The 58,375-nt window shown below is 63.9% G+C and overlaps 3 protein-coding genes across 3 annotated transcripts; 1 reads left to right on the top strand and 2 right to left on the bottom strand.

The window, feature by feature from the left end:
* Positions 1–14,466: 14,466 nt before the first annotated feature.
* Positions 14,467–26,975, top strand: ALAS1 (5'-aminolevulinate synthase 1). The gene is made up of 11 exons (XM_045857019.1): positions 14,467–14,584; positions 15,395–15,613; positions 18,616–18,843; positions 19,585–19,734; positions 20,102–20,324; positions 21,178–21,362; positions 22,606–22,785; positions 23,115–23,279; positions 24,748–25,016; positions 25,452–25,614; positions 26,669–26,975. The coding sequence occupies exons 2-11, from the start codon at positions 15,415–15,417 to the stop codon at positions 26,827–26,829; spliced, it is 1,923 nt and encodes a 640-aa protein (XP_045712975.1). The 5' UTR covers positions 14,467–14,584; positions 15,395–15,414; the 3' UTR covers positions 26,830–26,975.
* Positions 26,976–32,339: 5,364 nt separating this feature from the next.
* TLR9 (toll like receptor 9) lies at positions 32,340–36,488 on the bottom strand. The gene is made up of 3 exons (XM_045857259.1): positions 36,422–36,488; positions 34,353–35,644; positions 32,340–34,307 (listed from the first exon to the last, which is right to left on the bottom strand). The coding sequence occupies exons 1-3, from the start codon at positions 36,422–36,424 to the stop codon at positions 32,492–32,494; spliced, it is 3,111 nt and encodes a 1,036-aa protein (XP_045713215.1). The 5' UTR covers positions 36,425–36,488; the 3' UTR covers positions 32,340–32,491.
* A 2,760-nt stretch (positions 36,489–39,248) lies between these two features.
* On the bottom strand, positions 39,249–47,587 carry TWF2 (twinfilin actin binding protein 2). The gene is made up of 9 exons (XM_045857258.1): positions 47,430–47,587; positions 44,006–44,083; positions 41,956–42,134; positions 41,518–41,613; positions 41,293–41,397; positions 41,044–41,169; positions 40,358–40,508; positions 40,133–40,254; positions 39,249–39,770 (listed from the first exon to the last, which is right to left on the bottom strand). Exons 1-9 carry the CDS (start codon positions 47,452–47,454, stop codon positions 39,603–39,605), a joined length of 1,050 nt encoding a protein of 349 aa, XP_045713214.1. The 5' UTR covers positions 47,455–47,587; the 3' UTR covers positions 39,249–39,602.
* Between the last annotated feature and the right edge of the window lie 10,788 nt (positions 47,588–58,375).

Genomic DNA, 58,375 nt, shown 5'->3' with positions numbered 1-58,375 from the left:
GACATGCCTGACAGCAAAATCTGATGGGATTGAGAAAATGCTCGGAGAATGGCAGTATTTGGCTCATTTTATCCACTAGAATCAACAAAGGAGTAAGGAGGGCTACGTGAAACCCACAGGTGGTAGGTTGAAGAAGCAGGAGAAAGCAAAGTGGGGAAGTCTCTAGGACTGGATACAAAGCAAGACAGAGAAACACTTCTTTCACACTGGTGGGGGCAGGATGGTTACATTAACTGTCACAGTAAGCAGAGATGGCCTGCAGGCAACCAGATGACAGTGAGGGTGGTCCTGTGCTCTGGGACCTGCACGTGTGCCTCCCAGAGGTCTAGAAAAGAAAAGTACTTGACATTTCCAAGGGATGCTGCCCTGGATGCGTCAGAACGATAAACAGGCTCCCCAAGGTCAAGCTCTGCCCCGCTCAGGAAGCTGCAGGCCTGGGACGTGACGACCTGCCACGGCCTGCCCATTTGGGAATTCATGATCAGACCAGCCTGTGTGGTTACTTTTAGTCACTGAACTTGTCGGGGACTTCCAGGGGCCCCCCTGGATAGCTTGTTGGGTTTATGACACAGCCCTTTCGTTATTTACTCCTCCATCATCCCCCCTGGGCAGGCTGGCTTGGCCCCACCCGGACACTGGTTACAGTCTAGCCAGGCCCTGAGGTTTCTAACTACATCTGAGACCTAAGATGTAACGGGGGGGGGTGCCTGCAAACCGGAGCCTGATTCGAGAAGCTCAGAAACGCTCGCTCCCGGAGCTGGAACGTGGTGGGGAAGAGGTCTCTCTTTCGGACCTCGAAGGTCTAGGGCCGGACGCAGGATGCAGAGCTACCCCTTGTCCAGTCTTGTCCACTGTGATCTGGCATACAGTTGGTTCCTTCATGTGAGAAACGGTCAGGCTCATTTAACGTAGGTACTGGGAAATGCTCCTTAGAACAAGTGTAGTGTCACACCCTGAAGTTGCTCCGCCCTGTTGATGTTCAAGCCAGGCAACACCGGTGGTCCGCAGGAGCTTGTCACTTAGAGAAACCCTTCCGTCAGAGGATCCCCCAGCGTCAGGCGTGCTCGCGGTGAGGGGCGCTGGAAGATCGCGCTCATCCTCCCCACGCTTCCCAGGTCCCACTCTCTCCCAGCCTTACTCATCAGGGAGGAAGAGCAGGGCTGCCTCGCCCTCTCTTGCTCATTCATTCTCCGAAGGAGTGCGATGGGCTGACGCCGCCCCATCACCCCGACAACCCAGGGTCCTCGGGCACAGCCTGCCCAAGCCAAGCTCGGCGCCTCCATGTTCAGACACAGCTGCCGCCACCCCACGTTCCCCCGTCAGCACGTACTCCATTTCTGACTAGGGCCTCCATACTGAGGGGGCTTAATGTGGGAGATGCCTCAATGGTGGGGGGACCTCCACGTTGAGGGGGTGGGGCTGGAAGACAGCTTCTTTTTCAAGCCCCTTTGTGGCAGGGATGTCTTTGTCCTGGGCCACAGTCCACAGGCAGGACCTGCTATGACAGCCCCCTCCCTGCCGCCACTCCCAGACCCCCCACCCACCCAAGGACCAACAGGGTGGGGCAGAGAGGGAAGGAAGAAAGGCAGGGGTTACGGCACCCGCATAGCCCAGCCCAACCTGTGCCTGGGAAACCGCATCAGCACTGTCGGTCTGCACTGCACCTGCCCGTGGCCAGGCGGCTCAGGCTGGCCCTGGGGGACCAGGCAGGTCCGCAGGGGGGTCCAGACCCTGGCCCCTCTGGGCTGGGCGACCAGGCAGGAGTCAGGCCACTTCTACAAGCCTCCGCGTCCTCAGTTGTAAGGCGGTCATCATGATCCTGCCCCAGCGGGGGAGGGAGGATTTCATGAGCTGTGACTTCATGTCAGGGCCTGAGACCCAGCTGCCACTTAACCCGCGTGGCTCCTTACTCGCCCTCAGTCACCTCACGCACCTCCTGGGCTCTGAGGCCCGGCCCCCACCTCTCTGCCTCTGCCCCCACCCCTCCCCCACCCCCGTCCACCCCGGCTCTCCCTGCTGCGGCCACGTTGGCCTTCCCACTGCTCTTCGAGCAAGAACGTGCCAGACACGCATCTCGGGATGTCATCTCAGGACTCCTGCACCGACTGTTGTCCCAGTGTCCTCTCAGCTCCACCCATTACGACCACCATCGGGACTTGGTTCGGACACCGGCCTCTCAGCACAGCCCACCCTGACCACCCTACCGGAAATGCCACCCTCCGTCCCCTTCCTGCTTTCTGGTCTTTTTTTTTTAACGGTGTATTCCATTTGTTTTAAAGACTTTATTTCTTGCCCTGGCTGGTGTGGCTCAATGGACTGAGTGCCGGCCTGTGAACTGAAAGGTCACCGGTTCGATTCCCAGTCAGGGCACGTGACTGGGTTTCAAGCCAGGTCCCCAGTAGGGGGCGCTCGAGAGGCAACCAATGGAAGTCTATCTCGCGGGTCAATGTTTCTCTCCCTCCTTTTTTCCCTCCCTTCCCCTCTCTCTAAAATAAACAAACATTGATGTGAGAGAGAAACATCAATCACTGCCTCTCAAACGTGCCCCGAACGGGGCCCAAACCCACACCCCAGGCACGTGCCCTGACCAGGAAAGAACTGGTGACCTTTCAGTTTGCAGGACCATGCCCTACCGCTGAGCCACACCAGCCAGGGCTCCCTGCTTTATTTTCCGCTGGCGACGTATCACCCTCTGACACCTTGGGCCTGCTGGTTCATTGTGTTCTCCCCTGAGAACGTCAGCTCTGGGGAGCAGATGCGACCACGCCGTGACACCCAGGACAGGGCCGGGACAGAGGGGGGCACAACACATATCTGCCGTATACACAAGTGACCCGTGACGGATTGCTCACAGGCTGTGGCAGAGCGTGTGATGGGCAGGACCGGCCCTCCGCGGGAGAGAAGGGGAAGGGATTAACCAGGAACAGCTTCTCCGTGGGAGCAGAGCGACCTGAACTCGGGAACACAATCAGGGTGTAAGCTGATCGGAGAGAAGGGGAAGGGCCGTTCCAGTGCAGGGAGCGGAGGGAGGTGAGGCTAGACCTTGGGGAAGAGTCTTGAGGAACTTGCGTGGCCACCCTTCAAGGCCAGGCAGGTCCAGGGTATTTGTGCAGACGGAAAAATATTCACAGAGCCGTGGGGATGTCCGGCGTGCCTTTATCCACGGGTGGGCGAGCCACGCACGCTGCGAGCTGCGTGTCTGTCTGCTTGCCTCGTGTCGTGGCCCCTGCTCCCCAGTGTGACACCCATCGTGACCCCTGTCCCCTTGCGTGTCTCTCGTCACCATCGCCCCCAGCAGGGAGTCCCTACCTGTTTAAATACTAGAGGGGAACAAAGCTGGAAAACCGCCAAAACATTACACAACATAATTCCGCGCCTGCGAACCTGCTTCATGTTATGGGAACAGTTTATCGGACCCAGCCTCAAGGCTGTGAGAACACTGGTTATCAGGCCCCTCCAGGGCTACGGGAACGCTGCTCCCCTTAGTCATGCAGACACCTGGGTGAGGAAGCCAGGCTGCCTCCACTTACCCTGCGGAGCTAAAGACTGGTGGACCCCCAGCAGGGAGGGAGGGGGTGGGGTCTCCCGTTCGGCTGTGTGTGTATGTGGGGGAGTGCTGGGGGTCCCACGGGGTGGAGCCGAGGAAGCAGGTGACAGATTGAGGGGGTCTGCTGGGGAGGGGGTGGGCTTGTGCACACCTGGGTTCTAATCGCAGGTGCAACACCAACTTGCTGCGTAACTGGGGGCGAGGGCTCACCCCACGGAGCCTCACTTCCTCGTGTAAAACGGAGATCCTGTGGGGGCCGCGACAGAAGCGAGGTGTATCAGCTTCCCGGGGCTGCCGTGCCAAAGCACCACAAACGGGCGGCTTCAATTTGTGCACGGCAGACGTTTCTTCACTCGCAGGGCTGGAGGCCAAAAGTCAGAGGTCAAGGTGTTGCTGGGGTCATTCCCCTTCCCTGGCAGCCCCTGAGTTCCGTGGCTTGTGGCTGCATCGCTCCGGCCCCTGCTTGCTCCGCACGGGACCTCATTTTAACTGGACTGCGTCTGCAAAGACCCTCCTTCCGAATGAGGTCGCATTCTCGGGCACCTAGGGTTAGGGCCTCAAGCTCTCCTTTCGGGGAAGGGAGGCCGCCCTGGAGCACAGGGTTGCCATAAGGGTTAAACCACAGGCCTGGTGTGTGGTAAGCTCTCAACGAACTGTAGCTTTAAGAAAAAGGGCAGGACCCTGGCCAGGTGGTTCAGTTGGTTGGAGCACTGGTCCCCCACACCAGACTGTTGCGGGTTCAATTCCCAAACAGGACATGTACCTGGGTTGTGAGTTTGATCCCCTGTCGGGCCGCGTACCGGTCTATGCTTGTCTCTCACATTGGTGTTTTTCTCTCTCTCTCTCTCTCTCAAAATTAGTAAACATGTCCTCAGGTGAGGATTTTAAAAAAACGAAGGGCAGGAGGGAGCAGGTGGAGGAGCGCGGTCTGGTGGACCCTTCCCACAGGCACCCACAGACATGCTCACGTGTGTTGATGCAGGTGCACAGGAAGCCAAACCCCACTCAGTGGGTTGTACCCAGGAGCGCCTGACGGGAGCCCGGGGGGGGGGCCTCAGCCTGCAGCCCGCCTGCGCCTGTGGGGCACAGCCATCCAGAGCAAGACTCAGGGCCTCCTGCCAGCCCCCGGCACAGCAGGGCCCCAGTCACAGCCTCGCTCGTCAGAGAATTCCTTGGGAGTCCTGAGCAAGGTCGCCGCTGACATCAAGTGCACATTCACAGACAGTCCCCACCCCCAGGGCTGCCCAACCCACAGCCTTGTCTTGATGGGGGGGGGGGAGGAACACAGCCAGCACAGCCGCTGTGGGGGGAGGCAGGACACAGAACCGGGCTCCGGTGTCCCCAGCAGAGGCTCTGCACAGCCATCCCCCTCTGCACAGAGAGGGAGGCCAGAGGGGCCTGCCCCTCTCCCCCGCCCCGTAACTCCTCTGCCCCGGGCAGTCAGACGGGCAGGCCTGGGCTGACCCTCCTTCCACCGGCTGCCCAGGGAGGTCACCCCGAGGCCGGGCCCTGCCACGGGACACCCTGTGAGTTCACCGGAGTCACTGTGGGCAGCTGGCTCAGCTGAGTTCATCCGCACTGCCATGACCCCTGGGCCTTGCGTCAGGGACATGGAACGTTCCAGGACAGGATTCGGGTCGGCGCTGATAAGATCGGTGGAAGCAGCGCCACAGCCGGGCAGCTCACGGGGCCGTGCCCCCGCCCCAGCCTGGGCGGCTCTCCCCTCCTCCCCAGCCCTCCCAGGGCACCAGACCTGGCATAGGGTCAGAGAGCCCCATTCTGGGCCCCTGTGTGCGGCCCCCAGTGGCTCAGGCCTGGCTGGCTGCGGGGGGGGGGGGGCCCAGGCTTCAGCCCTGCTGGGGGCCCCCGAGCTGTCCCAGACTCCGCTCATTTCAAAGGGTTGCCCAACCTTTTGGCATCTCTGGGCCACACTGGAAGGAGAAGAGTTGTCTTGGGCCACACATTTAATACACAAACACTAGCCCAGGCTCATGAGGCTCAGGGGATTGAGCGCCGGCCTGTGACCCAAAAGGCTGCCGGTTTGATTCCCAGTCAGGGCACATGCCTGGGTTGTGGGCCGGGTCCCCAGATGGGGGCGGGCGAGAGGCAGCCAATCAATATATCTCTTTCTCCCTCCCTCCCTTTCTCTCTAAAAATAAATAAACAAAATCTAAAAAAAAAAGAAAAGTTTAAAGTAAATTTGCAATTTTGTGTTGGGCCACATTCATGGCCACCCTGAGCCACAGACAGCCTGCAGGCTGTGCGTTGGAAACCCCTTATCAAGGGCACCCCTAAACTCCCTCCCCCACCTTCACCAAGCACCGGGAGCAGAGCTGTGAGCAAGGTGGCCTGGCCCCGGCCTCCGCTCGGACACGCAGGGCTGGGTCCCGGAGGGCCCCCGGGAAGACCAGGGCTAGCGGGATGGGGTGGAGGGGGATGGAGGGGCAGGGGGGCGGGCTTGCCCATGAGATCTGGGCCACGGACGTCACAGGGCAGTGGGGGCAACAACAGCAAAGGCCGAGACAGGTGTGTCTAAGGGACAGAAAAAGCCAGTGTGTGTGTGGGGGGGGGGTGTCGCCTAGGAGGGTGGCCCGGGCCAGGGTGGGGAGCAGAGGAGGCACTCCCGGCAGGCTGCGCTTCAGACGGTCCCTGCCGGCAACTGGAGATAAGAGGAGCAGTTGGCCAAGCGTGGTCCTGGCAGCAGCCCCGAGAACACGGAGAAATGAAGGTTCTTGTGTGCCCTGCAGAGTCCGGAGCCCTGGGGTGGGGTGCAGAGCCCTCAGGGACCTCTCAGCCACTCCCACCCCCAGGGGCTCGGGGCTGGGGGTGTGGGAAAGGAGACTCCCGCTATTGGTCCTCCGGCAGCAGGCGGCCCGGGGGAGGCTCCGCCAGGAACGGGACACCGGCTCACCTTTGCTCAGCCCGGCCGAGTTACATAACAGGCTTTCCTCACTCAACCCCGGAACATTTTTCCCCCAGAGAACACCTGCCAAACACCCTGAGCACCAACAAACACTACTTCAGTTGCACTTTGGCGGCTTCCTTTCACCCCGGCCCCCGCCCCTCCCCCACCAAACTACGCCTGGCATGAAGTGACCCATGAACTGCCCTTTGATAAGCGCACGAATCTCCAAGTGCACAGAATGGTGTCCCTGACTGGACTGGGGGGGGGGATCTGCAAACCCACCGACCTTACCTTTCCTGGGGTGTGTGGGGGGATAGCCTCACGCCTGGGCTGCCCTGGGACACCCCCCACCCCCAGGGGTCTGCGAGGATCAGGAACAGGAAGGGGAGGCAGGGCTGACTTTTTTCTTTCTGAAATTTCGACCATCTCCGGTGCTGAGCGCCCACCGTGCCTGAGCCTGGGGCAGAGTCACGGGCAGCTTCTCCAGAAGGTTCTTTTTGTTTGGAGGTTTGGGTGGGTCCCTGGCGGTCAGTCCTGCTGACCCTGCATCCGAGCCGGGCAGCCCCTCCTCTGGCCCTGCAGCAGACAGACAGCCGTGCACCAGACCTGGCTCAGGGGCCCCGTGGAGGCCTCGGGCACAGCTGAGCTGTCCTTCCGTCCAAGGAAACTTTGCTGGGGGCCTGTTCATTTGCAAGAGGCACGCAGCCATGAGGTGGAACAGGGACTCGGGGCCAGCGGCCTGGCTCCAAGGAGTTCCGGGAACCAGGAAGTGCCAGACAGGCCGCAGGATTAGAGCTGTCCCCGAGATGAGTGCCAGCAGAGACCTGGAGCCACCAGATCCATTTCCTCCCCGCCCCCTCATGGAACAGGTGGCAAAGCTGAGGACCTGAAGAAAGGGAGGGTGACAGGCACCCGCTGGGGGCTCCCTGGGTCCCCGCTGGTCCGTGGGTAGTTTTCCCGAGGAATGCAGGGCCAGCTGTGAGCAGCACGGCCACCGAGTGGCCGCCTGAGGCGGGGCAGTCGGGGCGCAGGCCAGTCCCGACCTCATCAGGGGTGCAGGCGCGGGGAGGCACAGTGAGGCCCACCGAGGGAAAGTAGTGAGCCTTTTTCGGGGTGGGGGAGGAGTGGCAGTAAGGGTGAGGGGTGATCCAGAGTACCCCAATCCGGGGACCCTGCACTGCTCGATACATGTGGATGTGACACCGTGTGTGACGCCACCACAGCCATGGTGCACGCGGCTGTCCTTGTGGGTCTGCCTGTGGCGATGTGACTTGGCAGCTACGTGTGGCTGTTAGTGTGTGTGGCTGTCCCCCTGATGACAGTGGCTGGGCACGAGGGGGTGGCAGTGACTCCGGCACCGATGGGCCTGGGACCGCATGCCGAGGTATGTCCGGTGCCCGCACCTAGGAAGGAGGTCAGCGGGCTGGTCTGGCAGAAGCCAGGCCCTGAGAAGCCGTAACTGTCACGGCAGAGTCGCCAGCAGCTTTGTGCCCGAAAGGCACGGGCAGGGTTTGGGAAAATTATTTTCTAAGAGCGGTCACCCGGATCCAGCGTGGGGGCTGCCTGCTGCACAGCCACGGTCTCTTCCCACGTGCTGGCCATGGGTGGGGCAGCAGGAGGGCCAGGTGAGGGGCGGGCAAGACTGGCCCCGCCCTGTGTGTGGCCTTTCCGCAGCCCCCGCCCCAGCTCAGCCCCATGGGCCTCGATGGGATCCTGGCTGCACGCACAGTCAGTCCACAGGCCGGGCCCGGGATGGGAGACGGCAGCCCCAGGGCGGGCATGGACAGAGGCATGGAGGAGGGTGTGGAGGTCCCTGGGAGAGCCCGTGGGGGCCTGAATGTGGAGGAGGGGAGGGGCCCAGGCAGGGCTCTGGGGATGGGGGCACCCACAGATCTCCCTAGGGCGGGCTCCCACAGGGGCCCAGGCCACCAGGTGCCCAGCAAGCGACCTCGCTTGGTCTCGCTGCCCAGCTCCGGACTGTGTGTGCCAACTGCTTCCCTCTTTCCACACTTGCCCCTTCGCTGACACAACCGGCCCACAATAGGCCTCATGGCTCGGCCTGATAACCCTGGGCATGCACGAGTTTGCGGTGCCCGGAGCACCTGCGTGCACCCACCTACCGGATGCACGCACTCGTTCATGCACGCTCGTACCTGCTGACCCGTTCCTTCATCCCTTCCTTCCACGAACGCTACACTCGCTGAGCGCCTCTGGCGAGCTGCCAGCCCTGCTGACCCCCGGCCCCCCAGGTCAGAGCAAAGAGGGCAAGGTCCCAACGGACCTCGCTGTGGGTGCCTCAGAAAAGAGGAACCCAGCGGCTGGGTGGGCTGGTGGCCGTTAGCGGGAGGGAAGCTCTGGTCTGCTGTCACAACCAGCCCGCCGCACAGAGCCAGATGGGCTCGGGAGGTTAGGTGAATGTCATAGCTGCCCCCCACCCCCCCGCCGGGGTCTGGCACAGTTCCCCCGCCTGAACCCCAGGGTCAGCCTCAGCGGGGGCTGAGCCCCAAGGCTTTGAAGCTGTCCCCCAATCCCAAACCCGCACGGCATGGTCCCTTTCGGCTGGCTCTCAGGGTCCCTCAGCTCCGCCCAGACCGCCATGCTGCCCTTCACGCCCCTTCCCACCGGCAACACCAGCCTCTGTGACCTTGGAGAGGGCTTGGGGGGCTTCCGGCTGCTCCCCACTCCCTTCCTCAGGGTCCTTGAAGGCCTGGAGAGCCCAGAGCCCGTCTTCTGTGTACTGTCCCCTCCCTCCACCTTGTCACCCACCAGGCCACCTTGCTCATGTTTTAGCAGTATGATGGACACATCCAAGACCTCCTTGGTGCTGGGCGTGATGTTTTGGAGTTAAGTACAAAGATTGAGGAGCAAATAAGGGGGGTATGTTTTCTGGGAGTGGCGCTGGACGCATGGTGGGGGTCCTCAGAGGTGCCAGGTGAGCGGGCGGGCTCGAACCGTCCAGGCCGAGGCTGGGGCTTGGGACCTGCTCTGCATGTCCCGTGAGACATGCTACTCACCCTCTTACTGTGGACAGACAGGTGTTATCTATTCAAACCAATGTTTTTCTTACTTAAAAAAAAAAAACAGTGAGAATTCAAAGTGCTCACACAAAAACCCTGATGGGAGGCTTTTCTTGCAGCACGGGAAGAAGGCCTGGCCACACGGGCCTGTGTTGCCGGGGGCGACAATGACCGGAGCTGAGACGTGGCTGCCCCTCAGCCCAGGGGCCCCAGGGCACCCACCGCCCTTCACCTTCCGGCCTCCAAGGGCCTCTGGGCTGCAGGGACCAGCCTGCTAGGTGTGCAGCGTGGGGAGTGGGGCAGAGGAAGCCTCCCTGGGCGGGGGGTGGCGGGCAGTGGCTGTGTACCCAGCTCCTGGCTGACGGCACCAGTGAAGACTCTGGAGCCCCCCCAAGACCCTGGCAGCTCTAGGGCCCCAGAACGTGGCGGTGTCACAAGCCTGCTAGTGTTGCACAAGCACCTGTCAACTCAGTCCCGGCGGGGCCCCAGCAGCGCTTCTGGCCTCACCTCCCCCACCCCCACCCCCGCTGCGGCTTAAGGGCCTTAGACCCAAAGGGGTCGCCTGGAGAGGGGAGCCACCATGGCCCCCTGGGTACCCAGACCCGAGGGTCTTGGCAAGGAGGCGGGTGACAGGGCGAGGACCAGTGAGAGGGGAGGGACGGCAGACCCGCTCGGACCCTGACCCAGCTCGGAATCCTGGGACAAGTCCCTGGCAAGCCTTCGTCCCCGCACCCGCAGCCCCGCGCTGTGTGACTGCCCCAGGCACAGGGACAGTGTCTCAGTGTGTCCCCACGTCAGCCTCCTGAGTGCAGAGTGACCGGTCAGCGTTCTGCTGGGAAACAGAACCCGCCTTTCAGCATTACTGCGGGAACCGGCTCGTGTGGTTGTGGAGGCGGTTAACTGAGGCCTGGAGGCCGGGACCTCGGTCAGAACTCGGGCTCAGCGGCTGGGGAAGTCCCTCTGAGGAAACCGTCTTCGCCCTGAGGGCCTCCAGCCAGCTGGCAGCACGGGGCTGCCCACGTTGCCCAGGACAAGCTCCTTCGCCGACTGTGGACCGTGCACGTTAATTACGTACTAAATTCCTGCACAGCAACCGCCGGCGTCTGACCCAGCAGGGGACGAGCCCCGTCCATCCCTCTGTGACCTTGCCAGGTTGACACGCAGCAGGAAGTGTAACCATCGCAGAGAGTGTTGCTACTTTTTTTGCACGAGAGGGAGGTGGAGCCCAGAGAGGCCGTGCCTGCTGCTCAAGCTGAGCGTGAACATGAGGCGGAGAGCCACTTCGAGGCGCCGGGGGAGATCAACGAGAGAGCACCCCCGTGTCTGGCCCCCGCCTGGGGCTGTAGCCACGGAGCCACCCCCAACGCTGGGGAAGGCAGACAGTGGGGCTGCCGGTGCTGGAGGAGCAGGCGGAGCAGGCCTGCTCCCCACCCGGGGTGCAGGGCAGAAACCCACAGTGCCCAGGGCCCCCTCTCTTCCTGCCAGGGCCTCCCTGGAGGAGGACGGAAAGAGAAGGGTAGAGGGAGGCCTCCGCCAGCCCAGGTGCCGGGGAGAGAGAGGAGCAGTGTCCACCAGTGTGTCAGGGGGGTCAGAAAGACCCCCCTGAGGCCGTGGCTGGCTGCCCAGGGGTTCCTGAAAGTGGGTGACTTCCACTAAGGTGGGCTGGCTGGCTCCCTGGAAGTGGAGGACGGCTTCCACTGCGACCTAAAACCCTCGACGCAGCCCCAACCTCCCTTCCGCCAGCGGCCTCCTCGCCGTTGGAGGCGCACTGGACTGGAAGGCCACATGTTCCTGTTGCTGGCGGTGCGGCCTTGGGCGAGTTACTTAATCGTTCTGAACCTCTGTCCCACGCAGGGGCTGGTCATCACGCTGGCCTGCCGCTCTGAGCGCCAAGGTTACATATACAACACAGCGCCATGCCAAACATCTGGACCGAGTGGGCATTGCTGCCGCACAGCTCGTGGTACGCCCTCCCTGGCGGCCTCCTCCTTGCCCCGTCCACCCGGCCCCGCATCCCGGAGCCTCGCTCCCTCTCTCCCCCCACCTCCCCTTTGCTCCGGCTCCCCCTCTGGGCAGAAGGGGTGGCCGGCAGGCCTTTGAACGTGCCTCTGGGACCAGGGAGAAGTGACGGCCCTCGGCTCTGGTTGAGAGTCACATCGTGGGTAGCAGCTGGGACTCGGCTAGCCCGAGCCCAAAGCCACGTGGAGCATCAGCAGCACACCCTGGAGGTTCTGTCCATCTTCAAAACGGTCCCATGTTCCCTCAGGCTCCCTGAGGGGTCGGTGGCAGGACTTCCTGCCGGGCTGACAGAGGCGGAAACTGAGGCCTGGGGGACAGCCGGGAGCTCGCTCACAGTCCCCCAGCTACCTGACCTGCAGAGAGGGGCACTGCTCAACGTAACCCCTGCGTCCCGGGGTGGGAGAGGGTGGCACTCTGGGGCCGGGGTTGACATTATTTTCCTCCTGCCTTGACCGCTGGGCTGATGCTGCGTGCAGGAGGAGCTCCTGACGGGGTGCATGACGCAGACTTCAGGCGGGGGCGGGGAGCAGTGGGCGGTGGAGGGGAGGGAGGAGGTCAGGCCAGTGTCTGTCAGATGGGGGCCTGGCCGTGTGCCTGACCTCAGCAGCTCGGCCTTCGCCCTTCGTGGCCCAGGGCCAGACTGATAAGATGGGTGTGTACTGCAGCTCCCAGGGAGTGCGGAGGAGAAAAGGGAGGGAGGGCTGGAGGGAAGGAAGGAAAAGCAAGGCAGGGGAGCGGAGAAGGCAGCCCGAAGAGTAAAGCCAGCGGATAATCACAACTCCGCTGGGACGGGCCACCTGGACGAAACAAGGCAGAGGCGAAAACGGAGGCTCAGGGCACGGGGCAATGCGCCCGGGTCGGAGAGGTGCGGAGCCAGGGTTACGACTCGCCTCGTGGCTTTAGTCCTCGCCCCTCGAGGTCTCCCAGTGGAAACCACTTTCTCAAAGTGTAACCCCAGGATACTCCACCCAAGTCACCAGGAGAGCGGCCTGGTTAAAACGCAAGCTCCTGGGTCGGCCTCTGGGGGTGTGGCCCGGTCCCTGAGTATGCGCTTGGACCCGTGCCCCAGCGGTGGTCTTGAGCCCTGACCCTGGGGAGCTCTGGGGCTCTTCTGCGGCCTTTCCAGCTGACCTCCTGGCCACCAGTCCCCGCTGCAGCCCAGCCGTTGGGGCTGACTCATAACACCCACTGCCCGAGGGACAGGCCGGGGGCTTTCCCACTGCGGTCCTCGGCAGCCCGTTCCCGCTGCTCCTCCCCTCTGAAGCCTTCCTGGCAGTTGCAACCCCCCTCCTTCAGCGTCTGTTGGAGTAATAGCCTCCTCCTCAACCTGGAATTATTTACCACATCCGATTTCGTCGGCCCTCCCTGTGAGTCTGCTTTGTTTCCCAACCTTTCCCTCTATTAAACAGGAAACTCCCAGAGGGCTGGAGACTTGTCGGTTTCAACAATGAGCCTCTGAGATCCATGACTTCACTGATCCCCCTGCCGACCTCAAGTGCCGGGCTGGGAGAGCCTGATGGCGGGGAACCCAGCCTCCGAGGGCTGGGGCCTGGCGGAGGCCAAGCCAGAGTCAGGGCTGGGCTGGGACCTCGTCACGTCCAGCTCCACTGGCCAGTTTGGTGCTGCTTTGCCTCGGATGCTGCCACCAGCCCCGTGAGGCAGGCAGGACGGGGGTCTGATCCCATTGCTCAGATAAGCAAGGTGAGGCCCAGAGATGGGCAAAGCATTCGAAGCCATCTTTACCCTCTTTCCACTTCTACACGTACTTGGGTCTGAGTTCAAGCGCAGACCTTTTCTCTGGACTCCCTCCAGCTGATGGGCACTGCCCAGGGCCACTCAGCAGGAAGGGGCAGAGCTGGGCCTTGGACTCCCAGGCCAAAGCCTTCATCGGGGCCCGTGGACTGGCCCCAGATGCATTCTCTGAAAGAATCACTGTTGGCTGGACGCTCGGAGAAGGGACTGGGAAACGTGCCTGGACACAACCTGGTTGCTGTCGCCCTGGACCCTGCCCCTCTTATTAATGCCCAGCTGAGGAAGGGGCAACTGGATAGCCCTTTCTCTGAGAGTGGAGGAGGGCAGCCCCGAGCCTGGCAGCCTGGCACAGGCCCAGACAGAGCCTCAGTTCAGCTGGGAAGGGGGCGCAGCAGGGCGGCACTCCTGAGAGGGATTTGCCAAGCTCTGCCTTGCAGGTGAGGTCTCAGGGACGCTCGACTTTGGAATGGGGTCTGAGCCACCCAGCCGGTGCCCAGGGCGGCCCTCAAGGGACTCTGGACAGCCCACAATGACAAATAAAAATAGCTAATCTGTGTCAAACCCTAACAGTGTCAGGCCCTGTGCTCCCCCGGCCCCCGGCGCCCCCTGAGCCCAGGTGCTCAGAGCCGTGGGCTGTGCACGTTCTGTCCAGCCCTGCTCCTTCTCTGCAGCAGGTTAAGCCCCTTCATCTCGGGCCAGGAAGTGCCACCGCTGGGTCTCCTTTCGCTTCTGCGCCTCCTCCTTCTCCCCCTCACTGCGAGGTCCCCCCTCCAGCGCCCTGCACGGCACCCGGGACCACTCCACCCTCGGGCAAGCCAGCCGGCAGTGAAAGCAAGCTGGGGGGGGCAGACTCCGGTGCCGACGCCCGTGTGGCCTCGCCCTCCTGAGTCCCAGCCCCCGGCTTCACAGCCCTCTAACGCCCCCCGCCCCGCCCTCCGCAAGCCCTCCGACTCTGCCCTTTTGTGGCCGGCGGTGGGGGCAGGGCTCTGAAGCCTGGAGCAGTCGCCGAGAAAGCCTCGAGAGCGTGCGGGAGGAAGTCGTCCGCCCCCCACCCTGCCCCCCCTTCCTTCCGGCCCACGACCCGGGGGACCTGGGGACCCGCGGCCAGCCTGACCCACGGGGGGCCACCTCGGCGGTCGGCTCCCCGGCCGCCGCGCGGCGCGCCTGCGCGAGAGCAGCCGGCGCCCATGGCGCATGCGCAGCTGGCCCTTCCTGCTGTATATTAGTCCGACAGCGTCCGCGGCCGGACGGGTCTTGTGGACAAGGACAACGGTCTGCTACGAATCGTCGGCTTGGACGCTCGCCGCCACCGCCGCCACCGCTTCCTCAGAGTGACCGGCGCAGGTGAGAGCCCGCGCTCTGGGGCGCCCGTGCCCTGCCAGCCCGCGCTGACCCCGCTCCCGGGGTCCCGGGGGCCCCATCCCCCACCGCCCCGGTCACCTGCCGCCCTGGGTTCAGTGTTCTTTCCCCAGACCTTCGGCCTCTGCGGCCGTGTCCCGACCTTCCCCGGTAACTGACAGCTTCTGGATTCCCTTCTCATACCCCCCGCCTGGTTATTCCCGAGCCCTCCACCCCGGGTAACCTCCGACCTCCCCCTGCCCCGGACCACCGCCTCGCGCCAGGTCCCCGAGCGCGCGCCCCCGCTCCCCTCGCCTTTTCTCAGCGGTGCCCCGCGCCTGGGGAAGGCCTGCCTCGGGGACCCAGGGCCGCCTGGGTGCCGCCCGGGGTCTGGGGAAGTGGGGAGTCCCGAAGAGCCCTCCCAGCCTGCGTGGTCTTCCCTAGCTTCCCCGCATCACTTGGGTGTGGCCTGAGGTGTCCTATCTGCTCCGGCGTCTTCCCGGAGGAGCCTCTCACCTCCCAAACCTGTTCCCGACCCGTCCCTCACCGTCCCACCCCTTGCGTGTTAAGCAGTGTCTGCTCCATTGGGTAGAGTTGCTCTGCAGGTGCTTTGATAGAGTGGGGCCCCAGGCAGAGTGTGGCTACCGCCCCTTAGCTGCGTTCCCTGTCCGCGCTGCGCATTGACATCTGTGAGTGAGGCTGACTGGTGCCCCAGAGGACCCTGGCTGTGAACTTCGATGATGCCTGAACCCAGTGACCTTGCGGTAATGTTGGTGTGATTATTAACAAGCGCTGACACCGCTCCTCTTTCTCCAGGATCAGTGCACCTCCCGGACATGGAGACTGTTGTTCGCCGCTGCCCGTTCCTGTCCCGAGTGCCTCAGGCCTTTCTGCAGAAGGCGGGCAAATCGCTGCTGATCTACGCGCAGAACTGCCCCAAGATGATGGGAGTCGGGGCCGCCCCAGCCCCCCGGGCGCTGTCCACCTCCGCCGTGCGCTGCCAGCAGGTCCGGGAAACCCCTCCGGCCAGTGAGAGTGAGTGTCCTTAGCAAGAAGGCAGGGTTCGAGTTCGTTCCTAGACTGGAAGCAGCCCCGGTCCACAGTGGTGATGGGGGGCCTGCCAATCAGGGGGCGACGGTGCCGGGCTCAGTTCTCGGTATGGATGATCTCACGTAATTGTCGCCCGAACCTCACAAGGTTGGCTCTTGAGGTTTCCCACCTGTAGAGGTTGGAACAGTGGCCGGTGTTGCGGGCGACGGGGCTGTGGAGTGCTGGTCAGCGTCCTGCTCCTGGGGGTGTGCAGTGGGCGTCTTCGGTCCCAGCCTGCCCTTCCTGGAGGGTTGGCTCTCTGTTTTGCTTTTGTTTGTTTGTTTTTTAATAGACTATTTAGAGTTGCTTGAGGTTCATAGCAAAATTGAGGGGAGGCTTTTGGGTTTTGCAGTTGCAATACTTTTCTTATGTTTTGTCTCTTAAAATTGTTTTTTAAAAGACTTTATTTACTTTTAGAGAGAGGAGAAGGGAGGGAGAAATAGAGGGAGAGAAACATCGATGTGTTAGAAATCCATCTAGAGATACGTGTATCGGTTGCTTCCCCCCTGCCCCCAACTGGGGACCAGCCCGCCACCCAGGCATGTGCCCTAAATGGGAATCGAACCAGCAATTTCTTGATTTGCAGGCTGGCACTCAATCCACTGAAGCCACACCAGCCAGGGCTAAAAAAATTTTTTTTTATTGTGGTAAAACGTATGTAACAAAACCTACCATCTCAATAATTTTTTTAAGTTCTTTTTTTAATATTTTTAGTTTTTAAAAAAATTCTGTTGTCAGTTATTTTTAAGTGCGCAGCTCAGGGGCAGTAAGTAATTTACATTGTGGCCCAACCGCCCACGCCCCACCTCCAGAGCCGTTTCCTCTTGCAAAGCTGGGACCAACGAAGACTCTGTCCCCATTAATCGTGAGCTCCCCGGCCCCTCCCCCGGCCCCAGCAGGCTCCGTGCTACTCTCCGTCTCTGTGGACTCAACTATTCTAGAGCCTCGTGGGGGTGGCATCACACAGAATTTGTTAGACTAGGATTGTCTGACACGTGTCTTTTTATTTCATACGCAATTTTTTTACATCTTGTTTGTAATGAAGAGATCAGAGGTGGATTCCGGCTCTGCCCGGCGAGGGTGCGGCTTTCCAGACCTCACTTAATCCCAGAGGACGCGCTGCTCGCGGGCGGGCGGGCAGGCTAGGTGTGCGCCCTGGGCGTGGGTGTGTGAGGAGGAAGTGTCTTTTTCTTCACAAAGGATTTCGTCCTTTGTAGGATTTATTTAATCTTGGTATTTGTTCCGGAGTCATTTCTCACTGAACAACCAAAACCCTCCCGTACCTGCGTGCCCCTCGCCCTGGAGGAGGAGCTGCGCCGCAGGGGCTTGTCCCCGGAACAGGCTGCGTCCGTCCAGGACGGCGCTCCCGGACGGCGCTCCCAGACTCCACCGGCTTCGGCGGGTGTTGACGGTGAAAGCAAGCCTCTGCTGAATGAGAACAGTGCTTTTTAAACGCGTACGCAGGGAAGAAAGATAACGTACTCACATGTTGTGCAGTCGTTACGTTTTTCTAAATTGATTTTAGAGAGGGAGAGGGAGGGGAAGAGAGAGAGAGAAACATCATTCCACTTATTCAGGCACTCACTGGTGGATTCTTGCATGTGCCCTGACCTGGCACGGAACCCACAACCGTGGCGTATTGGGACGACGCCCTAAGCAAATGGGCTGCCGGGCCAGGGCTTGACGTGGTTCTATTTTGAATGATTCAACTGTTTCTTTTTGTAGACTTCCTACGTTGAGTGTTACGTATAATGAGTGAAGTGAAGGTGAAAGCAATGTTTTCACTTTTCTTTATTGAGTTTTTTGAACCCTCACCCGAGGGTATGTTTTAATGACATGAGAGAGAAAGGGAAACATCGATTTGTTTTTGCACTGGCTTGTGCGTTCGTGGGTTGCCTGCCGTGTGCGCCCGGTCGGGGACCAAACGCACAGCCTTTCGATACATGGGAAGACAGTCCAGCCAGCTGAGTCACCCCGCCGGGACAGAGGAGTTTAGGTGGATTGCGACACGTTACCCAGGTTGTAGGAGAGGCTGGCCTGTGACTCACAGGACCGCTCCAGAACGAGAAGGACTTTTCTAGAAGGAAGGAGTGAATTTGCTCACAGGGAGAGCGAGGCAGTGTCACAAGAAGCCCACGGCGTGCGTCAGTGGGCTTGGGTGCACTGACTTGAGGAAGTACCGGCAGGCGAGGTGTGCGTCCGTGACGTACTCACAATGTGGACTCTCTCAGACGACAATCCAGCGACTTTACCCTTGGCCTGATTTCTTTTGTTAAGAAGAAAACCAACAGTGCATGTGTTAAGAAACCGCAAGCTTCTTTGCCAAGAATCTGTTCAGAGCCCTGACCGGTGTGGCTCAGTTGGCTAGGCGTTGTGGGTTCGATTCCCGGTCCCGGCACGTGCCTGGGTTGCAGGTTCAGTCCCCAGTTGGGGTGCACACGAGAGGCAACAGTGGGTGTCTCTCTCCTTCCCTTCCCCTCTCTCTAAAAATAAACTAAAATCTTAAAAACACACACACACAAACCAAAAAAGAATCTGCTTAGACACGCTTAGCAGAGGAGAAATTGCAGGAACAGTTCCAGCGACCCCCAGGGGTGTGTTCTCGAGAGACGTGCCGAGTGTCCTCCGGGGAGGTCGGTGGAAGTACCCTGGCTCAGGAGCCCCGGGGCTGTCTGCCGCGAGAAAAGGACCCCCCCCGCCCCCCCGTGTGTGCAGGTGAGAAATACCAGGCGCGGAGGAGGCAGCTGGACTGTGCCAGTTGCTCCTCGAGGTGGGGAGCAAACGGCTCCGCTAGGAGAACCCGATGAAAGTAACCGTGAATACATTTGTGCCTGGATGGTGGGGTGGCGTAAGGATCAACTCTGGGGCCTTCGGAGAGACAGAAACAGGTGGTTTCCTGGGCCGTGTGCCGCCAGGTCTGGTGCTTCAGTTTTCCCTTCACCCCGCAGAGGACAAGACGGTGAACGCCGAGGCTCAGCCCGCCCCGGGTGGGCCCCAGCAGGCTCCGGACGGCGCGCCGCGTCCCGCCGGACACCCGCCCGCGGCCACGGGCCAGGGCGCCGCCAGCAAGTGCCCTTTCCTGGCGGCCCAGATGAGCCAGCGGGGCAGCAGCGTGGTCCGCGAGGCCAGCCCCGCGCTGCAGGAAGACGTGCAGGAGATGCACGCCGTGAGGGCAGGTGAGGCGGCCGGGCCCCGGGGGGGGGGGGGCGGGGGGCTTCCTCTGGGCGCTGGTGGGCCCCGCACGCATCCACGGGCTGCTGTTAGGGCAGCGTTTGGGTCAGCGCCTCCCTCTTGTGGAGCCAAGGAGGCAGGTCATCAGACATCTGGAGGACCGCGTTGCACAATGGGGACTTTCTCTCCACTCTGAGTGTGGGAGGTAGCCGGCCTTTCCAGTAACTGCCTGGTTTCTGTAAACACCCTTCGGGCACAAGCCGGCCCCAGGCCCTGCCGGCCAGCGCAGCTCCCCTCTGCGTCCTTCCTGTCACCGGGTGGGGCAGAAGGGAAGAGGTGGTGCCCTGCGCGCAGTGGCGGCCCTGGGACCCCCTAGCCGCGTGCCTCGCTGACGGTTGCGGAGTGGCAACCTTAACCCAGTGCGGCTGTGCCCTTGACACCCAGGGTCCCTGAGGAACACCGCTAGCAGAAATGATGCGTTTGGCTGGAAGTGTTTTCTGGGATGAACACTGAGACTAGGACTGGGAGCGGGGTGGGCTGGGCTGGGAAGGGCTTGCCAACCGGCTGGGGGCCCTGGCTCCGGCCACCCAGTCACTGAGAGGGCGGGAGAGAAGCTTCCTGCACTCAGGGACAGCCAACCGAGGTCCCGGTGGGCGTTGCTGGCGTTTGTGACGGCGACCCCGGAAGGCACCGCGAACTCAGAGGAGAACGTGGGTCCCCTTTGTTCCATGTGACTTGTGCTGCAGAGGCGGCCCAGACCTCCGTGAGCCCCAGTGTGATCAGCGTGAAGACCGACGCGGGGGAGCCGGGCGGTTTGCTGAAGAACTTCCAGGTCATCATGCGGAGGCACAGGCCGGAAGGGGTGTCCCACCTGCTTCAGGATAACTTGCCCAAGTGTGAGTCCCACTGCCCCTCGCCCGGGGAGAAGAGAGTGCGGAGCTTGAACGTGCATCAGGTTGAGCTTCAGGCTGCCTGAGGGGTGGGGGTTAAAGGCACGCCCCGTGCTCAGTGCTAGCAGGTGTCTGGGCAGACTGAACCCAAGCCCTGCAGGTCCCCGCCTGCTCTCCCAAACGCCTGCCACTGGTGCTGGGCACCGCAGTGACCTCCGGATGTCCCCAGTCTCGGGACGAGGACACGCAGTGACTCTGCCCGGAATCTCCCTGTCGCTGAGCGGCTGAGCTGGGGTGGGGACCCGGGCCTTTCGCCGAAGCCCAGACGTGCCTCTTAACCATCCAGCTGTGCTGTGTTCTGTTTCGTTTTCAGCTGTCTCCACCTTCCAGTACGACTGTTTCTTTGAGAAGAAGATCGACGAGAAAAAAAACGACCATACCTACCGGGTGTTCAAGACCGTGAACCGCAGGGCGCACCTGTTCCCCATGGCGGACGACTACTCGGACTCCCTCATCAGCAAGAAGCAGGTGTCGGTCTGGTGCAGCAACGACTACCTGGGCATGAGCCGCCACCCGCGCGTGTGTGGGGCAGTCATGTAAGCGGCCCCCAGCTTTCAGGCTCCGCTGGCGGTTTTCGGCGGGACGTGGGGGACGGGCGGGGCCTGGATCTGTGGGCGGGGGGAGGGGGTTCCGCAGCCAGAGCAAAGTACTGTCCGTAACCCGGAAAGATGGCTGCAGGTGACTTTTAAAGAAACCTAACGTGCGAGCAGTCAGTGCGGCCCAAGGTTCGAGGTTTCGGGTGCATGGCGTGCCTGTGTGTCCGCTTCCCACCACTAGGGGGCGAGCGAGCGGGCCTTTAACGCCAGGCAGCCTCCACCGAGGCTGCAGGTGGAGGAACGCAAGCCCCGCAGCTCGGGGGCGGGGCGGGGGGAGGCTGCTTCGGACCGACCCCGCGGAAAGCGGGAGATCGCCCCCTTGGTGCCCCTCGGGGGAGGGTTGCTCGCCGAACTCTCCAAGGAGGCGGGAAGAGGAGATCCCCGTCTGGGGTGTAGTGGTGTGTCTGCCCTGACGCCGCGTGGCTGGCTGGCAGAGGCTTCGGGTGGCCGCCACCCAGGACGTCCCTCCGGGGACAGGTGTCCTGTCAGAGGAGGGGACATTTGCCAGCGGAAGGAAACCTGAGCACGTTAGCTCAGCAAGTGCCGAGTACCCGAGTCACTGCCGAGGGAGCGCTGGGCGGCCCCTGGCGGTGAGACCGTCGGTGTCGAGACCCGCTCCCTTCTCTGAAGAGGAAGGTGGTTGAACGTCCCGGCCACAGACGGCACAGTGTGTGCGAGCCCTGGAGCCACCGAAGTCTCGCTCTCCCGGATCCCCGGGGGGCAGGGGGGGGCTCTCGCACGGCGCTCACCCCGTGCGTGCAGGAGGCTCACCTCCCCTCCGCCTCCCCCTCAGGGACACGCTGAAGCAGCACGGCGCTGGAGCCGGCGGCACCAGGAACATCTCCGGGACCAGCAAGTTCCACGTGGACCTGGAGCGGGAGCTGGCCGACCTGCACGGGAAGGACGCGGCCCTCCTGTTCTCCTCCTGCTTCGTGGCCAACGACTCCACCCTCTTCACTCTGGCCCGGATGCTGCCAGGTAGGTAGGGCCTGTGCCGGGGGCTGGGGGCCGGGGGCCGGGGCGTAGCCCCCAGTTGCTCTCACCCGCGGTCAGCCGCGGTCCGGGAGCGTCGCTCGGGAAACGCCAGAAAGAAACGACGCGCACTCTGGATTGCGCGCTGTTCTGAGTCATGGGATGTGGTCTCGCAGGTCCCGCTCTGTCTCCCACGGGACGTGACTCACCCGGTGTCCCCCCACCCCCGTGGTCCCGCCAGTCACTCGGTCGCTGTCTCGGTCCCCGGATCGCCTGTGGAGACCCCGCAGTGCCTGTGCTTGAGGTGCCCTTACTGACGCCGGCCCCTGCGCCGGGCCAAAGGGAAGCAGTAGGCTCTTCCTTTGAGTGGAAAAGTGCAAGTTCTTAAGAAAAACAGTCATGTGCTGAGCCGGCGGAGACCGAGGGAAGAAAGGATCTTCCGTCTGTGGGGCGGCGTGACTCATAGATCAGCCTTCCCCGCGGGGAGGAACGTGCAGGGCAAACACTGCAGGGTCGGCGCTGTCCGCGGCGCTGTCGGGCGTCTCCTGGGGTCTCGGGCTGGGCCCTCTGCGGAGAACGGGGGTGCCGTGAGAGGAGCCGTGGCGACGAGGAAGGCTCCCCAGAAGTGCTCCGCGAGCGGAGAGGCGTGTCCAGGAGCAGGCGTCCTTGCACTGCGCACGCTGCCTGCACGCCCCCGGTCCCAGCGGGACCTGACGCCGGGGAAGAGTCACGTCGGAAGTGTTAACCCAGTGGCTTTCGATGTGCTCTGTGGACTCCCTACGAGAGTCCCGTGGAGAGTTCCCCTCGTCGCTTGTGGTTACCTCTTGGCTGAGTTGGAGTGAGGCGGCCAGATTTGAGAGCAGATGGGGCCCTGGCTGGTGTGGCTCAGCAGATTGAGGGCCAGCCTGCGAACCAAAGGGTCGCTGGTTCGATTCCCAGTCAGGGCACATGCCTGGGCTGTGGGCCAGGTCCCCAGTAGGGGGCGTGCAAGAGGCAACAACCCACTGATGTTTTTCTCCCTCCCTTTCTCCCTGCCTTCCCCTCTCTCTGAAAATAAATAAGTAAAATCGTTAAAAAGAGAGCGAGCAGGTGGAGGGCCCGCTCGCCGGTCCCCTGGCCGGCAGGGAACTGGAGCGCGGTGGCTTTCCCGACGGGGCAAAGGAGGCAGCGACGGCCGTGGTCCCCAACTGTCTGGGAAGCGGTTCGTCTTCGGTGCCAAGGGCAGCAAACGCCCCCGTTGTCGTTCCAGGCTGCGAGATCTACTCCGACTCCGGGAACCACGCCTCCATGATCCAGGGCATCCGCAACAGCCGCGTGCCGAAGTACGTCTTCCGCCACAACGACGTCGGCCACCTCAGGGAGCTGCTGCAGCGGTCCGACCCCGGCGTCCCCAAGATCGTGGCGTTCGAGACCGTCCACTCGATGGATGGTGAGTCCCGAGGGAGGCCGGCTGGCTGGGAGCGGGGGATGGAACCCTGGGCCTGATCTCTTTGCAGATGTGTTTTTGTGGTTTCTTTTAATGCTCTGCTAGGATTTTGTAGTTGGTGGGCATGGGCAGATGTGGGTGAACGTAGGTTTTCTACCCTGGCTTCTGCTCGGCCCTGAGCCTCCAAGACCACCTAGGAAGGGGGGGAGTTCGTGTTTCCCTCCAGTGTGGAAAGGGAGACTTGGAGGGTCGGTCCCTTTGTTTGTTCCGCTTTCCCTGAGGCGGAAACCGGCGAGGCCCCCGCCCTCCAGAGCCGCCCCGTCTCTCCGCAGGGGCGGTGTGCCCGCTGGAGGAGCTGTGCGACGTGGCCCACGAGTTCGGCGCCATCACCTTCGTGGACGAGGTCCACGCCGTGGGGCTGTACGGGGCCCGGGGCGGCGGGATCGGTGACCGGGACGGAGTCATGCCGAAGATGGACATCATTTCTGGAACGCTCGGTGTGTGCCCCTGTGCGGTGCGCACGCCACGCTCGCCGCGTTGCCTCCCACGAGGCTACGGACGCGCGGGTCCCGTGGGGGCCGGGTGAGGACGCGGCGAGCCTGGGTTCGTGTCCTCAGAGGGGGCGGCTCAGCCCAGCAGAACCCTCGCGGCCCGGAGGCGTGGCTCCCAGCACCAGAGCGGGTCCCACGGGCTCCACCACAGCCGTGCCACCTGTGGCCCTCGGGGCCCGTCCCTGACGGTGCCGCGCGGGAACCGGACTCTTCCCCCGGGCACTCGGTGTCTCCGTGGCTCCTTGTCCCTGAGAGGCAGGGTCTCCTGGGGCCGGGCTTGGAGCCACGCTGCCTTTGGGATGTGAGCGCTCACTCCCCGGTGACCCCGGGCTGGCCGCTCCCCGGTCCGCGCCGCAGGCTCCTCGTCCGTCCGGGCAGCAGCGGTGACGGTAGCACCGCCCTCTGCTTCTGTGGAGGAAGTGGAGGGACCACGTGGAGACAGCTCCTGCCCACATTCTCCTGACTTGCGGGACCCGAAGGAGAGGACAGTGTAGACAGTGCAGACTGGGGGTGTCAAGCCAGCCAGGCCGTCGGAGACCCGGGTGGCAGCGGCCGCAGGAGGGGCCGCTGGGAAAGCATGCCCTTCAGCACTGGCCCCGGAGGGCCGGCGCTGCAGGGCCCGGGGCCCCCGCCGGGAGGAAGCCCTCGCCCCTGGGTCCTGGCCCCAGCGGCTGTCTTCTTTCAACGAGCTCTCGTGACGTGGGCCCTCGTGACATCTTAACGGCCATCAGGGACGGAGGAGGCTGGAGAGGCATTTCCCGCCCAGCCCTGCACACGGGGTCCGGCAAGGTCAATGTCAGAGCACAGTGCTGAGGTCTCAGAGGCTCTGGGGTCACTGGCCCTGACACCTGAGACAGATCACGTGAAGGGACTTGGCGGGGGACTGAAAAACGAGGCTGGCCCCGAACCCCCCTGAACAGGTTCTGAGGCTTTGCGCCGGTCTGGCTAATGCTAATTGCCGGAATTCTGTGCTTGCTTAAGCAGGAGACAACAGGGGCCCCGCCAAACAGTTAAGTGGCTCCCTTGGGTGACAGTTCAGGCTCCAGGGTGACGCTCACCGCGAGAGGTGGTCCCAGGAGCGAGCTCAGGGCCAGGCTGGTGGGGTTGTGGGGCGGGGCTGCGGGCTGAGTGGGCGGGGCCTCCGCCACTGCTGGGCGGAGGGCCCTGGGGCCAGTCGCCAGCTTGCCTGTCCGGTTCGTGGACTCCGGGCAAGACCCTTTCACACGCTTCCTCAGTTCCTCCCTTGCCGAGGGGTGGGGTGGGGTGGGGTGGGGTGGGGGTGGGGCGGGGACACGTCCCTCACCTTCCGGCTTAGGGCAGATGGAGGAGGCAGAGCAAAGGACGCGCCCTGAAGCCCCTGCGGCACCGCTGGGCTGAGTGGCCACTGCGTCCTGAGCCTCTGCTCTGCTCGCAGGCAAAGCCTTCGGCTGTGTGGGCGGCTACATCGCCAGCACCAGCGCGCTGGTCGACACCGTGCGCTCCTACGCGGCCGGCTTCATCTTCACCACCTCCCTGCCGCCCATGCTGCTGGCCGGGGCCCTGGAGTCTGTGCGGACCCTCAAGAGTGAGGAGGGGCGGGCGCTGCGCCGCCAGCACCAGCGCAACGTCAAGCTCCTGAGGCAGATGCTCATGGACGCCGGCCTCCCCGTGGTCCACTGCCCCAGTCACATCATCCCCATCCGGGTGAGAGCCGCCGGCCGGGGCCCAGGGGGCGGGGCCGGGCCAAGGGGCGGGGCTGGGGCCGGGCCCTCGTGCGGGAAACACAGGCCGGAGTGGCCGCCCTCCAGAGCTCGTGCCTGGAGAGCTAAGGAAGCCCGCGCGTGGCTGCTTCGAGTGTGGCTCCCTACTCGGGCGTCCTGAAGTGGCCTTGCTGGTGTGGCTGCCGAGCGAGAGCGGCCACACGGCGCCTTCGTGCCCGCAGCCCCAGGCCGGCTGGCGCCAGCTGCGGTCCCTGTGCCGCCGCGGTGCCCACCCGCGCCTGGAGCCTGGGCGGCAGGCTCCGGAAATGCGCTTCTCTTGTGGCGCGGGCTCCCCGTCTGCTCCGCTCCGGCAGCGCCTCCTCCCCCTCCCCCAGGCCTGTGCTGCTCTGGCCTGACCTCCTGTCGTCTCCAAACCCAGGTGGCAGATGCTGCTAAGAACACAGAAGTCTGCGACGAGCTCATGAGAAGACACAACATCTACGTGCAAGCCATCAACTACCCCACGGTGCCCCGGGGGGAGGAGCTGCTGCGGATCGCCCCCACCCCGCACCACACCCCCCAGATGATGGACTACTTCCTCGGTGAGTGCGGCAGCCCCCGCGGAGCTGTCCCCGCACCGTCACCCCCGCACCGTCACCCCCGCACCGTCACCGGGAGTGCTCTGGGGCTGCGGGACTCAACACCACTTCCGTGACGGCTTCTCTGTGGGAGGCTGCAGGGTCGCTGTGGGGGCCTGCCGTGCCACCCAGTGTGCCGGGGCCCTTGTCCGTGGCTCAGGACGCACGGGGACGGCCGCTCCGGGGAGCAGAGGGCGGCCTCGGAGCGCAGCCTCGCTCTCCTCTCTTCCCTGCCCCCCGCCTGGCCCCTTCTGCCAGGGGTGGGGGTCTCAGCACGTAGCTCGGGGCTGTGTGGTTTGGGACCTGGGAGTCCTTCGTTTCCGGAGTTCTCCATTTAATACTTTCGGGCCACAGCCGACCGCAGGTGATGAACTGCGGGTGGGGGCTCCTGTCTGCCAGACATACGCCATCTCCACTGTCTGACCCACCGTCTGACTGCAGACACCCCATCAGCCCAGGGAGAAACCCCACAGCCATCGGCGGCCACTCCCCAGTCTCCCCCCAGCGCCAGCAGCCCCACCCCCAAACTGTCTGCACTGGCTGTGCGGAGCAGGGAACCCGAGGCGTGTGGTCCGTGCCTGGCTGCACCCTCCGGGCCCCCCCAAGGCTGCCCGGGCTGCAGTGGGACCCACGCTTCCTCCCCTCTAAGTGCCAAACAGTCTTCCTCGGCTCCGACACTCACCAGCGGGTGGACGATGGGGTTCCCACATTTTTTTTCTTTAAGATTTTATTTACTTTTAGAGATGGGGAAGGGGAGGAAAAAAAGAGGGAGACGAACATCAGTGTGTGAGATACATCGATCGGTTGCCTCTCGCACCCCCCTAACTGGGGACCTGGGCCACAGCCCAGGCATGTGCCCTGACTGGGAATCGAACCAGCAACCTTTCAGTTCGCAGGCCACTGAGGACACGCCCTTTCTGACTGTTAGGGACACAACGGTCAGGGTCTGGGGTGGTAGACGCCTTCATCCCTCCTGGGCGTACGCCCCCTCTGACCCTCTGCCGCTCGGCCCTCACAGAGCGCCTGCTGGCCACGTGGAAGCTAGTGGGGCTGGAGCTGAAGCCGCACCCCTCGGCCGAGTGCAACTTCTGCCGGCGGCCGCTGCACTTCGACGCCATGAGCGAGAGGGAGCGGGCCTTCTTCTCCGGCCTGAGCAAGCTGGTCTCCGCTCGGGCCTGAGCGCCTGTGGCCTCGGCCACCCACCCACCCCCGCCCCGTCGTGTCCACAGAGCCTCCGGGAGCGTCTCTGTGGGTTAAGTTATATTAAATTTTAACCTATGGCGAAAGCGCAGTCCTGCAGAAGCACGCCTGTTTACGGGGCGGGCCCTCCTGTGTTGCGCCGCCGAACCAGAAAGTCCTTTCCTTCGTCCCTTCACGTTCGGTCTGTGTCGCCGAGACGGAGAAAGGGTACGACGACGCACTGGCCCTCGGGTGACGGCTCCAAACCCTGCGGGGCGGCGGGCCTCCCGCTCTGCCCGGACGCCGCCGGCTGCGCCCGGGGGCTCGCAGCCACCAGAGCCCCACGGGCCCTGGCAGGAGTCCCCCCGGCAGTGGTGGCGGGTTCACTTTCCATTCTCGCCTGCAGTCCCCGCCGTGCCCGTGACGCCCCCGGTGCCGCGCCACCCGCTTCCCCTTCCTTCCCAGCTGCTGCCCCAGCCCCGCGCTTCCTGGAAAGAGTCGGGCCGCCAGCCACCTGCGCCCGCCCCGCCACGGCCACCGCGTCCTCACAGGACAGCGGGGCAGCGGGGGGGCCGCGTGTGCTCCTCAGCTGACTCCTTCCCCCCAGTCCCGGCCCGTCGCCGCTTGCACACTCCTGCCGCCTGCCCTTTCTCCGTCACGGGTGCCTCCGCGTCCTGCTCGGCCTCGCCGGCCTGCAGCAGGACCCCTGGTGTCCCTCGGCGCGTGAGTGGGTGGGGAAGGGGCACGTGTGTGCAGTGGAGTGTTCCTCGGCCACGGAAGAGGACAGGCGGCCGCTTGCGACAAGGTGGATCTTGAGAGCACCGGCGTCGGTGAGGGCAGAGAAGCGGACTGTGTGACCTCGCTCACGCGCGGGGCGAAGTGACAGAAACCGGACGGCAGTGTGGTTACCGGAGGGCAGTGGGGAGGGGCGGATGAAGAGGGTGCAGGCGAGGGGTCAAACACGGGGTGACAGGAGGGGCCCAGACCTCAGGTGCCGAGCACAACATGGGGCGTGTTACACAGTTTTAGGTACACCAGACATTTATACAACGTTACCACTGTTCACACCAATACCTCTAGAAAGAAGAGCTCTCCCTCAGTCCCCTCCCAGCTGCCGCTCTGCCCCCCTCCGCTGGTCCCCGGCCCCCGTGGAAACTCGGACGCACTGCCTGCGGCCAGTGCTGCCGGCCGCCCGCCCCCATCCTCTGCAGGCGCTCCCTGCTGCCTCGGAAGGACCCTTCCCCCGCTCCCCCGTCCCGCCCAGCCCGGCCTGCAGTCTAGCTGCACACGCTGTCGGCCAACACCTCCCGGGCCACGCAGGTGCAGCGGGCCCGCCCCTGTCTTACCACCACCCGCCCGTCGCTCGGGCCTCTCGATGGGGGCCAGCTGCCGGCCCTCACGCAGGCCTGCCGGCCGTCCGGAAAGTTCCACCCGGAGGACACGGAGGAGCCAGGCCCCTTCCCGTCTCCTGCACGGCGACCATCCATCCGCTCATCCCGCCTTCGTGCCAGCAGCTGCCCCGGCCTCAGCCCTGCATGGCACCTGGGAGCTTTTTTCTTTTCTTTTTTCTTTTCTTTTTTTTCAAAGATTTTATTTATTTCTAGAGGGGAAGGAAGGGAGAGAAACATCGATGTGTGGCTGCCTCTTGCACGCCCCCTAGTGGGCACCTGGCCCGCAACCCAGGCGTGTGCCCTGACTGGGGATGGAACGGGCCACCCTTGGGTTCACAGGCCGGCGCTCAGTCCCCTGAGCCTCACCAGCCAGGGCCGGGAGCTTTTAAAAACATGAGTCACGGCACCTCCTCCCCTGCAGGCACCGGTCCTGGGTTCTCCCGTCGCGCTCAGGTTCAATGCCAGATCCCTCCCACAGCTGACGGCGTTCGCCGGGCTTGCCACCCCACCTTCATTCCTCTCTCCACTTCCTGTGCTGGTGCGCACCCCCAAACCTCGAAGACCCCAGGAGGGTCCTGGCCCCCAGGCCTCGGAGGTGGCCGCTGTCCCTCTGCCTGGCTTTCCCACCCTGGGCCGCCGCCCCTGGTCCAGGACGAGAGGCCCTGCGGAGACCGTGCCCGAGACCCCGGGCCGGGGCAGCCCCCCTGGGCTCTCACCAGCATCCGCCCCCCCACACTGTCCACGGCGCCCTCCCTGCAAAGCCCGGTCACCGCCACGGTGACTTTTCCCTGCCGGCCGCCTGCCCCTTCCTCCTCGCTTCTCCAGCCCCGGCGGCCGGCACGGACCCCAGAGACCCCACGACGGACACCCACTGCTCACAGTTCTGCAGGCTGGGGGCCCTGGGGCCCTGGGGCCCGCCAGCAGGACGCCCAGCGAGGGCCCTTCCTGGCCCACGGGCCGCAGAGTGAATTCACGTGGCCTTTCCTCCAACCTCGGTCTTCCTCTTCTCGTGAGGCTGCCAGTTAAAGCCCCGCCCCCCGGCCTGATCCAAATCTACTGTGCGTTCCTAAGGTCCCCACACCGTCACGTCGGGGGCAGAGCTCCAACAGACGCACCCGGGGGCGCACAGCCCGGGACGGACCGGTGGCGGCGGCGTGGCCTCCCTCGCCAGAAGGAGCAGGCGAGCTGGAGAGAAACCCAGCCGCCGGCGGACAGAGAGAGAGCCCTCGGCTGCCGCCCACGCTCGGCTCCAGAAAGGGCCGCTGTGCCGTGCCCCTGCCCGAGTCCGCCCTGCCCCGGACAGAGCTCGGTGGGCACCTGCTCCCATCACAACAAGCCACAGGTCCACGCAGGCCACGCGGGATGAGAGCCACCCACGCTTCTTTCTGCTCCGGAAACCAGCCTCAGGCCGCTCCCCCCCGCTGCTTCCTCCCGGAGGGCGATCTGGGGGTGCTTCCCCACGGCCCTGGGCCTGCGGCCCCTCGGCGGCTCTTCCCCTTCCCGCTGGCTTCGTCCTCTGGCCCGGACGCTTCTCCGGGGCTCAGCGAGACCCAGCTCCCGTCCCCCAAGAGTCCGAGCCAGCGGGGGCCCAGGGTTAGCAGCAGGACATTTCTCCCCACTGCCCCTGCGGGTTCCAGAGCAGGAGGGAGGGCCTGTAGGAAGTGGTGGCATTTGTGAACGGCTCAGCTGCTAAAAAGAACTCCTGTCCTGGCCGGGGTGGCTCAGTGGATTGAGCGCCAGCCTGCGAGCCAAAGGGTTGCTGGTTCGATTCCCAGTCGGGGCACAGGCCCGGGTTGCGGGCCAGGTTCCCAGGTGGGGGCGCGTGAGAGGCAACCACACGTTGATGTTTCTCTCCCTCTCTCCCTTTCTTTCTTTCTTTCTAAGAATAAATAAAATCTTTTTAAAAATAAAGTAAAACAATAACAAGAACTCCTGCGTGACAAGGTGTGATGCTGCGGAAGTTTTCCAAGCACGTTCAGAAGCGGAGCGCGTCACACGAGGTGTCCTGAGGGGGACGTGTGTCACCTCCAGTCCTCGCGTCTCCTCTCAGGGTTCCCTGGGCCTCGCACCCACACCCCGGGGTGTCGAGTGCTTGCTGCTCCCCAGTACCAAAAACTCCGAGGCGACACCAGCGTCCGCGGGTGCCTGGCGCTCTTCCCTCTTTATGCGCCTTGGGGCGCCACACCCTTCTTTGGCCCCAGTCCCGGTGCTCTGGGCGGGGCGCCTGGCCCGGGAGGGAGGAACGCTAGGGAAGCCGCACCAGCTGGCCGGCCTCGGCGCAAGCCCCTTACCTAACAAGTGACAGCCACGGAGCACCTGCTGCACTCGTCAGACTTTCACATGCGTCACCCTGGGGGCCCTCTAACAGCAGCGGCCAGCCCCGCGTCCAGAGGAGCAAACCAAGTCCCCAAGGGGGGCTTCGCCTGCCCCAGCGAAGCCAAGTGGCAGAGCTGGTAATTAGCGGGGGTCGTCTGAGTCCCGTCTCTTTCCGTCCTGCAATGGTCATGGCTGAGCGTGTCCGGCAGCGTAGGGGAGAGGGCCCGGGGCCCACTGTGGGCACCCTTCCTGCTCCGGTACCTCCAGCCCCCAGCCCAGCCCCCTGCCCCACCCCCACCCAGGCCCCCGCCTCCTGTAGGACCGGGGGAGGGGAGCTCTGACCCTTCTTAAGCAGCAGACAAGAGCCCGCAGTCCTCCTGCCACGGCCCCATCTTTATCTCCAAAATGAATCCCCCGCCGCCGCCCCCCCCCCAGAGAGCCAGGCCTGTGCTCGTGAGCAGGGGTGGGGCATGGGAGGGCAGCCTCAGCTGTGCTGGGGCGCAGGCAAATGGTGTGTCCCACGACGCAGGGCCCTGCTTCCCCCTCCGGATCCTGGACGTCCTGAAACTCCCAGACGCTCGGCGGGGGGGCCTCCCCCAGACTGCGGCCTGGAGGGCAGTTCCGGCCACACCAAGCCTTCTGTCTGCTCCTCCAGGCGCCGGCTGGGCCCTGTCGGGACAGGGCAGGGCCCACGTGGGGCTTCGGGCCGGTGGGCCAGAGACCCTCCTTCTGCCTTCCTTCAGGCGAGCAGATAACCAGGGACGCCAGCCCACCGCAGGAGCCCCTGTGCCAAGTCAGAAAGAGGAAGGTGGCCGCGCTCCTCTCCCAGCTGTGAGGGCAGAGCGCACCCCGCCCCCCACAGGGCTGCCCACAGTCAGGCTGCAAAATTAGCAAGTCTGCAGCACCCCCCCCCCACCCCGTGGCCCTGACCAGCCCAGGCTGGGGCGCAGTGTCTCTGCCCCTCACCGGGCAGCTTTAGCTGCGGGGGTGGTGGCGTGGCTGGCCCAAGTCGGACCCGCCCATGGCTTCCCAGACTTGTGGAGTGCAGACCTGGACAGGCTGTTGTCAGACTCGAGTCATCGGGGCTCCCACTGGTGTCCCCAAATCTAGCACACACATAGTCCCCCGATCCCGTGGGGCTGGGTCTCCTGAGAGCAGTCAGTGGTGAGAGGCAGGGGCAGGGGAGGGGTGCCCCAGCTTTGCCACCCGTGGAGGATCACCTGGGTGTCCCTTTGATGTCAGAGCAGAGACCCCGCAGGTACTCTAGGTGAAGCAGAAAGGGGCGGATTTTGAGCTCATGCTGGAACGTTCCGGGGCTCCCTGGTCCCTGCTGCGGGGGTATCCTGGCCAGTCTTCCTCTCCCGGGCCCCAGGGTTGCCCATGCACACCGCACAGGTGTGGCCACCAGAGGGCGCAGTCACCCCACTGAACCTGCTGCAAAGCCTCCCCACCCACTGGGGCCGGGGCTTCACTGGGGCCCACGAAGGAAGCAGACACACAGGCCCTCAACCTTGAAGGCACTGTCACCCTAGCAGGAGGAGGAGGAGGAAGAGCCTGAGACCAGCATGCAACAGCGGGCAGCCTGGCACGGTTGGGGACACAGGGCCGGGTGTGCGGGGTGGGGGCAGGCTCAGAGACCTTCCGCAGCCGCCCCCCTGGACGCAGCTGCCCTGGGCGGCTTCCCTCCCCTGCAGACCCCACATGGCCTCTAGTCCCGCCTCATGTAGGAAACCTGGAGAATTCTCCCTTCTTTCCTCCCACACGCGCCTCCTGAGCCCAGGAGTAGCCGTGGGGCCTGCCAGTAGCATTTATTGAGTGCCTGCTGTATGCCGGGGGTGGGGGTGAGGGCCCCCCCCAGCAGCCCCTCTGCAGAGCAAGGCAGGCTGGGGTATCCCAGGCAGAGGGCACGGTGGGCGGGGCTGGGGTGTGCTGGCTTCCCCCCTGCCCCCATGGCACTAGGCCGTCGTGGGTCCCCGGCAGAAGTTCCGGTTGTAGAAGTGGTGGTTGTCCCTGGTCAGGGCCGTGCCCAGCTGGGCCCAGAACATGCCCTGGCCGCTGGGCTGGTGGGGCCAGAGGAGGACGCTCTGGCGGCAGAGGCGCTGGCGGAGCCGCACGTAGCGGGAGCTGCGGGCGTTGGGGTTCAGGATGACCAGCACCACCACGTCCTTCTGGTCCTCCAGCAGGCGCTGCTGGGCCAGCAGGAAGCTGGCGCGCAGGAGGCCGCTGACCCGGTCCGTGCGGTCCAGCACGAACAGCGTCTTGCGGCTGCTGTAGACCGAGGCCCACAGGTTCTCGAAGAGCGTCTTGCCCGGGAGCCAGTCCCGCTCCTCCAGACACAGGTGCAGCGCCTGGCGCCCGCGGCGCTCCTCCAGCTGCACCCGCAGCTCGTTGTACACCCAGTCGGCCACGGCGCCGTCCGCCTTGTTGAAGACCACGAAGGCGTCGTAGTCCAGGGCGGCCGCGCCCGGCCGGCGCCCCCACCGGGGCAGCCAGGCCAGGCCCAGGTAGAAGCAGTACCAGAGGTCCCAGCCGCACAGGTGCTTCAGCAGGGCCAGGGCCAGCACCAGGAGCACGAGCAGCAGGGTGGCGCTGAAGCAGACCCAGGACAGAGCCTCGTCCAGACACAGGCGCAGGTCCTGCTCGAAGATGCTGCGGCCCCGCAGCTGCGTGGGGCTGCCGCAGGCGACCTGGTTGGACAGCCCGGGCACAGCCGCCTGCACCTGCAGCAGGAAGTCCACGAAGGTCGCCCCGCAGGCGCAGTGCAGGGGGTTGCTCCGCACGTCCAGCACCCTCAGGGTGGCCGCGCGGGCGCCGAACCAGGTGGGCTCCACGGTCTTGAGGGCGTTGGCGCTCAGGTTGAGCACCTGCAGCCTTGTGGCGGGGGCGAAGAAGCCGAGGTCCACGAAGTTGATCTTGTTGCGGCTGACGTCCAGCTTCCGGAGCTCGGTGCCGGCAGGGAGGCTGCCGTTGGTCAGGCCCTTCAGCTGGTTCCCCGCCAGGTCCAGCACTTCCAGGTTGGGCAGCAGGGTCAGGCTGCTCCAGTTGAAGTAGGCCAGGTAGTTGTCGCGGAGACGCAGCAGCTGCAGGCTCTTGGGGAGGCTGCCCACGGTGTGCGGCAGGAAGGCGTGCAGGTGGTTCTGGGACAGGTCCAGGCGCAGCAGCCCTCTCAGCTCCCGGAAGAAGTGGAGGTAGAGGTCTCCCTCCTTCCACATGAGGTTCAGGGAGTTGCCGCTGAAGTCCAGGGCCACCAGCGAGGCGCTGCTCAGCTGCGGGGACACGCGGCTGCAGATGGCGTTCTGCGCCAGGCTCAGGTAGCGCAGGTTGGGCAGCCGGGCCACGAAGCTGAGGTTGTGGCCCACGCCCTGCATGCGGAAGGACTCGCTGTTGTCGCTGAGGTCCAGGGCCTCCAGCTGGGGCAGCTCCGTGAACGAGTTCCCGTGGTAGAGGTCCAGGTTGTTGTGGGACAGGTCCAGCACCCGCAGGCTGGTCAGCGGCGCGAACTGGGAGCCGTTGACCGCCTGTGAGATGCTGTTGCGACTCAGGCGCAGGCACTGCAGGTGCGACAGCCCGGCAAACATCTCAGAGCGCACGGTCACCAGGTTGTTCCGGGACAGATCCAAGGTGAAGTTGAAGGTCTTGCAGCTGGGCATGAAGTCCTCAGAGCCGCGGGAGTCCTGGGGGCCTGGAGAGAGGTTCCTGGGCAACGGCCAGACTTCCTCCTCGGCACGGGCCCTCGCCGCGGAGGCCACGGACCCCGTGGACCCCGCCCACCTCACGGACCCCCCCCACCTCGCGGACCCCGCCCACCCCGCAGACCCAGCCGACCCCGTCATCCCGCTGATGCGGTTGTCGGACAGGTCCACCTGGCGTAGGTGTGGGAACTCCTGGAAGAGGCTGAGGTTGGCCTTGTTGATGAAATTCATCTGCAAATTCAGGTTCTGTAGTGCGGGCAGGCGGGTCAGCGGCCAGAGCGTGCCATTGTCGAGCGAGCGGAAGAAGATGCCGGTCATGTCCAGCTGCTGCAAGGCGGTCAGGCTGCGGAAGGATTCCGCCAGCCACAGGTGGGCGTAGGATATCCCCTTACGGTAATTGAAGGCCAGGTTGAGTTTGCGCAGCGTCGTCAGGTTCCGGAAGACCGTGGTTTTGGAGATGCAATTGTACAGGAAGTTCTCACTCAGGTCCAGCACGGAGAGGTTCTTCAGGCGGCTGAACCACCTGGCGTCCAGGGTGTAGAGAGAACTGTCACTCAGCACCAGGCCCTGCAGGTGTCTCAGGTGGCTGAACGTGTTGGGGTGCAGCTTGAGGGACCTGTAGGGGCACTCCACGCAGGGGTTGGGGGCGTGGTCGCACCGGCGGCAGTTTCCGCCCACGTCCAGCACGCGCAGCGCGGTGAGGTTGGCCAGGTCCTTGGGCGCCAGGGAGGTGATGCGGTTGTAGGAGAGCAGCAGGGTGTGCAGGCTGGGGGGCAGGCGGTGGGGCACCGCCGTGAGGTTGTTGTACTTGAGCGACAGGTGGACGAGGTTGCGCAGGCCCAGGAGGGCGCCCGGGGCCAGCTGCACGGCCTGGCCGCAGGGGTTCTTGTAGTAGCAGTTGCCGTCCATGTACAGGTGTCTCAGGGCGTGCAGGCGCCCGAAGCTGGAGGGGTCGATCGCCAGGATGTTGGTGTGGCTCAGGGACAGGTTCCTGAGGGAGCGGGGCAGGGCGGGCACGGCCGTGATGTTGTTGTAGCTCAGGTTCAGGTCCTCCAGGGTGGGCACGGACAGGAAGGTGTGGGGCTCGATGGTCATGTGGCAGGCCCAGTGCATGGTGCTGAGGCTGCTGGGCGGGCAGTTCCACTTGAGGTCCAGCCGCTTCAGGCCGGACAGGGAGGCGAAGTCCCGGTTGTGGAGGTGGCGGATGCGGTTGCAGCGCAAGGAGAGGTCGGTCACGTTGCCTTGGGGGTCGGTCGCCGAGAAGCGGGGCACAGCCGTCAGGAACAGCCACGCGCAGTTGACCTTGTGGGGGGCCTCCAGCTCACAGGGCAGGAAGGCGGGCAGGGAGCCCGGAGCCAGTGCAGCCGTGGCCTGGCCCAGGAGGAGCAGGAGGAGCAGGGCGCCGGGACAGGGGCCCTGCGGGGAGGGGGCGTGAGTGGCAGCCCCGGCTCCACCCCCTAGCTCCTCCCCCACCCTCCCTCGGTGGGGTGGACGGGGGGTGTGTTCCTGTCTCTGCCCAGCCCTCGCCCCACCTCCCCGCCGTGGGAACCTGGGCGTGGGTCTCAGACCCAGCCTTCGACTGCAACTGCTTTGGAGACCTGGGAGCCGGACTCGCGATCCAGAGCTTTCTCCCTCAGAGCCGAGCCCCAGCCGGACCAGAGAGCTGGGCAGGGGGCCCGTGGTTCCCTGGGCTCCCCTCTACGTCCCCCTTCCCCTCCTTGGCCATCCCTCACCACCCACCACTCCCCAGTGCCTCCCCCTCCCTCTGGCCAAGACCCAGGCAGGAGCGAGGGTCTCCCGCTGGGGTCCAGGCGGGGGCCACCCAGGGCGCCGGTCAGGGCAGGTGCTGCCCAGGAGCGCTGGACCTGCTGTGAGTCCCAACGGGCCGGAGGGTGGGATGGGCAGCAGAGGGACAGACTGAACCCAGGCTTGGGAGCCCGGCCTCGCCTTGGCCCTGGGCCACCCACCTAGAGGAGCCCGGGCCTCAGCCTCCTCATCCGTGCAATGGGTTGGGCCTCCCGCCCGGAGAAGGGCTTCTGCCTGATGTCTTCAGGGTTTGGGGGGGTGTTGTGTCCCCAGAGCCACGTGGGTGACCGCCCTTTCCACTATTGTCTGCGGCCACCAAGCCTGCCTTTTTCCCCAACGCCCCCTGGGCTGTCCCCTCCCCCGGGGGGCTGAGGGCGGCTGTCCTACCATGATAAGAGGTGGGGGCTCCTCCAGAGGGTCCTGCTTGTGCCTGCGAGGTCCCTTCCCGCGGTGAGGGCTCACAGAACAGAGGAAGTGAGAATTTCACAACCCAGTAGCCCCCTCCCTGCCAGGGCTGGGGGAGGGGCTTCGCGATGAGTCAGAGGTCATTTGCATAGTCAGATGGCAGACGGAGGGCCCCTGGCCCCTTCCTGTTTCACTACCCCTCTGCCTCCCACCCCCGGCCCAGCTGTCCCGGGGCCTGTCCCAGTCGGGCCACACGTCCCTGCTGGGCCTCGCACCTGCCCCCCAGGAATTCGAAGACACAGAGGCCCAGAGCCCAGTGTGAGCTCACGAGACATCGGGGTCAGGGACCCTGCCGGGCCTTGGCGGGGCTGCCCGCACCTGCGCCAGGGCCCTTCCTTCCACTCTAGCTCCCGGGGTCCTCGGCTCCTGCCCCACGGGCAGGGCACTCCGGCCAGCAGCCCCGTCCGGCACCTGCTCTTTCCTGGCCTGGCAGCCACCCCCAGAGCTCTCTGAGGCCTGCGCGGCCAGGGACAGGTAGCACTGGTCAACTCCAGCGGCACCTGCCTCCGCCACAGCCTGCCACTCCCCACGCCACTCCCCACGGGGCAGGGCCTCCCCTCTGCGTCTCCAACGACCTGGTGTGGCTGGAGTGCAGACCCTGGGCCGGGCCGGGCTGGCCGGGGTGTCCCGGCTCATCCCCACCCCGGGCTCTTCCCTGCTCCTCAGGCTCCAACCCTGGGGGGCGGGGGGCGGGCCGGGGCCAAGCTCCTCAGCGAGTCCCGTTGGCTCCACGTCCAGACCTGCCCGGCGGCTGCCCGTCGCCCTCCGTCCGTCCTCACGTCCAGCAGCCTGGCGGGCTGAGCCCCCTTGTCCCTGGCCCAGACCAATGCCGTTGCCACGGCCTCGAGGCTGGCCTGCGTCTGTGCTCTCGCCCATGGCCCGCTCCCATGTGGCCCCTCAGTCACATGAGGCCCCTCCTCTGCGCAGACCCCTCCGTGGCCCTCTCTGGACTCTAAGCCACAGGGCCCCCTAGGACGTGTCCTCCAATGCCGGCCTCAGCAGTCTGCAGCCACGCTGGCCTCCTGGCACAGCGCCTGCACAGCTGCCCCTCCTGCCCTGGGGCCTTTGCACGTCCATTTGGAGCTCTTCTCTCACTCCTTGACGTCTCTGCTCACACGGCGCCCTCGCCACGTGGGCTTCCCTGACCCGTGCACAACCCGCCCTCCTTGCACTCCCCTGAGGCCCTCTTCCGGCTGCTTCTCTGTGCGACTGACGGTTTTCGCCTACTGACACGCCGCATCCTTGCATTTCCCTGGTCTGTCATGGACTGTCTCCGTGTCCTGCCGGAGAGCCGGCCTCCTGAGGGCCAGATCTTTCCTGCCTGTACCCCAGCGCCCAGCACAGCGCCCAGCACCCTGGTGGCGCTCAGCACGGGTCGAACCCGAGGCTCTGCGGCACTCAGCTCCTGGCGGGGGGGGCGCGTCCCTGAGCAGTGATGAGTGAACGAACAGAGAGAGCTTCGGGGGGGGTGGGGGCTGGGCGACTGGGCGGGCGTCACCGCTCCAAGCTGCCGGGAGTGCAGCAGGCTCCCGGGCCCGGGGGGTCGAATGGCGAGGCAGCATGGCAGGGTGGCAGGGTCCTCTGCCTACCTGGGGACCAGTGTTGGGGGCCCCCTTCTCTGGGTCTGGCTCTCCGCCCTACGCCTCCAGGGTCTTCGGCAGGGCCTGAGAAAGGCCCCCGGGCTGGAACGGGGACCTGAGCCCCAGCCCAGGACGTGCTTGCAGGAGAAAGGATAGTGCCCGGTCAGCAGCCGAACCCCAGGCATCGACCTGGCACACCCTCTCCCAGGCACACCCCCTGCCGAGTCCCAAGCCCCAAGGAGACTCTCCCAGAGCCCCTGGGACCAAAGCCCCAGGCCCTCTGCCCCTCCCCCGCCCCCAGCAGCCACCCTGTCTGCCTCGGGGCGAGAACGCAGGGTCCCGAGAAGGATGTCGGCACACACACACAGACTGGACACCCAGTCCAGGTGTCCACACACACCCACGGCGCCTCAGCCTCACGGAGGCTGAGAAGCCTGGCGCGCAGGGCCACCGCAGGGTGGCAGGCCCAAGAGGCCCCCAGGGGGACCCCGTCCCCCCGCCAGAGCTGTGCACACAACAGGAGGGACTGTGCCGGTGGGTACAGGGTTTGAGAGGGAAGAGCCTCCTGCTTTGCAGACGGGGGGGGGCGGGGGGTTTGCTGCTGGAAAAGGGAAGGAAATGGATTCTCCCGAGGCCAGCAGAAAAAACCAGCTTCACCAATGCCGAGGTTCTAGCTCTGGGAAGCTCGTTCCAGACTTATCAGAAAAGACGTTGAGAAAAGACGTTGTTGTTGTGTGTGTGTTTTTAAGTGACAGGAAGGGAGGGAGAAAGAGAAGGGAAAAGCCATCAGTGTGTTTGTTGCCTCTTGTGCGCCCCCTACTGGGGACCTGGTCTGAAACCCAGGCACGTGCCCCAACTGGGAATCGAACCTGCAAGCTTTTGCTTCGCATTCTGGTGCTCAATCCACTGAGCCATACCAACCGGGGTTGTTGGTGTTGGTTAAAGTCAGTAAGTTTGGGGAACCTAGAGCCACCATGGGAAACTAACACGCCCAGGTCCCCAGGCCACAGCGGAGGCGGGCTGCCCCCCCAAGCCACAAGGGGACCTGACTGAGGCTCTGCCCTCTAGACACCTTCTTAGAAGGGGAGGGACAAGGCCTCCCAGTGCCCAAGCTGGAGGTGGTCCCTCAGAGCCAGACTCAGGTGTTGATTTAAAAATATTTTATTCTTTAAAAAATACAGCATTCAACCATCTCATCCTGCAGTGATCCCCGCCCCGCCCAGACTGACCCCGCCCCTGTGGCCAAAGGCTTCCGGGTTGTGCTGGGACCCTGGGCTCAGTTCCCTGGGGGCCGGTTCATGCCAGGCCCTTGAGACAGCCCAGCAGGGTCCCCAGACGCCCTGGGCTCACAGAGAGGCGGCAGGCAGGGCCACAGGGAGCGTCCCCAATGCCGGCGCAGTGGCCCCCGGAAGCCACACGAGTGATCAGCCACCAGCCCTCCTGCCCCGGCGCCCCAGCCGGGAAGGAGGGGGGTGACGGGGCGGCCCCACAGTCCCACACCAGCGTGGCTCAGGCCCCGCCTCCTAGCTGTCGTCCCCGTTCTCGCCAGGGCCCCGGATGAGGCGCTTGTGGCCCCGCTTGCCCCCCGGGCCCTTGGGCTTGGCGAAGGCCTGCTTGAAAGCGTGCTGCTTGGGGTGCACCTCCTCGTACAGGAAGTCGGCCGTCAGCTCCGCCCCGTCCCCGATCTCAATCTGTGCGGGGGGGGGGGGCAGGGTCACATGCGGCCTCGGTGACCCCCATACCCGGGACACCCTCCCGTGACCTCGCACACCCCAGCCCGGCGAGCCCCACCCGGAAGGCCACTTCCAGGCCCTGGGCGCCTTGGTCACCTCTGCCCCCTGGACCCGGGGACAGGAGACGTGGTGCCAGGGCCGGAGCTCGTCTGGGCCAGCAGGCAGCGGGGCGGCCTCGGACAACGCGCACGCCAGCCCTGGGGACTCCGTCTCCCCACCCACCCAACAGGCAGCAGTGACCCCGCTCTGCCCGTCCCGGGACCCCCACCCCCCACGCCCAGGGCAGGTGACAGGGCCCGCGGAGGGGGAGAGGCGCCCACCTTCTTGGCGATCTCCAGCTGGAAGTCCTGCTCCACGGAGTCCAGGAGGCGGCTCTTGCAGCTGGAGTAGAGCATGCGCTCGCGGATGCTGCACTTGTACCCCGGCATCGAGTAGATGAACACTGGGGGCGGGGCGCGGAGGTGAGCAGGGCGGCCCCCTCCACCGGCCCCGCCCACCGGGCCCAGCCGCGGCCACGCCCACCGGGCGCTGCCGCAGCCACTCACCCACAGACTCGAGCAGGTCGCCCTCATGGGTGTGCTTGTAGAGGAAGAAGTGGTAGCGGGCGGCCTCTCGGGGCACCCGGGAGGGCAGCTGGGCCATGTCCGTGGGCTCGGTGTGCACCAGCTCGATCGTCTCCCGCTCCAGGTCCAGCTTCTGCCGTGGACGGGGGCAGGTCAGGGTGCCGGACCAGGGAGGGGCTGGCCCCAGAGCTCTGCGGGAGGGGCCCCACTGAGGGCTGTGGGTGGGACGGCGGCGGGAGGGCCTCGGCTTCAGGGCGGCACCGCCCCCGGGCCAGCCCGCCCGCGGATGCGAGGCACCGTTGTGGGGGGATGTGTGTTAGAAAGGGGGAGACGTTCTGCTCCAGAGTGAGCAGCGTGGGCGCTGGGGCAGAGGGCCCTGTGGGGACAGGGGGTCAGTAGATCCCACGGGTGAGCGCGTATACACAGTGTGGAAGGCAGAACGGGGGACAGTGGGCCACAGGCACCCCTGCACGTGAGCAGGGACGGGGCAGGGGAACCCGGCACATCCATGACACGGGGCAGCTGCACCCCGAATGGGAACCGGCAGAGACGGGGGTGGGGCGGACAGGTGCTCCCACCAGTACCCAGGGGAGCTGCAGCGGACAGGCCGGGGGCGTGTGTGCGCCTCTGCTCACGCGTGTGGGCAGGCGGGGCGGGGGCACACCCACCAGCTGGATGTAGTTGATGGTCTTCTGCTTGAGCTGCTGCAGCGCCCGCTGGGCCGCTGGCTGCAGCGGGAAGGCGAGGCCCTGCAAGGTCTGGTGCTTGCTCTCCACGCTGATCTCGGTCTTCACCTGGGGGCAGAGCAGCCCTGAGTGAGGCCCTCACCTGCCCGCCGCCGCCGCCTTCCCTTCGGCCCACCCGGGGAGCACAGGCCTGGCACCCCCGGAGGGCCCCGGGCTGGGACTGGCGCCCACCTCGTTGATACGGATCTGCTGAAGCTCTCTCTCGGCCGAGGTCAGCGGGGCGGGCGCCGCGCAGGACGACAGGTGCTTCTGGTAGCCAGCAAAGGAGAGGTCGTCCTGGCCGGTGGGTGCAGAGGCGTCAGCGGGCGCCTGGGGATGGGCTGCAGCCCTGGGCCGCCCCCCCCACTCACTCACCCGTGACCCCTAACCCCAGGCTGTGCTCCGTGGGCCCGTTACCTTCACGGTCCCGAAGAGCTCATCTTTCACGTGGCCGCCCCCAAACTCCTTCTTCACCGTGGCCCGGGTGGCCGCGTACAGCATCTTCAGCCGCACCTGGTGAGTGGGGGCCGAGTTGTGAGACCCTTCCAAGCAGGGCCGTCTCTCCCCCAGGCAGGAACCTCTGGGTGAGGTCCGGCCCCCTCACTGTGCCTGTGCACCCCCAGAGGGCGCCGTACAGAGGCCAGGAGGCAGTGGGGCGCTTTGGACAGCAGGGGGAGCCCTCGCCCAGCCCAACCTTCGCCTCCCAAAGCCTGGCCGGCCAGCCAGGCGCCCTGCAGGCCACCCCCCAGGACCTTGCCCCTCAGATGCCCTGCAGCGGGACCAGTCGTCTGGCTCAGACCAGCTGCCCTCTCCCCAGATCTTGGGACCGGACGGGGGGGGGGCTCCAGGACTCACGGGGGAATTATCAGGTGACCAGGCGAGGAAGAGCCACTCGAAGCCCTGGGCGTTCTTCGAGTCCAGGCGGTAGAGCAGGTAGCAGGGCTGCTGGGCGTCCAGCAGCGGCAGCACAGCCCGGTCATAGTCCTGGTCCCAGCTGCCGACCGGCTCCCGCGCCGCCCCCAGCACGAGCTGCTCTGGGGGCGGAGGCCGGGTGAGCCCAGGAGTGGCCATGGCCCATCCGCACCCCCGACGGGCCCTCCTGCCTCCGGCCGTGGCTCAGGCCTGCTGGCCACCCCACCTGGCCTTCCCCGAGCCCCCAGCCCCTGAGGGGCGCGGCTGTGAGGCTGAACCAGTGGCTGACTTCACGAACAACTGGGGGAAAACACCGGCAGCCGGAGGCCGCTCACTCTGCAAGGGCACGGAGACAGCCTCGGGGCTGTGCCCACGGTGACCCGGCACAGACAACCCCGGGAGGGCACCGACAGCACGGCCCCTCACCGACACCCGGCTGCCCACCTGCCCACCGGCTGGAGGCTCCATGCACGGCCCCGCTGTGCCACCTCCTGCCCCCCACCCCCCCGCAGCCTGGGGCTCCCACACAGCTTCCTGGGAACCCCCGTGCTCAGGGCCACGGGGACCTGCAGGAGCAGACATGTGCCGCGGAGAGGGAGCTGCGGGCTCCTACCCGACACCGTGCAAACAGGGACCCTGCTGCCGCCCACCAGCTGTCGTCTGCTCCCCGAAAAGTAACACATCAGACATAGCCACCTCCAAGGCCTGGCCAACCGGCCTGCCAGCCCCCCCACAGCTGGTGCCCAGGGCAACAGGGGCCCCTCAGCCCTAGCGGGCACCAAACACCAGCCCAGAGATGCACAGGCCCAGGCTGGAGGCAAAGCTGGGGCAGCTACCCCCGGCCACGGACAGCCCCTGAGCATGAGGCCCTCCTGATGGGGGCGAGGGGCCCCGCCATGCCGGGCCCGCGGCCCAGCTGCCTCTCTGGAAGCTCGGCCCCCTCACCTGCCCACCCCAACCCCGGCGGGGTCAGCGTGGAAAACCAGCCGGCGCAGGCCGAGTCAGCCCCAACGGCACCATCAGCGTGGTTTACCCTGGTGCCTACTTTTCAAACCAGTGAGTCTTACACAGGAAGTGGAATTCACAGCTTCTCTACAAAAATCGGGAGATCGGCCGCACTCACTAGGGGGATGGGCCGTGGCTGCCCGTCAGGGAGCCCAGACCCTCCTGGACACTCCCAGCTGCCCCTGCCACCGTGCACAGAACCGGGACAGGTCAGAGCCCACCGAGAGCGCCCCCTGCTGGACATCTGAAGGGACGCCCTGTCTGAGCAGCCCCTGCTTTGAGTCAGGCCGATGCGCCCCAAGCCCACTCGGGGGCCCGTGAAAGGCCCCCCACTGCATGGCTCCAAGGAAGGGCTGGAAGGACTGGGGGGGTGTGCACTCCCCGTCTCAGAGTCTGGCCCCCCGTCTCCAGGGGCAGGGGTCCGCCGCTCCTGCCCCTGCACGGCGCAGTCTAACCCTCGGCTCCTCCGGCCCTCCTCAGCTCAGAACCCCCGCCCGGCCCCGCCTCCTGCAGACGCCCCAGGTCCCCAGAGGCCAAGGCCCAGCCAGACCTAGAGGTCACCCATCTTCATCTCAGAGGGGTCTGGACATGAGTCCCTTCTCCCCACTGTGGGGGCACTTCCCAAAGGCAGGGCCCCGGCTTCGTAGGACGCCCCCTGGCCAGCGGCTGAGTCGGTCTGGGCCTGCCAGCCACAGGGCAGTGCCTGGCTTAACATTCCCTGCCCCCCTGCCCATCCCATCCCGTCCCTGCACAGCCCCCGGGGGGGGCCAGGCAGGACTCCCAGCCAGGCCCTCCCCACGATGCCCCCGGCTTCAGCTTCCTGCCGTTGAAGACCACCTGCAGGGCTCCCCCACAGTGCCCCTCCCATCCCCAGATGGGGAAACTGAGGGCCCGAGGGGGCCGGGGGCCGGGGCCAGTGTCCCCCCCACCGACGAGAAGCAGCAGGGCTGGTGCCCAGCCGTCGCCCCGGCCTGCAGGGGGCACTCACCGTCCTCGATGACGACTTTGATGAGCCTGACGGAGCCAGCCCGCGCCTTGGCAAAGAACTCCTTCAGCTCCTCGGTGGCTACAAGGACGAGAAACATGGTGGGGTGAGGGGGAGGCAAGAGCAGGGTGGGCAGGGACACATCCAGGGCCCACTCTGCGTTCTGTGCGGCGGAGCTGGGAGCCGGGTTAAATGCAGCCCCCCATGTGACCAGGAATCTGAGACGCCAGCGAACATAAGCTCCCAAATTTAGCCAGCAGAGGTGGCAGGCGAGTGGCCTGCTGGCGGGGGTGGCTCTGGTGACAGGGCAGCAGGGACGGGACAGCCCAGCCGTGGAGGAGGAGGAGGAGGAGGAGGAGGAGGGCTCTGGGACAGGCCGGGCCAGTCGGGGGCGGCCGGGCGCGGAGTGGGGCTGGGACCCACCCCAGACAGAGACACGTGCACAGACACCCCCGGTGCGCCTGGGCCGCTGTGCCCATCAACACACGTGGGCACAGGCACACGTGCTGTGCGTGCCGATGAGCGGGTGCACACTCAGCCCAGCGTGGGTGGGCGTGACACACTGACACGTGCAGGTGCCAGAGATGGGCATGAAGGCAGACGCCCTCGTCCATGAACACACGCCCGGTAGGTCCAACATGAGCGGGCCCACACGCTTAGACACGCGCACACTCCCAGCCCAGCGGCACGGGTGCGCCACACACACACACAGGAACAGGCAAATGCAGAGCTCAGTGAAGACACGCCTGCCGACAAAGGATGCACAGAGTACACACAGAAACACGCAGGCACGGACACAGCCCTGCCAGGGGCAACAAGCTCCCGAACCCAGACAGCTGGGAGGGCTTCCTGGAGGAGGAAGGACTCCTAGGACCTCCCCCAAACAGACTCTGTCTTGGTCCTTGGGCCAGAGCTGGAAGGTGCCAGCCAATGAATGAGGACCAAGTGCAGAGGTGAGGATCATGGTCAGAGCCAGGGGATCATGGGAAGTCACGGAGCCACCGAGGTCCAGATGGAGAAACCGAGGTCCGAGTGGGGGGGGCCCAGCGTGGCCTCTGGGCTCACAGGGCCAGCCGGCACGACCTTGAGGGTTCCCAGGGGTCAGAGAATTCTGCAGGGACACAGTGGAAGGGCTGAGGTCAGAGAATATTTATAGGGCTCCAGCTCAGGGGCAGGGGGGCCTGTGGGAAACAGACTCTGGTCCTGTCCTCAGGTGCCCCTCCTGCAGGATAACCCTGGGCCCGAGACCGCCGACGCAGGGTGGGCAGGGTCGCAGCTGAGCCCGCGGGTGCTTGGTGCTCCGGGCACTGTGGCATGGGGACAGCCCCACTGGGCCCAGGCAGAACGCCCCCTGCAGGTCCCTGACGGAGACCCGGCCGGGGGCACCGCCTGCCCCCCAGTGCTGTGTGGCCCCGGCCTCACTAAGCCGCACACTCATCTATAACGAGGAGCTCCTGCTCCCAGAGGCAGAGGGCTGGGGGCGGGGGTAGATGGGAGCAGGGGCTGGGTACCCGGGACTCCGCTCACTGCACATTAGTTTTATTGCCGTACTGACCGCAGGGCAGGCTGTGCTGACCTGCTCCCCTACCTGCGCGGGCCTCCTGGGAGACAAGGCCAAGCAGTTCCCCCAAAGGAGAGGCTGACGTGCCCCTTCTAGTGTTACCAGGGCAGTGACACCCCAGAAGGGGAAGAGACAACCCCCTAGGCCGACTCAGCCACCATCAATAATCCAGAGGCCAGGCCTGGGACACCTGAGCCCGGGCCATCAAAGATTCATGCCCGCCCCCCACCCCGTGGGCCTCAGGTTACAGGTCCCTCCCCTGCGCTGCTGCTGTGAGGTCAGCAGTCACACCTGTGGCCAGGGTGGGGCTGGCACCTGGGAGTTGGGGCAGTCTCTCTTCCCACGCCCCGGGCCAGAGGAGTGGGCTGCTCACAGGCAGGAGGAGCGGCAGGGCCCCCAGGGTCTGCCGGAGGCTGGCCTGCCTCACCTTTTGGGAGAGGGGAGACTGAGGCAGGGTCTTGACGATGGGGTGCAGAGAGGACCCTAACCTCAAACTCCCTCCCGGCCGGAGGCAGCAGCAATGGCCGGACAAAGGGGAAGGAAGGGACAGCGGGGCCTGTTTCCTCCCATGGGGCTGAGTCATGAGACAGGCCCTCCCGCTCTTCCCGCCCCCCCCCCAGAGGCTGGTCCCCGGTGGGGTGGGAGGCCGGCCCTGCCCCTGCGAGGGCTCAGGCCTTCTCTGGTACTGCGGGGCGGGGCCGGGGAAGCCCTCTCAGGGCTGCCGGGCCACCAAGAGGCCACAACCACAAGCCCAGATCCAGGCGGTCAGGCGGGTCGATGGTGGCCCCGGCTGTGGTGGGAAGGGTGGCCGACGGCCAAGCCACCAGGCTCTCTGGCCCAGCAGCCTGCACCTTCCGCACAGGCTAGCGGAGGGGCACACGGGCCCAAGCAGGGCGGGACACCTGGCTCCTGGCCACCGCTTCTCTCCCAGCCTAAGGACCACATCGAGGCCCCTGGAGCAGGGGGTGATGCTCTGGTTTGTAGAAGCAGCTTGGGGTTGGGGGGAGCTGGCCTGGAGTCTCCAGGGCCAGGACCTTCCCCCAGACGCCCCAGATCTAGACCCTCTTCTGTGTTCCCAACCTGGAACTGGAGCCCTCCGACTCCGGCTGGAGCAGACTCAGAAGATATAAAATGAGGGCAAAGGAGCAGACCGGAGGTCAAGGTCAGCCTGGCCACTCTCCCACTCTGAGGGCCCTGTCCCAGGTTTCCCCCGCCCGGTTTGCAGGAGTGTGTGAGGGTCCTGGGAGGAGCCAAAGGTCAAGGACCCCTCCGTGGACAGACACAAACCCATAAAGCCACACGCAGACACAGCCGGTACGAGCATCCATGGAACCAGATGCACACCGACATGCACCCAAACTGAGCACACGCGCACACACTCGGACACCCACGGACGACTGCACACCCTCACGAAACACTGATGTCCAAAGGTGCTTCCATGTTACTGTGTCCATTCAATCGGCCAGAGTGCATGTGCACCCAGGTGAGCACACGCACAGGACTGTACACACAAGTGCACATGCGTGCACACTTCCCCAGATGTGCGCATCCGGGTACACCCACCCCCAGAAAGGAACAAAAATCCATAGATGGGCACACACCAGCACCTCCTCCCTAGAAGGGCATGCAGAGCACGGGGACTTCCGCCCCCGCTGTGTAGGTACAAGTACACCCACCCCCAACTCTGCACAGTAAGTCCCCCTCCCCCCGCAGATGCGCCCACCCCCGGCGACCCGCGGCTGCAAAACAGAACAGGAAGCCTCCCCGGGCTGGTGCCGGGGAGCAGACAGGAGCCGAGGGCTGAGAAGGGGCAGCAGCCGCGGGTGCAAACCCTGTGCCCCCTGGCCGCCCGCCGCCCGCCCTCACCGTGGATGCCCGTCTGATGCGCCATGGCTCCGTGCCCCGCTCCGCCCGCGCCCTCGGAGCGCTCGGCTCGGCCCTGGCCCCGCTCGCTGGCTCGGCCTCGGAGCAGCAGGAGGATGTGGCGGGGGCCGCCCAGCCTCGCGCAGCTTCCCGGGCGGGGTCGCAGGACCCGCCCCCAGCGCGCCCCGCCCCCACGGGCGCGGCCGGGAGGAGGCGGGACTTGGGGCGGCGCGTGCGCGCAAAGCGCCGCCTGTTCCGCGTGGGCGTCTGGCGGGGAGCGGGCGGCCGCGGCCCCGCGTCTGCGCACGCACCAGGGGTGCTGATAGAGAAGGGGCCTTGTTGCGTGCGCGCGCGCGAGAGAGAGCATCTGTGCTCTCTTCGGGCCAGGTGGGTTTGCAAGCCGGGTGGGATGCCTACGTACCTCCACTTGTGGCCAGGAAGGGGGTCCGCGTGTGGATGGGCGTGCAAGTGTTTGTGCAGCATTCTTTGCCCCGAGACCCGAGCCCTTCTTGCGGTGCAGCGGGCACCAGAGAGGTGGCCCCTCCCTGTCCCCGGGAGCCCCCCCTGACTCCTAGGCAGCCAGCCCGCAGAGTGTGGGGAGCCTCTAAGAAGAAGTGAGATTTGAGTGCAGACCTGGCCTAGCGAGCAGACTCTCCCCACAACCCAACCCCCGCAGGGCAGGGTGGGTGGGCAATGCATGTGCAAAGGCCCAGGGGTTGGAGGCGGGCCAGAGCTCGGGGAGCCCGAGGCACTTCCCAGCCGCTAAGGAACCGGTGCTCACCCAGCAAGCAGCCTGGCCTCGCCTGACATCAGCTCCTGCCTGCTGCTCCTGGCCAATCAGCGTGATGTATCTTCCAGGTCACTCGATTGACTCAGCGATGACTACAGGACCTTCCTCGGTCCAGTCAGCGCCTTTCCCAGGACTTGGGCTGGGAGCCTTGGGGAGGAGGTGGCTCTTGGGGTTTGAGGTTGCTGAGGGCCGGTGATGGAGCGTGGCCTCAGGGGTGGCGGGCCCTGGCTTGAGCGCCCTGCCCACTTCCCTGCCACTCCACCCAGACTCACACCTCTGCTGCAGGCCCTGGCCCTGGGGCTCGTCCCCCTGCTGTCCCCTACACGGAATGGGAGGGAGGGTTTCAGTTCATCTTCCAGTGTGGTGTGCGCCTGTGTCCGCCTCCACACTCACAGAGGAACCTAAACCCTCGGGTGGCCCTGCAGCTTGACCTTGGAACAGCTCCTAGGCGAGTCCCCCTCTCCCCCACCTCTGGGCCCTGCCGCAGCCCGGGTGAGGCCAGCAAATCACAGCCACTGGCCCCATCAGCTCAGACCCGCCCCCCCACCCCCACCCCTCACAGGCACTTGGCAGTCCCACAGCCTGACCTCCTGGACACAGAAATCAGCCAAGAAAACAGATGAATGGAGAGGAATCAGGTCATGTTCTCTAAAAACGTCCGTCACGGGATGAACGGCGACCTTCACTGTGAGGTCTCCCCTGCTGCCTGGCTGAGACCTGCCACACCAGTTCCCTGTTTCTGTCGCTACCTGATCGGGGGAGTCACCTGCTTTTCCGTTCATGGCTTCCGCCAGGAGTTAGGTTTTTGTCCCTGCTGTGTCCCCAGCACCGAGACCAGTGCCTGGCATTGGTAGGTGTTCAGTAATATTTGCCAAGTAAACAGATGTCTCGCTTGTCTAGCTGGGTAGCTCAGTTGGTTAGAACATCGTCCTGATACACCAGGGTTGCAGGTTCGATCCCCAGTCAGGGCACACACAGGAATCAACAAATGAATGCATCAATAAGTGGAAAAACAAATCCATGTCTCTCCCCCCTCCCTCTTTCTCTCTAAAATCAATTAATTAAAAAAAAAAGAAAGCCCTGGCTGGCATAGCTCAGTGGATTGAGCGCGGGCTATGAAGCAAAGCATCACAGGTTCCATTCCCAGTCAGGGCACATGCCTGGGTTGCAGGCCACGGCTCCCAGCAACCGCACATCATTGATGTTTCTCTCTCTCTCTCTCTTTCTCCCTCCCTTCCCTCTCTAAAAATAAATAAATAAAATCTTAACAAACAAACAAATAGATGTCTGAACGCACCATCAGAGTCTGTGTCACACGCTTACTGTGTGTGGGGCCCATGTGTTTAGTCCTCAGGATGGCCCTGCCAGGCATCTCACAGATGAAGCGTCTGAGGTTCGAGGAGGTGAAGTGATTTGATCTGGGTCACACAGTTGCGAGTGTCCCCAGCCACCTCAGTTTCCTTTCCTTCAGGTGTGGGTACACACGGCGAGAAGTCCAGTGGGGTGGTGGCCATTGTCCGCTCAGTCCACACCCCCCCAGCTCCATGATGAGGGTCTAATCAGGGAAGGGAGCCTCCTGGGAGGTGGGGGCTGGAGCCCCGCCCATCCCAGCTCCAGACCTGGGGTGCGGGCAAGGAGCCCCGGGCCGGCAGGGCGCCCAGGCAGAAGGTGGGAGCTGCACCCAGCTCCTCCGTGAGGCCGGGGCTGAGCCGAGCATCCAGAGCAGGCCGGCCGCTCCTTTTAGCCTGATGTTTCTCAACACAGGGTCAGCCACAGAAATCATCAGAACGCTTCCTCCAGGTGGGTCAAGGATGTAAATGTCAGAGATGAGTGAACTATAAAACTACGGGGGGGGGGAGGGAAGGGAGAAGTTTGCAGAACCCTGGAGTGGAGGGGACCTTCTGAGTGTTGCCAAACCAGAAACCACAAGGGGAAAAATCGGTAAGTTCTTTCACATTTGAAACAAAACTCTATGTGGCAAAACCCACCATCAAAGCCAGAACAGAAGGTAACTGGCTACAAACAACATACTTGTAATGCATTGTGAAATAAAAACCCAATTTCCTTTATATACAAAGAGTGCTCATAAATCTATAAGAAAAAGACCCAACAGCAAGCAGAAGGCTGGGCAAAGGACACAGGCTCTCCAAAGAAAAGGAAATACAAATAATGTCTCTCAAACCTCTGAAAAGTTGGTTCTCCTCTCTCACTGAGATGAGTGGAAATCAGACCAGACTTGCCGATTGTTTACCCACAGGTAAAGACTCTGAACTTAAGGGTGGGGACACACAGGCTGCAGGGGGAGTAAATCAGTGCCACCTTCCTGTAGGAAATCTACAAAACTATGAACGTAGGCCCTGGCTGGTGTAGCTCAGTGGACTGAGCGCGGGCTGTGAACCAAAGTGTCGCAGGTTCGATTCCCAGTCAGGACACATGCCTGGGTTGCAGGCCATGACCCCTCAGCAACTGCACATTGATGTTTCTCTCTCTCTTTCCCCCTCCCTTCCCTCTCTAAAAAATAAATAAATAAAATCTTAAAAAGAAACTATGAACGTGCATTTGCCCCCTTTTTAAAGCTGAGGTGAAACGCACATAATGTAAAACTAACCCTTTTAAAGAGAATACTTCACAGCATTCCCAGTGCAGTGGGACCACCACCTCTTTCCAGCTCCAAAACACGTCCATCGCCCCAGAGAAAACTGCTCGTTGAGCAGTTCCTTCCCACTGCCCTCCCCCCACCCCCACGACGAGCAAGCACCTGTCTGCGCTCTGTCCCCACGCATGCGCCTGCTCCGGACATTTCATAGGGACGGAAGTGGACCAGACGGGGCTTTTCGGTCTGGCTCGGTCCACGCGCGCTGCGGTGGCGCGCGGCGGCGCTCCGTGCCTTTTCACGGCAGGACGACGCTGCGTTGTGCGTCTGCGCCACCGTTTGTCTGTCCATCCACTCCAGCCGTCGGACGCTGGGCCGTCTCCCGCTTTTGGCCGTTGCTACGAGCAACAAATGCCTTCGATCCCACAATTCCGTTAGTGGGAACTGGTCCTGCCAGTAGGCCCGCACCAAAACACTGAGGCATGAAATTGGAAACAATCTAAAAGTCCTTCACTGTTGGGGGCGGGGCTGCGTGAAGTCCGCCCGCCCGTGGGCGCAGAGACTGCCCCGCAGCCCTGACAGAGGAACAGGCAGCTCTTCAAAGACTAAGACGAAAAGCGGCGCCTTATAGGATCATTTCGGGTAGGGCTTCTTAGGATCGCAGTCCTGTCCTTCACTGAACCCAAGGTCAAGGTCACTGCTCCCAAGAGGAGGGGAGTACAGCCTTGTCAGAATTGCTGCAGCGTCTTCGGGAGTGGGGGGGCACAGCTGGAATATTTATGGGGTGTCGGCGGGTCAGGGTGCTGGTTTAAGGCAGCTCTTTCGACCCCGAGTCTGACTGCGCTTGCGCAGAGCGCGTACCATTCTCTTCCAGGATTGGCGGGCGCAGCCGGGCCCGGGCTTAGAAGGGGTCTCGCAAAGCCACCTGACATAGCAACCTCCTCTCCCCAGAACGCGATGCTCTCCCCGGCGAGACCTCGCGGGGGAGTCTGCGTTTGGATCGGTGGACTTTCCCCAACAAGCCACTCAGCTCCTTGCAGCCGCAGCTTTCTGGAGCCGCGAGTCCCCTTAGTGCAGACCAGATGGTCACATTGTAACAGCGCAACGTCGCACCGGCGGGGACGGAACGCGGCCCGCCGCTCCTGTGACCTTGTGTCTGTGCGTGCGGACTCAGACTAGTACGCGGCTTGCGGAGGAATCCTAGGAAGTAACTTCAGAAGATCCTGACGCCGACCTTCGGGCCTCCCAGCTCGGCAGGTCTGCGGCCCTCCAGCCGCGGGGCCAGGAAGCCGAGAAGCCGGCATGGCTACCCGGGATGACGCACACCGGAGCATCCGACACTTGCCTCATTGGAACGGACCGTGCTTATCTGTTCACAGAGGACTTAGCAGGCTCTTCCCTTGATCTCTCTTCTGTGCCCCTCTCCCTCCTTATAGAAACCCCTGCCTCCATTGGAGGGGGGATGGGCTTTGAGATGTGAGTCCCCGCTCTTCCCGGGAGAGGGGCTTTGAGGTGTGTCTCCCATCTTCCAGGTGGTCGGTTCTGAATAGAACCACCTTCTACCTGGCTGGCATAGCTCTGTGGATTGAGCGTGGGCTGCGAACCAAAGTGTCGCAGGTTCAATTCCCAGCCAGGGTACATGCCTGGGTTGCAGGCCATAACCCCCAGCAACCGCACATTGATGTTTCTCTCTCTTTCTCTCTATCTCCCTCCCTTCCATCTCTAAAAATAAATAAATAAAATCTTAAAAAAAAAAGAACCACCTTGTGTTCCGTCAGCACCTGCCTCTCCAGGGTCCGCTTTCGCCGCAGCAGGCAGCCGGACCTGTGCTTGGAGACGGCCCCCCGCTGTTTCCAGGTCCTAGTGGCGCCTGTGTCTCTGGGCTCAGGTCCACTCCCCTGCCCCCTCCAAGTGCCCCACTCCCACCCCTTCTTGAGTCTCCCTCTCCTTCCACCTTCCTCCTACAAGGCCTCAGAGGCTGCATCCAGGGACCCGGGGACACTCAGGACACTCTCCCCACCTCGAGACCCCCACCTTCGTCACCCCTCAGTGTCCACTTTGCCATGTAAAGAAATCTTCTCAGGTCCAGGGGTGGGGGTGGGGGGGCATTGCTACCGCCTCAGGCTCACCCACAGGTGCAGTGGGAGTGCACCTATCAGCTCTCAGAGCCATTCAGACTGTGTCTTTAAATCCCAGCCCCCCACCCCTTGCCCGCCCAGTGCGGTGAACAATCTGACTTTGCTTAAAGAGAGCTCTAGACTGTTCGTGCCTCCTGAGAGTTCACGCCCCACCCGATTGCCAGGGGCAGGGGCTGGCCGTGCCAGAGAGACCACCCAGGTGACTTAGGATGGGACTTTGGGTCATGGGGCATCCGTGGACCAGGAGACTCAGTTCAGCCACAGGGACCATCAATCAGTCCATCAACAAACCATGCTGACAAAATGAAACCCCGGTAAAAACTGGACACCAGATGCTGGGTGGGCACGTCCTGGCTGGCCACGCCCCGTGTGTGTGGTCACAGAGGGGTGCCAGGAGCGAATGCACCCCGGGGGCAGCAGAAGCTTCGCCCTCGAAACTCCTCCCGACGCGGCCCTGTGCGTGCCCTCCTCTCCGCCAGCCCGTGAGCGGAAGAGGTGACGATGACTCAGCCTGAAACAGGTGGAGCCCGGAGTGGAGCCCGCGCTCTCTGAGCTTCACATCAGAACCCTCTGCGTTTCCAGGGGCTGCAGCAGGCTCCAGCCGAAAAGGCAGAGGGCCGGCTCAGCCGTGTACAAGTTCAGGAGTGCGTGTGGCAGGCACGGCTGGGCCTCGAGCTCCAGCCGCCCGGGCGGGCGGGGGTCCCCAGGAAGGCTCTTCCCTCAGGGCGGGAGCCCCTGCGAACCCCATGCCTCCACCCCCCCCACAAGAACCTCAGCAGTCGACAACAGCAGTTTCTCATTTCCTTCTCTCTCCAGTGGTTTCTAGAAAAAGCCCCGGGATGGAGCCCCCTTCGGGCTGTGCAGAGCCCACACGGAAGCGGTAGCTGTTGGGAGGAGAGGTGGCCGGCATGTGCTTCCCCCCACACCTTGCATGCGGAGACTGCAGCCTTTGACCTGAGCGGGCGGGGCTAGAGCCCGAGGGGCTCATCCCCGAATGAGGGTCATAGGGTGAAACAAGAGGGCGACCCCCAAAAACCCAGAACTGCCTTCTGAAGGGTGGGCTGCTACTAGTCCAGGCCTCCCCTGCTAGGTGAGTGTTCTAGGCACCCGTCTGGTTCAGTGTGCCAGCTGGCGTTGTTGTGAGAGGCTGCGTTTGACTTCAGTGAATGTTTTTCAAAGGCTCTTTCAGCGCCTTTGCCCGTTGCAGGATGGGTGAGTTACAAGTGCACCTGCCCGCACCTCGCTGAGTGTTCAGCAGTTTTTGACCAAAAATGGCACGACCCCGTGCCCCACCCTCCCTAGTCACATGATCTCACGCGGAGCGACCTTTTTATTGTTCCCCCGGATGAAAAGAGTCCTCAGAGGGAAGCGTTCCGCCGACGCGGACGAGGTGAACCAGAGAACGGCAGAGGCACTAAAAGGCATCCAAACCGACCAGCTCAAAAGCTGTTTGAGCCGTGGGAAAAACATCTCGATAGGTGTACGGCATCACAGAGAGGACTTGGAAGGTGACTGGAGTTCAGACGTGTCAGAATAAATACACGATTACTTCTAAATAAACCCCAGGTTTTTGGGTGCCTCCCTCATATAGCCACCCAGACATATCTGAGTCCTCTCTCTCGCCCAAGAAAAAATGAAGAGGCCCCTCCCCTCCCCATCCCACCGCTCGCCCACAGGACAGCCCACCCTCTCCCCCTGCTGGCCCGTAGCTCTCACTGCGCTCGCTGTCGGCATAACCGCATTTATCTGAGCCAAGACACAGTCTCACCTCCAGGCCCCTGTACCCAGCAGAGTGTCTGGTGGCGAGGGGACAGCCAGCCTGCCTTTCAGCCCCGAACGGCATCCAGCCAAGGGCACGGGCATGTTGGGGGAGAGCAAGCCATCGGGGCTGTGCTCAGTGCCTGCCCCCGCCCCCGCCCCATGCAGGAAGGGGGCTCAACAGGGCCACTGACGCCCCCCCCAGCTTGAGGCTGGCGGGGACCTGACCCACCCGTGCGGGGAAGACCCCCCCCCCCGGCTGGCCCTCAGCTGCAGACTCCGGGGTTTCCCTTTCCCTGAAGCCTGGGGGGCCGTCATCCGCACTGGGAACTGGTTCCAGGTGCTGCTGTGGCTTTGGGGACCGAATTCTTAGAAGGAGCTTTCCTGCCCTCGAGGACGGCATTTTCCAGGCGTGTCCAAAGTTGGCGGGTGGCTGCTGCACGCCAGGGGGTCCACGGGAGGGTCCCTCAGGGCGCTGCCTCCACCAGCCTCCTCCCAGCCCCCTGGAGAGACCGACTCAGGCCACCCAGCCAACGGTTAGCAGTCGCGGGGGGATTCTCTTTTAAGACAGATACACAGAAAGAGGTTTGTGAAGCGGGATTGGCCTCACCTGAGTACGGGGCTGAGCAGTCCCGGAAGGAGCCGCTGTTGGCAGGAAGCTCGGGGAAGTGACAGGCGCTCCAGTCCGGGGCCACAGGCCTGAGGACCCGGGGCGCCCATGGCCCAGGGTGGGGAGACGGCTGCCACAGCTCAGCACAGCTCGGCCCCGCCCCCTCGGCCCCTCCGTCCTCCCCAGGCCTCCCAGGGTTGGAAGGGGCCCCTGAGCTGGTGAGGACCGTGTTGTTCACTCAGCCAGGGAGCAGCAAGGGCCGGTGACCCGCCACGCCTGCCCGAGGGAGCGCCCCACTGAGACGGGGCTGGCCAGCGCCTCGGGTGGAACAGGAGGTTCGTACTCAGATGTGAGAACCGCTGGCCCGAGGACCGGGGGCTGTGTGGCAGGGCTGGTCGGGCGGTCAAGCGCATCCTGTGAGCCGGGCCCACAGCCGCGGCGCAGCCAAGCCGAGGGCGAGGCAGTGGGCTTGCAGAGCCGGCCCACCCATATACTGTGGCTTGAGCCCCCACAAAGCCCTGCAAGGAGGGAATCGCTGGTCTCACCTCACAGACGAGGGCACTGAGACTCAGAAGTTCACTGACCCACCCAGCGAACAGGGAGCAGAGTCCAGCGTCAAACCCGCCACGCTCCCTGACAACTCGGACTCCGCGGAGGGCAGGGCGGGGACTCCCAGGGGGCGGGTCTCTCCCGGGGAGGACCTTGTGGTGGTGCGGGGCTGGGAGGAGAGAGCGGAGCAGGGCTCCCTGGGTGCCCAGGGGCGCCCCAGGCTCCATCCACAGCCCCGGGTCCGCCGAGATGCTTCAGGCTGACAGCACCTTCCCCAGGTGGAAGGTGAGCCCCCCACGTGCCCTGGGGGGAGGCCACTGCTTCTTCCCAGAGGACTGGACAGCACCCCGTTCCTGGGCGCCTCGCCGCTTGCTTGGAAACATCCCCCCAACCTCTGGTGTCTCCCTGGATCCACTCTCTGGCCACGGAGAATCCCAGGGCCCTGGGCGTTGGGAGTCTTAGGGGAGAAGCAAGAGAAAGGATTGCAGAGCCAGACCCTACAGAGGCACCCAGCGTCCTCACTGCCATCATCGCCGAGGCTCGCGTTTCAATGAGCAGCACAGGCCGCGACTTCCACGTGAGATTCCACAGAGCCACGAAGTCACGCTTGCCCACTGTGCGGGGAAACACGCCCACCGCGGTTTTCTGGACCCCTGCTAGGCCCAGAGGTCGTTTTTTGTAACAGGCGCCGTGAGAAAACGCGAAGCAGCACTGCCCTCTGGTGGACACGAACAGCATGTACAACAGCTCTCAGAGCAGGCACTGGAGAAGGACCCGTGGTGGGAAACGGCCACTCTTCAGAGGGGACGGATGCTTCTGGAAAGTGCGTGTCTGAAACCGCAAGCACACTTGGGAGCCTTCCCGCGGAGCCATGAAAAGTTTTATTCCTCCCGTCAGCCGCCCCCCTCCCTCCTCGGCGCCCCTGAAACTCCCAGGGAGGTCTGAGCAGGTGGCCAGGAGTCACTCTGAGGCCCTGCTCCCCTGAGTGCCAGCGGCGCCGGTCAGGGCGCGCTCCTGTGTGGCCGGCGGAGCCCCCAGTCCGAGTGCAAGAGGCAACTGATCCCTGTGTTTTTCGCTTATCGATGTTTCTCCCTCCCTTTCTCCCTCCTGTCCCCTCTCTCGGAAGATAAATAAAAATACCTTTTTAAAAAATCTTAAAAAAAAAAAAAGACCCCCCATGGGGGTCTGGAATGAGCCGAGCAGCTCGGATGCTGCGTCCAGGCCTGTGTCCACGTGAGGCACAGGCGGCCCAAGGAGGGGACCTGGAAAAGGGGAGACTTCTCCAGACGGGCCACAGTGCTGTTGTCCCCTTGCTGTTTTGCACACCATGCAAACTGAATGACGACTTACATTTCGTGTTTGGGAAGTGCACCTCACATGCAAGGGTAACATGCACTCACTATGAAACACCTCGTGTACCCCAAAGAGCGTCTGAACCGTGTGGGCTGCAGAGAGAGTGGACAGAAAGCAGGCAGCCACTCAGCTAGGACTGAACCCAGCTAAGCGTGGGTCCTAGGGGGGTGGGGGGGGCCCTGGCACCTCTCCACAGTCACGCCCACCCCTGAGATGACGCCCAGCCAATGTCTATGATGACTTGTTCTTTTTAAAGATTTTATTTATTTTTAGAGAGAGGGAAAGGGAGAGAGAGAGGGAGAAAAACATCAATGTGTGCCTGCCTCTCAGGCACTACTGGGGACCTGGCCCGCAACCCAGGCACGTGCCCTGACTGGGAATCAAACCAGTGACCCTTTGGTTCGCAGGCTGGTGCTCAATCCACTGAGCCACACCAGCCAGGGCTTGCTTTTCTATACGGCTTCCCACTTGCATTTCCGTCTCTAAGTGCAGAGTTCAGTTTGGGTTACTGTTAAACTCCGTGTAAAGGACCCACTATGGCCCTGACTGGTATGGCTCAGTGGATTGAGCACCGGCCTGCAAACCAAAGGGTTGCCGGTTCAATTCCCAGTCAGGGCACATGACTGGGTTGTGGGCCAGGTCCCCTAGTAAGGGGGGCCTGAGAGGCAACCACACATTGATGTTTCTCTCCCTCTCTTTCTCCTTCTCTTCCCTTCTCTCTAAAAAATAGATACAATCTTAAAAAAAAAAGACTCATTGTGACTCACTCCTGTCTGTAAAAATATTCCATTAGTACATATCAACTCCTTTCAAAGGGCATTGGGGGAGTTTTCCAAGTTCTCACGTCAGAAGCGTGGAATGACGCCGCCCCAAAGAGCCTCATCCGTCAGCTGACCCCCGAGTGCTACAGACTCCCTAGTCTAGAGGCTGGAGCCCATTTCCCGTGAATGGGCCCCATGGATGGTGCATGTTTGAACTAGACAGTTTAGGAACTAGGTGGTCTCTCTTGCAACTGCTGGACTCCGCCCTTGCCCTGGGGAAGCAATCATGACCATGTGCAAAAAAAAAAAAAAAAACAACCAAAAAACAAAACAAAAGGCATGACTTCATTCAACCAAACAAAGCAGAGACAGGTGGCAGGCCGGACTGGGACCTAGT

This window comes from Phyllostomus hastatus, unplaced genomic scaffold, assembly GCF_019186645.2.
Source record: "Phyllostomus hastatus isolate PE091 unplaced genomic scaffold, TTU_PhHast_1.1 phas_scaffold_129, whole genome shotgun sequence".
Taxonomy (NCBI): Eukaryota; Metazoa; Chordata; class Mammalia; order Chiroptera; family Phyllostomidae; genus Phyllostomus; species Phyllostomus hastatus.
The sequence above is the reverse complement of the archived record's forward strand: the minus strand, read 5'-3'. Positions and strand labels throughout refer to the sequence as shown.

Coding starts and splice junctions, on each gene's coding strand:
- ALAS1 (XM_045857019.1), top strand. CDS start 15,415: ATGGAGACTGTTGTTCGCCGCTGCCCGTTCCTGTCCCGAGTGCCTCAG. Junction 15,614..18,615: donor AACCCCTCCGGCCAGTGAGA/GTGAGTGTCCTT, acceptor TTCACCCCGCAG/AGGACAAGACGGTGAACGCC. Junction 23,280..24,747: donor CATCATTTCTGGAACGCTCG/GTGTGTGCCCCT, acceptor CTCTGCTCGCAG/GCAAAGCCTTCGGCTGTGTG.
- TLR9 (XM_045857259.1), bottom strand. Junction 34,308..34,352: donor GGGATGACGGGGTCGGCTGG/GTCTGCGGGGTG, acceptor GGGGTCCGTGAG/GTGGGCGGGGTCCACGGGGT.
- TWF2 (XM_045857258.1), bottom strand. CDS start 47,454: ATGGCGCATCAGACGGGCATCCACG. Junction 41,398..41,517: donor AGCTCTTCGGGACCGTGAAG/GTAACGGGCCCA, acceptor CCCACCGGCCAG/GACGACCTCTCCTTTGCTGG. Junction 39,771..40,132: donor AGCTGGAGATCGCCAAGAAG/GTGGGCGCCTCT, acceptor CCCCCCGCACAG/ATTGAGATCGGGGACGGGGC.